The 71,914-nt window shown below is 43.8% G+C and overlaps 1 protein-coding gene, 1 long non-coding RNA gene and 1 pseudogene across 6 annotated transcripts in view; 1 reads left to right on the top strand and 2 right to left on the bottom strand.

Annotated features, from left to right (window-relative positions):
• The window catches only part of LOC309791836, an 18,201-nt gene extending 11,404 nt beyond the window's left edge, over positions 1 to 6,797 (bottom strand). The window contains exons 1-2 of the long non-coding RNA XR_014291569.1: positions 6,363 to 6,797; positions 3,872 to 3,967 (exon numbers count right to left, since the gene is read on the bottom strand). This is a non-coding gene — a long non-coding RNA (uncharacterized lncRNA). The remainder of the gene's footprint in view (positions 1 to 3,871; positions 3,968 to 6,362) is intronic.
• Positions 6,798 to 23,601: 16,804 nt separating this feature from the next.
• AZIN1 (antizyme inhibitor 1) lies at positions 23,602 to 55,163 on the bottom strand. Of its 4 annotated transcripts, none has more exons than XM_082600971.1 (13): positions 54,828 to 55,163; positions 50,178 to 50,315; positions 42,732 to 42,889; positions 36,900 to 37,097; positions 34,718 to 34,891; positions 33,368 to 33,540; positions 31,341 to 31,475; positions 29,549 to 29,630; positions 29,117 to 29,191; positions 28,356 to 28,515; positions 27,069 to 27,184; positions 26,531 to 26,745; positions 23,602 to 25,920 (listed from the first exon to the last, which is right to left on the bottom strand). In XM_082600971.1, the coding sequence occupies exons 4-13, from the start codon at positions 36,999 to 37,001 to the stop codon at positions 25,809 to 25,811; spliced, it is 1,344 nt and encodes a 447-aa protein (XP_082457097.1). In that variant the 5' UTR covers positions 37,002 to 37,097; positions 42,732 to 42,889; positions 50,178 to 50,315; positions 54,828 to 55,163; the 3' UTR covers positions 23,602 to 25,808. The 4 variants fall into 4 exon arrangements, with proteins under 4 accessions (XP_082457097.1, XP_082457096.1, XP_082457095.1 ...); XM_082600970.1 differs by having other exon boundaries at positions 42,744 to 42,889; XM_082600969.1 differs by lacking the exon at positions 42,732 to 42,889.
• Positions 55,164 to 68,747: 13,584 nt separating this feature from the next.
• On the top strand, positions 68,748 to 69,544 carry LOC309791982 (large ribosomal subunit protein eL8-like; annotated as a pseudogene). Its single transcript has one exon. The product of its transcript is annotated as a large ribosomal subunit protein eL8-like (transcript).
• The last annotated feature ends 2,370 nt before the right edge of the window (positions 69,545 to 71,914 follow it).

Raw genomic sequence — 71,914 nt, 5'->3', positions numbered from 1 at the left:
TCCCAGAGGAAGAAAAGGCAGTTGCCCAATGTCCTGTGGAGTTAAGCGGCCCCTCTCCATCCTCATGTGCAGACCAGAGCATAATGAGGACTGAAGTCACCCATCCAGATGGGTCACAGGGGCTCTGCCCAGCAGGGTTCAGCCTACAGGCCACACCCAGGACTGTCTGGGAATGGGCCTCCTTTGTGTTAGGAAACGTGAGCCTCCCAGATTGTACACGGGGCTGGGTGTGTCCCGCACAGAGAGCCCTTTGTGTCTGGGAGAACGTTGGCCCCGTTTGTTCTGGCGGACGTCCAGGCACTGCCCACCTGCAGCCATCCCACCCCGGGGCTCCCTGCCTTTCCTCTCCAGCTGCACTTCCTTTCCTCATGGGGTGCAGCCACCCTACTGAGGTCAGGGCACTAGGAGGAGGCCTGGGCTTTGCCAGAAGGGCGACCCTGGGAGCCCCTGGCTGGAGACCAGGGTGACTCCAAGGACAGCTGTCACGGAGAAGAGAGGGCTCTGGGACAGACCCACGGGCTGGGCAGGCTGACAGAGCAGGGGCTGCTGACAGACCCACCCTGGGGCACCAGGTGCCTGGAGAGAGCGCCAGGCAGAAAAGCCCTTCCTGCTCATCCTGCCTGGGTAGGGTGGCAGACAGCATAAGCTGGCTTGCTGCTGGGGAGACACTATCACTGAAGGTCCACGATTATAATTGCAACTGTTCGTGTTCCTTTAAAAATTAAATTGAAAAAAAAAAACAAAACCCCCAAGAAATCTCATGCTTGTCAGAACCTTCCTCCCCCGCTGTCGGCTCCCATTATGAATCCGTGGCATCTTCTGCTGAGAGTTAATTACATGTTGTATGAAAGTTACAGGGCTTCCTTTTACAGTTTTTCCTCCTTGATGGGTCCTAACCCTTTTGGCTGCCTTCCTCTGCTCTCTCCCTCCCGATGCCGCAGGGAAGAAGGCACAACTGGCCTGACCTCCTGCCCTGTGCTCCCCAGAGCCCGACTCTCAGCCCCACTACTCGGGCCTCCCTGAGTTGGTGAGCTGACGACAGCCCTGCCCATCCAGGTCTCATTTCCCACCGCGGGGCGATCCGGTACTGCCAGAGCCCTGGGGATTATGACACAGCACAAATGGAAGGTGTTATTAAAAGGGGCCACGCACTTCACCCACCTCCTGTGGCCCTCTTCCCGCCCAAACAGCGCGGATCAGGTGCGGGGTCCTACAGCCTGAAGCCATCTATTCTACGAGAGGGCGAGAGGGCGCAGAGCGGGGATATGGTCCCTGCCAGGAGGCTAGATGCCCTTTTTTCTTACAGCTCCCACCTGGAGCTGTCTTCATTCTCAGGATGGCTCATCTTTTCTCCTAGGAGGCTGTGACCACCTCCGGAAGCAACAAGTGTGGACTAATACCCTGAATTATTGCCTCTTTGCGGTGTTGAGTTTCACCTACTGACGAGATGGCTGAAATTGCACAGCTGCTGCCCCTCCCCCAACCCAGCAGTTACAGCTCCCCTGAGTCTGGACAAGTCACAGCCCCAGAGGGCTGGGAGGGCTTTCTCAGCCAGCTCCTGCTCTGAGCCAGCACACACCTCAAAGTGGAGAACTTTCTACTGTCCTCTGATAGCGCTCCCCTAAACCAGTCAATAAAGGACACCTCAGGTTGTGAGTTAAAAGTAATCATGTCTATAATTACGATTCTCAACTAACGGCACGTGGAATATCCACTTGTCAATAGGGTAAAGCTTTCCCTGTGGGTTGATGTCCTCCTGCAGCTACTCAATTCCAACCTAGGGTAGAGTCTGGGAATGTTAACTCGTTTTAATTATTAGCCTAATGTAAATTAGGAAACACAGCCTGCTGTTACTGAGTTCCAAAATATAATACAATTATGAATTTTCTATTCTTTTGAATATGTTTTGCAGCTTCCCGTCTTAGGCACAACCAAGAATGAACTTTATAAAGAGAATAATTTCTCTTCAAAGCAAAAGTGACTGATGTGAGAAACCATGCTGGATTACTGATGAGTGGGTTGTCCACAGCCTCTAAGGCAAGGAGAATTCAAACTCAAGTGTGCAGAGCCTGTAAGAATGCAAATTCCTGGGCCCTGAGCCCAGAGATCCTGATTTAGTAGGCCTAGGGTTGGGCCTAGAATTCTGCATTTTTAAATAAGCATCATGGGTAATTCTGAGGCAAGGAGCCATCCAACTACATGCTGAGAAGCTCTAGAGGGTTACGGCTATGGCTTATAAACACAGAAATCAGCTGGACACCCAGCAGCTGCTACTCTCCTCCCAGCCAGAACGTCCCTGGAATGTATATTCCAGGAAACTATTTATATATCTATTTTAAAAATAACATTAGGGTCTTTTCTCCTTGGTTATAAAGCTAATGCAGAGAATATATATAATGCCATAATAATAATTTTTTAAAATCACTCATAATCTCTCACAAGAAGGGGGGAGACTTCTAACATTATGTTGATGTTTTTCTTCCTTGTATATTTTTTATAAAGTTGACAAAATATAGAATATATCATTTTATTTCATTTTTTTTCCCATGTTACAAATTTTTTTCTGGAAATATCATTTCTAAAGGCTATATAACACCCCCCCTCATGAGGATGTGGCTTATTTTAATAACCATCCCTAACTGCTGGACATTGAAGTTGTTTCTAATAATTATTATAAACAACATTGAGATGAATACCTCTGTGCATAAGGTTTTATCAACATTTTTGATGACTTCCTACAGCTGGATTCCTAGTTGTGAATCACTGGATTAAAGGATATGAATGTTTCTGAGGTTCCTGATAGATGGACTGCCAACTTGCTGTCCCAATTTGCCCCCTTGCTGGCACAGGGCAGAATGCCCATGTTGACAACCTTCTCAGCCTGTGCAGCAGCCTGTTTATCAAAGGTATCGCTCTCACCATATGTTATGGGTTGAATTGTTTTCCCTAAAAAAGATACTGTAAAATCCTAATCCCCCAGCACCTGTGGATGTGACCTTATTTGGAAACAGGGTCTTTGCAGGTGTAACAAGTTAAGAAGAGGCTATTAGGGTGGGCCCTTATCCAGAATGACTGGGGTTCTAATAAAGAGGAGATTGCCGTATGAAGACGCACATAGAACACCACAGGCTAACAGAGGTAGAGATTGGAGTGATGTAGCTGCAGGCCAAGGAATGCCAAGGATTGCCAGCTATCTGAAGCTAGGAAGCTAGGAAGAGCCAAGGAAGGAGTCCACCCAGAGTCTCAAGAGGGAGCAGGGCCCTGCTGATACCTTGATTTCAAACCTCCAGCCTCCAGGACTCTGAGCAAATGCATTTCTGTTGTTTCGAGATACTCAGTTTGTGCTGCTTGGTTATGCAGTCCTAGGAGACTAATATACCATATGTTCCCTGGATTGGTGTCAGATGCGCCAGAAAGAGCTGAGGTGAGGTGCAAAGGACAGTTCTTACTCCCTCTCCAAAGGATGTCCAATGCAGCCCATTAATCTGTCCTTCCTGGGAACATTACCTGCTCCCATTCACAGGAGCAAGAGTCCAGGGCCCGGCATGTGGCTCTGGGACCCATCAAACACTAGAGCAGGGTCTGGTTTATGTTTTCCCTCAGGGTAACATCTAACACGGTCAAGGGGCACACAAAATATAAACTTTGCATTTGTCTTCAAACTCTTGGATTTGACTCAGTGAGGAAGTATTTATTAGGCTCTTTCAACACCTCCTGCACTAAAGCCTCGTTCAGCAGCTCAGACATGCCAGTGTCTGGGCAAAGGTCATCTGTGTCACTGATTAGGCCTCAGAATGATTCATTATCAGGTTTCTCTCAGGCCTGAAACCCACGATTGGTTAGCAGAGTGTGCTGCTCTTAAATTCCTTACCTCTCCTAGAGATGTTGGTCTTTGCTCCAGTGGCTTCTGAAAAAGAGCTCAACGCTCTCTCAGTTTGACCTTCTTGACCCTGGACAGAACCTAAACCTAAAGAAGCCCAATGGAGAAGATTACACACTTAAGGAAGTTGTTATCCCAACAGTTAGAAAGTCTAAAACATTTTAAGCTACCCTTTACTGAGCACCCACCAAGTGTCAATTACCTCCTCTGGTCCTCACAAGAGCCCTAAGAGGTAGGTATAAGGATCTCTATTTTACAGGAGAAGAAACCAAGGCACAGACAGATCAGCAGGTGACCCAAGGTAGCAGAGCTCAGACACGGCAGAGCCAGAGACGGAACCATATTTTCTGACACACAGTCCCCCGCTCTCTGCTCCATTACGTGGTCAAGGATGGCTGGAGAAGGTCAGCTTTTCAGTGGAGTGATAAACGCTACCAAGGGATGCCAGATGTTTTGAGGCGTTACGCCAAATCTTTTGAGGCAGATATTCCTCGTTCGGCTCAATTTCATCTCCAACTTTTCTGGCATCTGCAGTAATTCAGAACTTTGTTACACGACCCCTGAAAATAGTCTGATCTCTGCTAATTCATCTAATTTTGTATCTCACTTTCAATATATCTATTCCTCAGAAGTTGCAAGGAAAATGAGCCCTCTAAATACATACCAGGAATCTCATATTTAATGGTATGCTTTGAAAAAAGTTTTGTGAAGGGTTGCAGCCCTTATTTTTTGTATGACTGTGGCTTTACCCATGACATGTTAGCTTCAGTTGGGTCCACCTGCATTCCTGGATGTGCAGGCACACGCGACGGGCTGGCTGGCTTTAGTGAAGTACACTTAGGTGCCATCGACCCTTTGCCCTAGTTCCAGCTGCTAAGGGAAGGTGCAGCTCTCCCTGCTGAACAGCTGCCAGGTGTCAATCAGGGTAACAAGCCAGGGTCCCAGAGGCTGGGCAGAACCGTCAGGCAAAGAGCAGGTTGGGTCAAAACCCAGGAAGAAGCTCTCGTGGAAGCAGCAGACACAGCAAACAGGAAGTGCCCTCAGACACAAAGGAGGCTATCAGGCCAAGCGTGGGGCAGAGGAGGGCAGAGTTGACAGCTAATTCACTTCCCCAGGAGTTCCACCAAGTGCGAGTTGCAAAGATGAAACTCTGGGCCTCCCAGTAGGCCTCTGGGTAGAGAGGGAAGTTGAAGAGAGCAAAACCTCTCAGGCCAAGCAAAGCATGGTAAGGGTTACAGTGCTGGTGTGGAGGGCTACAAGTCCGCAGATTGTGGAATGGCAGAAAAGAGCTTCACCCAGATCGTGATAACTGTCTCTCTGACAGATACATGAGAAATCAGAATTTGAAACAGTGGAGGAAGCAGCCTCTACCAAGAGAGTTCTCAGCATGAAAAAAAAAGTGGAAGTTGGGGGTTGCAGTGTTTGTGGCTTAAGTATCCGGCCACAGACCCCATTCTGCACCTGGCCTTAGCCTCCTAGGATAACCCCCACTGGTCCAGCCCACCAACTTCCCCGAAGGGCAACCACACAGGGCCCAGGACCTCCTGCTACTAACACTTTCCATACCAATCCCCAGCCAGTATTTCTGCCCTTTGACGTCACAGGGCTCTGCATCTTGTCCCACCTCAGCAAATTAGACCCCCTGGCTTCCCAAGAGCTGTTATTTTTAGCTCTTCTACAGAGGCCTGGAATACAGAGCTTCCCAGAAGTCTGGCTCAATGCTATTTTGACCTGGCAGGAATGAGCCACCCATCCACACACTTGGGAGAAGGCTGCCCAAGGGGAAGGGGGCCGGGAGCCCTTGCTCTGCCTGAGTTTGAATGGGGGTCACATGGGGCAAAAGGCAGCTCACGTGGTCCTGTGAGGCCATACTGACAAACAGCTCTGGACAGATCCGGATGGGTTTGGTTCACCCAGCTGTTGTGCTACTTCTGCCTGCAAGATGAGACACAACACCCCCTCCATGGGCTGGCATCACTTGTCGAGCCGTGGCTTTGGAAAGAACAGCAAGTCAAATCCCAGAAACAGACTGAGAATAAATTGCAGCTGGAGGCCCACTAATGGCAGTTGTGTCTTGCTCATCTTGGGGGTCAAGGGAGGGTGGGGTGAGGTGGGATGGAGTGGGAGAGGAGGAAACCCAGGTGCCTGTGGAGCTTTGCTGCCTTTCTGTCTTCCTGGCTCCTCTCCCTTCTGACAAGGGCAGAGAAAACTGTCAGGGTTAAGGAAGCTTCTAGGTGCCGCTTAGGCCACTGCAGGTGGGTGCTTTTTAAAGGGTCTTTTGCCCTTCTTGAGCATCCTAGAGCCACAGGAGGCAGCCTCTCAAAGTGGGTGCTCCACACGGACAGTGGCAGACCAGAGCACCCAGAGGCTCCAGCCTCTTACTCAGAGGAAGAAGCCCAGGCTCCACATTCCTTCCTGCAGCGAATCCATTTTCTTTCCTCTGAGGATTCTGGCCTGATTCCTCAGGTAGTAGGAAACTCACCTTTCCAAGGACTGCAGTTATGTCCTTGGCATGTTCTTAAAATTCTTCTTCCTTCTTTTTACGCCTCCTTCCTTCTTCCTACTACTCCCTCCGCCTTCACTGGGCAGCCACCCACCCTCAACTTACTCAGCCTCTCCAATTCTTTGACCCTTGGACAGACATCCTCTTTGAGGGGTGGGAGGTGGACGTGCCTCCAGCCCTAACCCCATCCCACCGCGGTCAGCGGAGGCCACTGGGTTAGGCCAGTGCATTTATTCAGGTCCAACCCTAAGCAGGCAGGGCCAGCCCTCCAGGCTTGGCCAGAGCTGCTCCCATCAAACGGATCTGGGCCGCGTTCTCCAGACACGAACGTTCCCTGGTGGCCTGGGGCCGAGCGTGTCCACCCGCGGTTCTTCTCCTCCCCCAGAAACGTGGCCTGGGGCCTTTCCCAGCAAGGGCCTCTCCCACCCCCATGCCTCCCCAAGCCACCCACCCAGCGCCGGCTCCAGCACGTGGCTCCGGGCGCAGGTTCCCTCCCCGCCCCGGCAGCTCCGCAGGGCGGTTTTCACCCTCTCGGTTCCCCTACCCCCCGTGACTTCTTGTAAAAAGCTCCTCTGGTCCCCACCCACCTCCACCCTCCCGCGGATGCCAGCCCCGGCCAGCCCCGCACCGCCTCCCCCGGAGGCAGCGCTCTCTCCCAGCCCCTGGCAGCGGGCTCAGCTTCGGAAACTGTTGACTCAGAGGGTGGCCGGGCGGCCAGCGTCTGATGTCAGCTTGGATTGGGGCCGGGGGAGGAGGGTGCCGGAGGCGGGCGGGAGCGGGAGGCGCGGGAGGCGCGGGAGGCGGGAGGCGGGAAAGGCGGGAGGCAGGAGGCGCTGGGCGCGCGGGAGGAGCCAGACGCGGGGCGCGGGGCGCGGAGCCGGGTCCTCCCGGGGGCCGCTCGGCCGCGGCGGGGGCTTGCGCTCGGCGTCCCGGCTCCGCGCTGCGCGCTCGGCGGCGGCGGCTGCGGCTGCCCAGGCGCCCGTGAGTCACGGTGCGTCACCGGAGCAGATGCCCGGGGAGGCTGGAGGCTCCCCGGCTCCCGCTGACTCATCAGAAAGCCCTGCCCCGCGACCAGGGAGGCGGGGGGCGGGGCGGGGGAGCGGCCCGGGCCGGCGGCTGCCGAGGTCGTTTGAGGCGCTCCGAGCCGGAAAACCCCAAGAAGGCGGCTGCGGCGGGGGCGCTGGGGGTGCTCGGCGGGGAGCGGGGACGACTGGCAGCGACCGGGGTCACCTGCGGCGCGGGCCGGCGGACGCCCCGCTGTCGGGAGGAGGCGGTTCCGTGGCACCAGCACTGGCCTCGGCGGCGCCCGAGGTCGCGGGGTCCTACCCCTCCCTTTAAGACTTCGGGTCTGTCAGTGGGAAGAGACTGCGCCAGCATCCAGGGCCTCGACGCTCTCATCCCCCGACTCAGTCTTTCTACCCGTCCCTCCCCAGGGGAAGCTACTCTGGTGCTGCGGACACCACGTGCTGGGTCAAGGCCTGGCCTCAGCTCTTTCCTGTCGCTGCCGGCTAACCACAAGGCCCCCTGACACTCCGGAAATGGAGCGGACGGGCCAGAGAACTATCAGGAAGGGGCATGAGCAGAGAGGATTTATCTTTGTGGCTGTCCACCCTGTCCTGGAACAGGGACAAATTATGTAGCATTCAGGAAAAGCGTGGGGCTCCTCCACGCAAGGCGCCTCCACCCCACCCCCAGAGACAGGCGGGGGAGGAAGAGGCACAGAGGGGTGTGATCGTCCCTGCCCTTCCTGCATCCACAGCCTGGCCAGGGAGACAACCCTGCGCACAACCGGGCAGTGACAGTCTGGGAAGGGGGTACAGGCGCTTCCAGAAGGTGGAGGCTTCCTGGTGGAGCTGGCATTAGGGCAGGGACCTTGAAGAGGAAGGATTTGAACAGATGGGGAAGGGACATTCCAGATGGAATCAAATGCCGGGAACCAAAACCTAGAAGGGGAAAGATCAGGGGGAGTTCTGGGAACGGCAAGCAATCCAGTTGGACTGGAAGACCTGAGGCGCACAGGAGCATCAGGGGCCTCTCCCGGCAGCACGAACGTGGATCTCAGAAGCAGGCACAGTGGCCCAGAGGGACCTGGAGTCACTCTGGGTTCCTCCCTCTGTCCCTGGGCACCGAGTCATGCCAGTTCCCGGACGGGTGGACTCTTTCCAAGTATTCCACAGCCCTGCTCAGCCACAGCTGAAGGAGCCTTCCTGCCTCGGACAGCTTTTATTAGTTGGCCTCTAACGCAAATCCTCCTTTGTTCAGATATCAAATGCTTTCCTGTTCTGTCCTTTGACCACTGTCTGTTTGTATTGATCTCCCTCAGTGTTTCTCAACCGCGACAGCACACTGGAATTACCTGGGGGTGCTTTAGAAATCACAAATGTTGACACATGGGCCCCCTCCCAGAAAGGTGATTTCACTGGTCTGGGGTGGAGCCCAGGCATCAGCATTCTTTCACTGGGCAGCCAGGGATGAGAACCACTGATGCAGATGGTCACCGTCAAGACTGTCCAGATGAGGCCCACACTCCCAGAGCGGGGGGGGGGCCCTGGCCTTCAGACTTCTCCACTCCCAACAACCCCCCACCTCCCCCGAGAGCTGCCTTGGCAGAGCTCCAGGAGCAGTTGGGCTCCCCAAGGCTGGAGTTGAAACGTGTTTCCCAGGCATCCACTCTGCAGCTGAGGCCAAAGTTTCCAACAGGAAGGGAGGGTGAGGCTTCTGTTTGTTTCCCAAGAGCCAACTGGCCTTTCAAGCCAGTGATAACGACCATGAACCTCACTGGCAGGAGAAGCAGGCATCAGTAGGAACTGCAGCCATTTCCTGTCGACAAGGCATACCTGGAAGGGGCCCTAGGTAGAGGTGGCACCACCTGTAACACTCTGTCCTCAGAGGTTGAGGAGGACCCAGCTAAGGACAGACTGGGGACCTGGGCAACAGGTCCTCTACTTTCTTACGGGCAAAAAGGAGGTGATGCTTCCTGCCTCAAAGCTTCTTGTGAGGGCCCTGAGATAAACCACCCAGCATGGAGGTAATTTTCAGTAAGCATTCTTTTCTTCCTGTTTTGCTAGTAACTCACAAATTTAGGGAAAATGTCTATGTCTGGGCCTCTCAGCTCTCTCAGCATTGGTCCACCCGCACCTCCCCAATCTACAGGATTTGGGGAGGACCCCGAAACCATATCTGAAGCCAGGGGTAAAGGAAGGTCAGGCTGAGGAACTTGGCAGTGGCCTGTCTGCTGCAAGGGAAATGACCTTAACAAGGGGGGGGGGGGCAACGGTCCTCTCCCAGGACTGAGAAGCAGAAATATGGCCTTGAGCCTGGGGAGGATCTACAACTAGGAAGAATTTCCTGACAAATGGCAATGCTGCCCAAAGGACTCATGAGAGTTTGTGAAAGTCAGAGATCCATCCTGGATACCTGAGCCTGTCACCACCAAGCAGTGTTGTGTTCCCATTTGACAGCTGAGAAAACTGAGACTGACCGACATTCAGTACCTTGGTGAAGCAGCCACAGCCAGCACGTGGCAGAGCAGTAACTGAACTGTGAAAGACCAGCAGTCAAGCATAGTGGGGCAAGACCTCCCCCCACCTCGCCTTTTGACTCTAAGATCTTGGGATTTTGAGCTTTTCATCTCAAGCCTTGTTTGCAATCAGAGCCAAACTTAAGCCAAGCCTAGAAAAGCCAAACTTAATCCTAGGGCTGACGCATGTAACCCAAAGAGAAAGTGTGTCATGGAAACGCTTGTGCACTCTCCCTTTGAATCCCCATCATGGAGGAGGAAACTCTATGAAGGGTAACTAGTGTGTATTGGAAGGTCTTTCCTGGGCAAAATGAGGGCGAACAAGAGATTGTCGAAGGCCTTGGGAAATGCAGTAGAGACGCCACGAGATGGCCCTTTCTTGGATTTAGTAACGGATAATTCTTCCCTCCCTCAGAATTCTCCCCGGCACATCTCATGGCGTCACAAGGTTCCTGGTGTGAAAACCTGCGGGCCTACTGGGAGGTTAGGTATTCCTTTTCCCATTTCACAGATTAGGAAACTAAGCTGGACCGAGGCTGGGATTCAATGTTGGTTGGATCTGACTGCATAAATTCCTTCCCTCGTTCCTGAGGGAGGACTGACCACCTACAGCGGACACGACTGGTAACCTGGCCGCCCTCCCAGGCCAGACTCTCCCCGCTGCAGGGCGGCCCGGGGCGCGGCGGAGCAGAGGAGCAGAAGGAACGGAACCGGCGCGACGCGCACACGCCGAGGCGCAGGGCGGGGGCCCCGAGCGCCAGGGAGGAGCGCATTTCCCTTCCCGCTCCCCTGGGAACCCGGAGCGGGGGGAGGGGGCAGCCTCTGCCCTCCCCATCCGCTCCGGCCGCCAGGTGCCCAGAAACTCGGCCTCCCCCCTCTCCCCCCGTGCCTGTTCCCGGCGCAGCCCGTATCTCGGCGGTCACGTCTCCCCATCCGGCTCCAAAGTACGAGTCAGCCACGGCCCGGCCAACCCCGCGGAAGGGCGGAGACAGGGAGGGGGAGGGCGGCGCCGGGGGCGGAGGGGGGTGCCGCGCGCTGCACCCTCTCCTCCCTCCCGCGCGGTGCGGGCGGGTCTGCGAGGAGCCGGGTACCGCCCGCCGCGCCAGGGTCGGCCCGGACCTAGGGGCGAGGCGCTGGCTAGGTCGGAGCAGCGCGGCCGCCGCCCCTGCTGGGTGCTCTGCGGGCGGGGGGCGGGGCGGGTGGGGAGGCCCGGCGGGGAAAGCCGGGAGGCCGCGCCTCCAGAGCGGCGCGCGGGCGGGTGTTGCTGGGGAGAAAAGCGAGGCCGCGGCCCCGCCCCGAGCCCCGAGCCCCGAGCCCCGTGGGCGCGGCGCCCTCTGCTGGTGCAGCCTCAGAAGTGCACGGAGACTCCCCCCGCATCTACAGCGACTACCCGACTGCGGGCGGAGGAGGGCTCCGGTTCTGCTGTAGGTTCGTAGAAATTCCTGGTTAATTAAAGATCTCCATTCTCTTTAAATAATAATAATAATAATAATAATTCCAAAACGAGTGCTGAGCATTGGAGGAAAATTTGGAAATGTGGAGAAGAAAAAAAGAAAACAAATTACTCATAATGCCTGTTTTAGAATTTTACTGTCTGCCCTTCAGTACTTCATATCTGCAAATCTGTGTGTGCATCTTTTATAGAATTTTAAAAGTACAATTTTGTCAGCTTTGTGAACTCATAGCCCTTGTTTTGTTCACTGCACCATCCTCAGTGTCTAGAACACTGTGCAGCAGTGTTCTGGGTGCTCAAAAACCAATTGTTGTTTCTACCAACATGGGATCATGCTTTTCACACGTTCAAGATCATCATTTTTAGCATGCTTAAATTTTCTTGTATGTTCCCCTGAGTAGTAAAAGATTGATGGTAAAATGGTCCACTAGCCCCCTTCTAGAATTTGAAGGAATGTGTTTGGAATTTAGAATTATTCACAGTATATGTATAAGGTGACCACCCCACACACGCCACCACCACCAGCTGCGGGCTCTGGAACAGCACAACACCCTGTAATCAAACACACCACATTCCTGCAGCAAAATGTGTGACTATTCGTACCAACTAGGATAAATAAACACTATAAACAGCTTCATGTCCCTTCAGTAAGGTTTTGAGGCCAAATGAGTTTTTTGAGGCCAAACTCAAAAAGCTTTTGAGTTTCCAGAACATTTTGAATTTGAAGAGACTGCACTAACCTCAGGTACAAGGGTCTGAAGACGTGAGTGAGTCTCTGCTGTGCGCGCTAGTTTTCCCATTTGCCTCAGTCTGTGCTCGGTAATCGCAGGTAATTGAGGTGCCAGCTGATGAGATGTGAGTGAATGTGGGGTGCCATGTGAAAGGGTAGGATATGGTTGGATTAGACTTTTGGATGTGGTCACACCTCCTTCTCTACTCCAGGCTGCCACCTTCAAACCAATGGACGTCACCACTTGTGTGGTTGCCTTTGTTTCTTCCTGGATTCACTTCTAGGGCTACGCTTGTCCCAGTGGACCCCACCTGGGGATTTTGGAAGAGAGCCGAAGTCCCCCAAAACACCCACCTATGACCAAAGGGGCACGACAGTAACTTCTCCAAAAGGGCATGTCATTCGGCTGACATTCTTTGGTTGTGCTGTTACCACATGCACAGAACCATACGCAGCCTCTGGGCTGGGCCTCTCTCTGAACTCCAGACTGAGTACCCAGCCTTCCACTGACATCCCCACCCCAAAGTCACCTCAAATGCAACATGTCCAAGACCACACTCACAAGCCTCCCCTCAAAACCTGGTCCTCTTCTCTTGTGACCAACGTGTCAGTGACCGAGCCCATTATCTAGTTACACAAGCTAGAAACTCAGAGGCATCCTCCCCCTCCGTCTCCTCCATCCTTATCCAACTCATCACGTCTTGCCCATTTACCTCTGAAGCAGCCCTTCACTGCACCACCACCATCTGGTCCCAATGCCAGAGCCTAACCAGGCTGCCACGCCCAATTCTTGCCCTCCTCAGGTCCTTTCTCCACAATGAAGCCAGACAAATCCCTTTGAACACAAGCTCAATTACTTCACATACACTGCAGGACCACCAGGAGAAGCTCCAAGGTTCATGGCTTCACCTAGGATTTCTGCAGAATCGTTTGACAGCTCTGAAACACAGACCACCTCGAGCTATAAAAAGAGTAACGGCCACCCCCGTCTTTCTTAGGATAAAAATAGAAATCCATCAAAAGGCCGGTAGAGCCCTGCCTGGGCTGGCGCATCCTACACGATGCTTGTGCTGTGAGTCTCCATCCTCCAGGTGCACTGACCTTCTTCCTCAGGCCCTTGAATTTCCATCTCCTGGCCTTTGCACTTGCCGTACTCCTTGCCTGGAACATTCTCCCTCCATCTCTTCACCTACTTAACTCCACTCTTCATTCACATCTCAGTGCAACTATCATTTCACCAGGAAATCTTCCTGACCAAGCCAAGTGCCCCATCATCTGCTCTTTAGCACCAGTGCTGTTCCTTCAAAGCTGAGACTCTTTTGTAGTCTTGCATGTATTTGTTGATTCCCTCAGGACATGGTCCTGTCTGGTTTGCCCATCATGGTGTTCCCAGCACCTGGCCCAGTGCCTGGCATAAAGTCAGTACTTCTTGAATATGTATTCCATGAATCCGCTACCTTGTCTGCACACCCACCCATCTTGGGACAACCCCGGAAAGGAGGCTGTGTTTGTGAGTTCATTCACCCACCCAACAAAGAGCATCTGTTATGTGCTGGGCTTTGGGGATATGAAAAAGATACAGCCATGATCTCAAGAGCTACTGGAAGATGGCAGACTGAGAAACCAGTTGACTGACTGCCTTCAAGATCTTAACTTCTAAATCACAAAAACTCATTCATGGATCTAGCAAAGCCATAGTCACACAGAGAACATTCCCCACAGATAAAAAGATCCCTTCTTTGAACCTGAACCAATTAGCAAAAGTCCCTTTTCTCCCAACCCACCAGCCCTAATCATTCCCTGCTTTTCGAGCTGGCCTCAACCACTTGATGCTACAAAAAGCCCAACCTGACCTTCAAAGACTGAGAGGGTCCAAAGGCTTGCCTGGCGTGTGGGTTCCTTGGATGCATCAAGCTATGTAAACTTGGTTTTGTGTGGCCATAGGTATGTCATTGGTGGACCTGACATCCCAACTTGGAGTTCAAAATGCACCTGGAAAAAGCCACAAAGTTTTACCACCACATTCCTTGAGTGTCCAGGTCTTCTAACCTTTGGTTATATTGTCTCACACCCAGGAACAAGGGTCCCCCTTGGACTCAGAATTCTCACGGTAACTTGTCAGTGGGCTCAGCCCCAGCAGTTGTCATGGTCACTGCAAACCTGTACTGTTTGGGATTTGCAGTGGCAAAAGCTGTTGCTAATGGGGGTGGGTGAATGGAGGAGGGGAAGGAAGGTGAGGCAGAATCCCCTCTTCCTCCTGGCTCCGCCCCACCTCGAAACCCACTGTAACAGTGGATTGGGACAGAGAGGCGGAGGCTTGTGTGACGTTCAGAAACATGCTAGAACATAAGAATTTAATACTACGTGAAATCAACTAAGAAAACTTAAAAACAATTGCTTGCTGCAACTTCGAGGCGGCACTATGAGCAAAGGTAATCCACGAGCGCCATCTAGTGGGCAGATCAGCCATTGCCGTCCAACCCCTGAGCCCTTCTTGAGTGGCAGCGATGTCTTCTCTGTTTCCACCAACAGGGAAGGCCACCCATCTGCATCTGGGCCCTTGCTAGAAAGAGCATTTTGAGCTTAATTGCCCCTGGCACTGTGCTCTGCACTGTGGCAAGAAAGCTTCACTCATATCCTATGGATGCTTTGAATTTTGTTAACATTTTTAAAATTTGAATTTAAAGTGTTTCCCTTTTAACTCTGGCTGCTAGGAACCTCAGAGACAAAGCATGGTCAGACTTTAGCAGCACCTTGTGATGATCACTTTTGGACTAACCTTGCCTCAGTTTTATCTAATATTTAAAGTTGTTTTCCACTTTACTGCCATATTCTTATCTAGTGGGCAGATCAGCCATTGCCGCCCAATAGAAAAGCCATCTGCCGCCCAGATAGAAAAGATAGTTTCATCTTTTTTGGGGGTGGGGGGGCTGCACTGGGTCTTAGTTGCAGCACATGGGATCTTTCCTTGTGGTTCACGGGCTTCTCTCTGGTTGTGGTGCACGGGCTCTAGAACACACAGGCTCAGTAGTTGTGGGCTTAGTTGCTCGGTGGCATGTGGGATCTTAGCTCCCCCACCAGGGATCGAATCTGTGTCCCCTGCATTACAAGGCAGATTCTTAACCACTGGACTACCAGGGAAGTCCCCTCTAGTTTCTATCTTATATGAAGGATATTTCAAAGAATTTTTGGAAGAAGGTGGAGTCACCAGGAATTCTACACAGTCTCCATTACCAAAGCATCTTATTCAGGAGTCATCAGGAGCAAGAGGGTTCCAAGCCCCAGGGAGATTCAATGAGCAGGAACCCAGGAAATATAATGGCAAACACATACTGAAATTTTACTACATGCTGAGCAGTTTTCTAAGCACTTTAAATGTAAAAACTCATTGAATTCTTACAATCCTATTTTTTATAGATGAAGAAATGAAGCTCAAAGTTTGGAGGCAATTTGTTATACATCAATACATGGAAGAGGTAACTGAGGATCAGAGAAGTTAAATAACTTGTCTAAGGTCACACAGCTAGTAAGTGGTAGAAATGGAGTTACGATGCCCCAAGTCCACGTTCTTAACCACTAGGCTCTACTGCTGCTTCATGAACTCTGAGTCAGGCAACAGCCAAGGCCAGAATGGGGAAAAGAGGCTTTGTTTCAGGGTCGCAGACTGAAAGAGGAACTCACAAGCTGAGCTGTGTGGCACAGAACCACCTGCAGTTGTTGGTGTGTAATTGAGGTTGTGTGGATATTACACAGTTGCTGACTCTTGTCCAGCCCAGCATCCTGGATGAGGGATGCGGGGGACCCTGAAGGGTCAGACCACTTACTGTGGCAGGCCTAAAGATAAAGTGGGGGCTGGTCCATCCCTCAGAAGTGAGCTGCAAGCCTCTAGGAGGTCTCCTGAGATGGAAGTGCCACGTGGGCTGGGATTTAGGGGTATTTTGTCTACTGCTGTCCCAGTGCTAGAATAGTCCCTGGCCTGGAAATATCAAAAGATATTTGTTGGAGAATAAATGAACGACCAAAGGAATGAATGAATGAATGAATGATAAGGTTGAACTCACCTCGGGCATTGCTGTGAAGGAGCCACGCTGTCTGAGAGGTGCTGCGGGATCTCACGGGATGAGTAGCAAGATGGCACCTTTGGGGGTTTTAAAAATATGTATTTATTTATTTATTATTTATTTGGGTTGCGCTAGGTCTTAGTTGCGGCATGAGGGCTCCTTAGTTGTGGTATGCGGGCTCTTAATTGCGGCATGCATGCAGGATCTAGTTCCCTGACCAGGGATCGAACCCCAGCCCCCTGCATTGGGAGCACAGAGTCTTAACCACTGCGCCACCAAGGAAGTCCCTGCACCTTCAGCTTGAAGGCTGACCAGGACCTAGAAAGCACAGATCGCAGACAGGACTGCAGAGGGAGACTTTAAAGCAGATTAGTGATTTCATCAGACCCGTTTCAGGAGCTCACTCTGCAGCCATAAGGATGGTGGCTCGAGGGGAGACCCTAGTAGCAGAGAGACTAGTTAGAAACCATTGAAATAGTCCAGGTCAGAGAGAGGAGGCAAGGCTCTAGAACCAGGTCTCTAGCCTGACTCTGGCCCCGCCGTGGCGTTGGGGTAGTATGGGGCTGCAGATCTTTGGGGTCATGTGGTGTGGGTGGTCTGTCAGCAGGCAGAAGCCGGGAGAAGTAAGTGAGCTACAGCAAAGTGGGTGATGGCCTTCTGAGCCGCTGGTCTGGGGGCTGAATGGTGGGAAGAGAGAGGTTAAAGTGTTGACAATAAAAAGGGGCCACTCAGGTTGAGGAAATTAGTTCTTGGACATGCTGTCACACCTCCAGCTGCCCTCTGAGCTGGGCCGAGGCCTGAACTCAGGCTCACCTTCCCCTAGAGAACCATCTGGAGGGTGGCAGAGTCGCCACATCCCTTTGAATTTACCCTTCCCAGGCACTGCAGGCGTACCTGAGGGCTCGCCTGAGGGGTGAACCGACTTCAGATGGTCTCCCGAGACGTTCCTCTCCTGCAGGTTCCTGCACTATTCAAGATAAAAGGTTGAAAATGATTGGACGTGGCAGAAGTAAAGTGCTGGGTAGTGTCCTTTATGGTCAGACTTTTTCCAGAAGGAGAAAGAGGGTTGGAATATTGGAATAAAAACAGGTATCTAGAAGGTTGTGCCACAACCTATGAAAAGCCGTTGTCTCTGTTGGAGAGTTTCAGGTGATTTTTTTGGTCAGAGTTTTTCTAATTTATAAGAATTTTATAATAATAGGAAAAAACAAAGATCCTTTAACCTTGTAGGAAAAAGGGAAGATAAAGAAAAGATAAAAAGCAGGAAGCTGGGGGCCTCCCTGGTGGCGCAAGTGGTTGAGAGTCCGCCTGCCGATGCAGGGGATACGGGTTCGTGCCCCGGTCTGGGAGGATCCCATATGCCGCGGAGCGGCTGGGCCCGTGAGCCATGGCCGCTGGGCCTGCGCGTCCGGAGCCTGTGCTCCGCAACGGGGGAGGCCACAACAGTGAGAGGCCCGCATACCGCAAAAAAAAAAAAAAAAAAAAAAAAAAAAAAAAAAAAAAAAAAAAAAGCAGGAAGCTTGAAAATGTGCTGAGGAAAGGAAGGCAGCAGAAGAAAGGAGCAGCTACTCAGGGAAGGGAGTGGGCAGGCAGGGGCCACCAGGGCAGCTACAAACATATGTTGTTTATAGGTTGTGTCCCCCTAAATTCACATGTTGAAGTCCTAACCCCCCAGTACCAAGGACTGTGAACTTATTTGGAAATAGGGTCATTGAAGACATGATTAAAGTTAATATGAAGTCATTAGGGAGTGACCTAATCCAGTATGACTGGTGTCCCTGTAAAAAGGGGAAGTTTGGAGACAGACATATATACAGGGAGAATGCCATGTCAACATGAAGACAGCTGTCTACATGCCAAGGAGAGAGCTTAGAAGAGATCTTTTCCACACAGCCGTCTTAGTTAACCCTTAACCACACCTTGATCTGGGACTTCTGGCCTCCAGAACTATGAGACAATAAATTTCTGTTGTTTAAGCCCCCCAGTTTGTGGTACTTTATTACAGCAGCCGTAGCAAACTGATACACATCCTAGCAGAAATTGCGGTTCTGACCTTCTTAAATAGACGTTGAACATGATATAGTCTTTTTCTTTTAATGACTGAGTACAGAGCGCTCTGGCAAGCTGCTCTGTAGGGCTGATGGATGCATCCCCCAGCTACTAGCCAGCAGCCGCTGAACGCTCACAGCTGCATTCTTCACTGGGAATTGGCTCACAACTTTGTTCATCTCTGACAATTGACCTCTGCCACAGGGAACTGCTTGCCCAAGGTTATGTCTCTTCACAAGGTGCAGCTTGTAGCCAACGGCTGGCTACTACTGCGATACAAAGTCCCAGACCCCCCTTCTCAGTTTGGTCCAACTCTGCAGGGCCGGCCCAGCTCCAGAACCCCCCACTGGCTCAGCTAAGGACTCGGCTGGAAATACATTATGGCTCAGCTTCTCCCGCTGCCCCCTCCTGCCTCCCAGCTCCTACGAGCACTCAACCCTCTGCGTGCAGCTGTCTTCACCTGTGTTCAGGAAACCCAGTCTAAAACAGTGACACAGGTTTATCAAGGCTTAGGTTCAAATCCCTGCTCTGATACATCTTAGCTGTAAACGTTGGGGGCAAATTCCTTTACCGATCTGAGTCTCCATTTCTTCAAGTGTAAAACAAAGAAATTAGATAATATCCCTAGGATACTTTGAGCTCCATATTTGTGTGTCACACAGAGGTATCATGAGGCTGTGGAGATGCTTGTCCTTGACGAAATGGCTTAGGCTAGGCTTTTAGTTCCACTGTGTCCTGTTTTTGCTCCTTTTCTCAATTGCCATCAAACTGTTGTCATTTGAGGGTGGGGTTGAAGACTTGAGTGTAATCATTTATTACTGATACACTCTTCAAATCTACTCCCAACAGGGTGAAGAGTAAGTCCGTTTTGAAACCGTTTGTTCCAGGGTCGTTGGTTCACTAGGGGTCAACGTTAAGATAACCTGAACTTCGTGGTTCTTAACATATGAATATGCAAAATACACACTCCTCAAATAGCTACCAGCTACCTCAGTTCATCAAGAGTGTAACAAGCCACACCCACCCATAAACTGATGTTACCTTCCACTTTCAGATAACCCCCTTCCACCACTTCACAACTTACAAGCTGCAACACTTCCACAAACCGTGGGTCTTTTTCAAGGTGAAGTGCTACGGTGGCTGTAGTATCTATGTATTTGTTTAACATGTGTACAACTGTACAGCCAGTTTAAATTGGTTACCATCAATATTGTGATGTCGTACTGACAGCATGAGCGCTCGCAACCTCATAGTCCCCATCAGCACATGGTGTGGTTTCGCATAGTGTAATGATTTTTAGGAAAGCGTAAGCCAAGTTCTAGCAAAGCTGACTGTACACAAAAGGGAGGGGGCAGTAGCACTGTGCCACTTGGGTAGTTACTTTCCTCAACGTGAACTTCTTGTATGTTCACACAGGTTCTCATATGAAGCTTTACACGCCCTCCCGACATCAATCTAAAATACTCTAGGGCTTCCCTGGTGGCGCAGTGGTTAAGAGTCCGCCTGCCGATGCAGGGGACATGGGTTCGTGCCCCTGTCTGGGAAGATCCCACATGCCGCGGAGCGGCTGGCCCGTGAGCCATGGCCGCTGAGCCTGTGCGTCCGGAGCCTGTGCTCCGCAAGGGGAGAGGCCACAACAGTGAGAGGCCCGCGTAACGCAAAAAAAAAAAAAAATAATAATAAAATAAAATAAAATAAAATACTCTAAACCCAGTTCCTGCTGGGGCAACATGAAAGTAACATTAACTAAACCCATTTTAAAAAATATTTTTGGCTGCGTTGGGTCTTCGTTGCTGCGCACGGATTTTACCTAGTTGTGGTGAGCGGGGGCTACCCTTCGGTGCAGTGCACGGGCTTCTCATTGCGGTGGCTTCTCTTGTTACGGAGCACGGGCTCTAGGTGCGTGGGCTTCAGTAGTTGTAGCACGTGGGCTCAGCAGTTGTGGCTCACGAGGTCTAGAGCACAGGCTCAGTAGTTGTGGCGCACGGGCTTAGTTGCTCCGCGGCATGTGGGATCTTCCTGGACCAGGGATCGAACCTGTGTTCCCTGCATTGGCAGGCGGATTCTTAACCACTGCGCCACTGGGGAAGTCCCTAAAACCTTTTTTTTTTTTTTTTTTTTTTGCGGTACCTGGGCCTCTCACTGTTGTGGCCTCTCCCGTTGCGGAGCACAGGCTCCGGACGCGCAGGCTCAGCGGCCATGGCTCACGGGCCCAGCCGCTCCACAGCATGTGGGATCTTCCCGGACTGGGGCACGAACCCGTGTCCCCTGCATCGGCAGGCGGACTCTCAACCACTGCGCCACCGGGGAAGCCCCCTAAACCCATTTTTAAAACATTTTAAGATGATGCCTTTCTTTTGGGAAACACTAAAGTTCTCCTCCCTCTCCCAGCAAGCTCTTTACGTGTCTCTCGTAGAATCAGAAAAGGAGGAAACCAAACTTCAAAAATGCCCTCGCTTCCTTTATTTCTGTTGCGAATTTAACAGTAAGAGAGACTATTAAGAGGGTAGGTTTAAGTCACAGAAGTAACTAAAGCTGAGGGGCATTACTGAACAGTAAAACAAATAAATTGCCTAAGTGCATTAAGACTGGTTTGAAGCAACAAAAGCTCAGAGTATGTGACTGTGTTGCATAAACTACAACTTAAGAGCACCCCACTAAGCTTAAAAAAGAACAGTTGTAGATAAATGCAGAAATTAAAATTCTATTCCCATATATCCTTATGGTATAGGGATTATTGGTATACCCCAAATTATAAAACTTTAAAAATCCCCCCCCCCAAATTAAGCTCAGCGAGCAGATGGAGATAGTCTGAGTGGTCTCCCCAAATTTAAAAGTTCTCTTAATTTGACTGTTCATGCACGTAGTATATATTAAGAGGCACGCTTACAATGGTGGACTGGAAACACGTTTCTTCCTGAACTAAGGCGAAAACTCACAAGGATGGAGACATCAGATGAAAAAATGAAGCTGGAAAGTGGACAGACTAGTAAATTATTTAGAAACTGCAGGAAACAGAATCCCAAGTTGGCAGGGGGTACCAAAAACCCCTCAAATTCTAAAACGTTGCAGAGAAATTGGCAGCAGTCCCATCTGGAGGTGGGGCAAAATAAGGATTGTCTGGAAGTCTAAGCATTCAGTTCCCAAATCCTTTCTCCTACCCTGCATAGCTGGTCAAGAGCCCACTCTCATTCGTCATGACTGGAGATTCCTTCTCTCAAGTGGGTAAACGGGCCTCTGGAATAATGGACATGGAGCACTGCTGTGGGCAGGGGTACCCTACTTACTGCACACTGAATACAGAAGCTCAACCCCTCTGACCCCACTTGTCTTCTAGAATGCTAGCAGATGGCCCATTACCCTTCAGGAAGGAGACACGAAGTGTTCACTGAGAATGAGCAAAGACTTCAAAATTATGACACGAGTTTCCCCAACCGACCCACTAGGACAGAGCACATTCAGTTGACAAACTGCACTCACAGCTCCCTATTCGCTCTTTAGCCCCCCACTCAGACAGAAGGGCTGCCGCACATCCGAAGAATGCCTCTAATAAAGATACAGACCAATCCAAAAAACAGAGAGAAAAAAAAAGAGACCATCTAGGTCTGGGCTGGGGGTGAGGAGTGCGGGGGAGAGGGCTGGCTGGGGGGAACTTCCAAAAAGCTTTCTCGGAGATCATTAGCTTGTAAAAATTAGAGATAAAAAAAAGACTTGGGGGACTTCTTCACGGTCCAGTGGGTAAGACTCCGTGCTCCCAATGCAGGGTGCCTGGGTTCCATCCCTGGTCAGGGAACTAGATCCCACATGCATGCCGCAACTAAGAGTCCACACGCAGCAACTAAGACCCAATGCAGCCTAAATAAATAAATAACTCCGCGCTTTCACTGCAGGGGGCGCAGGTTCCAACCCTGGTCAGAGAACTAAGATCCCGCATACTCCGCAGTGCGGCCAAAAATTGAAAAAAAAAAACAGATGGTAGGAAATCAATGAGATCCAGAGAATTAAAAATTTCTGAAATTTAACCGTGTCCCCCTTGCTCTGTATACCGTTGCTAAAAATTGAGTGGTGACAGAATTGTAAGCCCAGGCAAACAGGATGAAGTCTGGCACCATCATTTAGGAACAACTCTAACTGGAATCTGGGGCTGAATCTAATCAGAATAAGATCCTGCTGGTTTACCAAAGGATCTTTATTCTCTTGCACTCTCATGCAACAACCCCCCCTTTTTTTTTGCGGTACGTGGGCCTCTCACTGTTGTGGCCTCTCCCGTTGCGGAGCACAGGCTCTGGACGCGCAGGCTCAGCGGCCATGGCTCACGGGCCCAGCCGCTCTGTGGCATGTGGGATCCTCCCGGACCGGGGCACAAACCCGCGTCCCGCGCATCGGCAGGCGGACTCTCAACCACTGCGCCACCAGGAAAGCCCCAACCCCTTTTTTCTATTGCCAATACATGATCACTTCATCTGTTAGCCAGCTGTGTATTAACTTTCCACTTTCCCATAATTGATCCAGTGCTAAATTTCTTCCTAAGCCATCAACTACAAAGGGGTTTGACAGGCATAAGCGGTATTATAGTAGAATCAGGATTTCAAAGATTAAAATGGAACTGCTTTTGAAACTGAAGCCAATATAAATATAGATCATGGAATTCAGGAGTAAGAAAGATGGTGCTTACCTGCTCCAAGACAACACACAAAAGCTGGTAGCTTATCCCTTTAAGTAGGTAGAGATCAGCCTCCAGCAAAAGCTAGACTAGAACTAGTTTTTGTTTCTTACCCCTAGGCCAGGTTTATTCCCCTGAAAGCCTGCATCTGCAAACACTTTATACCATACTTCTATCCCTACTTCAGGATGGATGAGGCAGGGATTAAAGTATTTGTAAGATTTATTCACAACTTGAATATGCAAGAATATTAAGATTTTTTTTTTCTGATTTCATACTTTCAAGCCAATTAAGCAAGCATCCTTTACTACATTACTGCTCAAGTTGCTAATAACTACTGCGAGGAAATCAAAAGTAACTCCCCAAAAAGAGACCAAAAAAAAAAAAAAAAACCTGGTGTGGCTTTTTCAACCCAAATTTGCATTCAATATCAGTGTCCACATTTACTTGGAAGGAATATCTAGCTTAATTTATACAGAACTATTTAAGTTTAAAACTGTTAGGAAGATGGTGAATATGTGACCCAAAGAAAAATCTTTGGGCTCACATATATATAGGACTTTATCAAAGCCTTCAGTATTCCATATGTAATATCCAGAATCATTTTACCAGATTCAATTTGTTACTATGTGATAAAGCAAGTTAAGAGTCTGAAAGAATGCTTACAAGTTAACACACAAAACTGATATGTAAAATTACAACTCTTTCACAACAGAAGCCAAAGCAAAGCAAAACTAAAATGTAAGGAGGAATAAAAACATTTTATCTGTGTATTCAGAATCACACACAAGTTACCTTTACAGTTCAATTTACTATATAGAAATCATTTGGGTTTTATAGTTTCAGTTAAATTCTGAACTGAGATTACAATATTGTTTTAAAAAATTGTTACATTAATTCATTATTTTAAGCAAACCAAATTGAAATACATAAGTTCAAACTTCTGATTTATGGCAAACAGTCTTCAAATACAACACAGATATTTCTTAAAGTTACCGTATCATTCATGTCTTACTTGCAACTCTGAGCTGTTATACACAGAATAGCTCTCCTATAAATACGGCAAAATCGACACATCACGAAGCTGAAAGTTGTATAGTCAGGCCAATGACTCAAAGTTGTACCACCTCTCAAAAGATTTGGCATTTCTGGACCAAAAAGCACAAGTAAAGAAGGTTAGGAACAATTCCTCCTCCTTATTACAGTTTAAAAAAAGTTGCATGGTAGCTTGGAATTTTGCATAAAACCCCACATTACATCTTGGAAAAGCCCAAGGGTAGTTAGATGACAACAGATTGGGGTCTTTTTTTTTTAAATTAATAGAACCACAAAATTCAAATGGGAATTAACCAAATCAAAAATATTAAGCACCTACTGGTTTAAGAGATTGAAATTTACTGGAGATTCATGATCAATTTCCTTCCACCTTGAAATCAAGGTGTAAAAACCAGCTATTAAGTGCATTCCAAACTTCTCCTATGTAGCACAGGTAGAATTTTCTGTCCATTGGCACCAAAGTGAAGTCGCATTTCCTCTTGGTAGACAGAAATTCCACATCTGAACATAGAGTAAGTTAGGAAAAAATGACCCCTGTTGCTTATTACTGCTGTGATTCTGAGATCTAGGATTACTAATACACTAGCAGTGAACAACGCAAGTTCCTGGCAACAACTGTCATGTTAGTGACTCCAACTTCCCCCAATCACCATAAAACTTTAGTACGAAAGAATTAAAACTACACTAAGCTGAACAAATGGGAAATAACAAGCAGCTAAGTGAATAGCTAAGACAAAACAAACCCTAAGTCTGAAATCACTGCAATTGAGAAACTGAAAATAGGTGTGCTTCTCCCCACCCCACCTCACAAGTTTCAATTTAAATAATATTCCGTGCAAAGGAGCATCAGGTTTCTGGATATAGATGTAGCCCTTCTTTAAGATTTAGTGCGCTGCAGAGTTTTCTGCAATTTTACTTCCCTCCCCCCAAGTTTTTTCAAGGTACTTAAGAGAATCTCCCATTTCAGCCAAAAGATTTGTGATTCAAAGATTTACTAAGGTACTCTATGCATTCTATCTGTACAGAAACACCTATTAATTATTACAATTGGTTTATGCAGGATTAACATTTTTGGTGTTAAAATTGTTAAACATCATGCTTACTGCACATCAACTCTCCATAATGAATCTCAACTTCACAATGATTTACCAAACATTTTACTTAAATTACTAATTAAATAACTGAAAAATATACTGAGCCAAACTAAACTTAAATGGGCTATAAAGGAAAATAACCTTCTAAACAGTCCATATACACATCTATTTCGAAACTACCTTTGCTAGCTAGCCCCTTTCCCAAAGTTTTAGCCTGAAAAAACAGTAAAATCTACACAAAATTTTATTGCAATCATACAAGGGTTACATTAGGTCAAATACAACAAATACTATGATGCAATTGTACATTTATTAAACTACAGTTCAAAGCACAAATTTACACATTCTAAATACACTAAACGTATCTAATGAAATCACACTGGTCTTCCACTGACATTTGATATATCTGGGTGAAAGACATTAACTTTACAAGACTTTTTAAACACGAATCCTTAGTATAAAAACTGTGTACTTGTATGTAAACGGTTTAATGGGGAACCCAATTAATGGGCTTCCATCTCCACTAAGTCATCCATTTTGTTGCATATTTTATTTTAAACGCTTAAGGGGTAGGGCAAACTGGTAAGTTTAAATGTGGATACATTATCTTAATCTCCCGATTACCCCCAGTGAATTATAGATGAGAGCTAATTTTGTCTGGTCCCAAATAGCTATTACTAATAGTTTTTGTTTCCAAGAGAATTAACAGAATAAGGTTGTTCAAATTTTTTCCACACTGGAATGTAGACCAGACAAGCTTAACCTGCAACTTCATATCTAAAAAAGCGTTAATGCCTGCTTAAGCTTCAGTGGAAAAGTTGTCTTCCTGGCTCAACTGAATGCAAGAAGGCACAAAGAAGAAGTTCTTCATCATTGTGTCTGAAGTAATTCCAGCATCTTGCATCTCATACCTACATAAGAAAAAAGTAGAAAATTTGAATTTAAGGATAAAGACCACACAACCACATAACAAATGGACAATGAAATAGGACTGTAAAATAAGTGATCTTCCAATTACTCTTTTTTTTTAAATTTTTTCATTTATTTATTTGGTTGTGTTGGGTCTTCATTGCCGCACGCGGGCTTTCTCTAATTACAGCGAACAGGGGCTACTCTTCGTTGTGGTGCGCGGGCTTCTCATTGCAGTGGTTTCTCTTGTTGCGGAGCTCAGGCTTTAGGCATGCGGGCTTCAGTAGTTGTGGCTCACGGGCTCAGTAGTTGTGGCTCACGGGCTCAGTAGTTGTGGCTCGCGGGCTATAGAGCGCAGGCTCAGTAGTTGTGGCGCACGGGCTTAGTTGCTCCGCAGCATGTGGGATCTTCCTGGACCAGGGCTTGAACCCGTGTCCCCTGCATTGGCAGGCGGATTCTTAACCACTGCGTCACCAGGCAAGTCCCCCAATTACTCTTAAAAGATCATTTTGCTATTACTTTTAAGTTGTGCGTTCATTACAGAATTAAAATTAGCAAACGTTCTGTCACCTCAAATACCCAATCTGCTTTAAAACAAAAACACCATCTTACCAATCACTGTATGACATCATATAATAAATAGCTGGCCTCTGAAAATCATTAAAAGCAGATGGTTCATGGAAAGAATCTGCTCCCATGTTATCAAAGATAAGCCAATCTCCCACATTCAGCTCAGGAAGAAGACAATTTTCCACAATTTGATCAAGCTCATCACAGGATGGACCCCAAAGGCTGCTTGTAAACAGAGGCTCATCTTCCTTGTATTTCTGCAGGAAAAAAAAGGTTGTTGTTTTGTTGGGTTTTTACTCAGGCAGGCACTGAATTTGAAGGTGGGTAAGAGCATTTTTACTATCTCAGATCAAATGTGACCCTGGAAGAAAGGCCTAGAAGCAGCGGCAGTGATGCTCCTTAACTCCATCTAAGGAAGCAACTAAAGGAACTCAGCCAGAGATATGCAAATCCTCATAAAAGGGGCAACCTTCCCGCATCCTAAAATATTTCTCCAAAAATTGGGATGTAACTTAAAAATAACAGCTCGTTCATAAACTGCCATATAAGCAGTTTTTATATTATTTGTAATAAAACTTGCCTTGTGAACCTCTGGAATGGTATTTAAGTCCTCAGACAGTTTACTTGCGAAAGAACCATAAACACCATCGTTCATATAATACATGAAGGTTGGTTCATCACTTCCGGTTTTTCCTACTGAAATGAAACAGGAAAAGGAAAGATGAGTTTATAGTAGAACATCTAAAAGGTGTATTAAAGTCTGAATTAGTATTTACAGAACTGACTCGTAGGTTTCACATTCCTCAAAACATAAACACCGATACATATATACTGACATACCTTAAAACTGTTAGCCTAAACTACTGAACACACTTCACAAAGGAGGATAACCAATGAAGACGTGAAAACAGTGCTCTACATCACTGGTCACCAGGTAAATGCAAATGAAAAACTACAGTGAGATACCACCGCCACAGGCCTACTGAATGGATGAAATTTAAAACACTGACACCCCCACCCCAAAAAGTCAGTAAAGGTTGGGAGCAACCAGAACTTGCATATATACATCGTCATTGGAGGGGCAAAATAGTAACGCCATTCTGAAATCTTTGCAGACACCTACTCTGTGACCCAGCAATTCTATTCTTAATCATTTACCTAAGAGAAATGAAAAATGTCCACAATACCAGTAGTACAAGAATGTAGTAATAGTTTTATTCTTAATAGCCAAAAACTGGGAACAATCAAATAATCATCAGCAAGAGAATGGATATAATGAATATACAATGTATATTCATTCAGAAAATGGAATATTAATTGGCAATAAATGTAAAACAAAATGGTTCAGACATTATACTGAGCTGTCTTAAACAGAAGAATATATGTTATATGACCTCATTTATATGAAGTTCAAGAGCAGCCCAAACTAATCTATGGTGGAAAAATAATCAGAGTGATTATCTGGCAAAGGAACAAAGCTGAGAAAAAACTTTATGAAAATTATTTGTAGCTTGATAGAGATGACAGTGTAAGCCTTCACTAACTTGTCAAATCATACATTTAAGACTGTACTGGTTCTTAAGGGGAATCAATCACCTGGGTAAGTTTATCTAAAATAAGCCTATCTCAACATCAGTATCAAGAAGAGCTGGATTCAGAAAGTCTTATTATGGAATGGGGCCTTGGCTAGGGCATTTTGAAAAGCTCCCTAGCTGCTGCCTACTGATGGATGAAGACCACCCACAACTTTATAATCCATGAAATGTCCTACAGTAAATTTATACCTGATTAGTATCTGATAAACTCATCTTCGAACTAATTGGAATTACCTACTAACAGAAACAAAACTATAAACTTTGTAACTTACCTCCAGAGGAAAACTTGTTTTCAACAACTTTCTTTGCAATGATATTAACTGCAAGTGTAAATGCAGAAGACACATAATAGCTTCCGGGTTCAGAAATTATCTTAATGCCGGATCCTTCAGGAAAGTAGACATCCAACAAAGGGCTGATAACATGATTAACCTATGGATTTAAAACCCCACATTATGGTTTTAATATTGGATTAGATAATTCACAATATTAAGAGACTGATAGCTATTAAATTTTCTAGGAAAATTAAGTAGTTGAATTATAGACCATGAAGCTTTGCAATAAAGCAGGCTTTCAAGTCATCAAAGTTTATTTTCTAACTATCAGAATGGCATAAAAAAAAAGATATATCGTAATTCCAATGGCAAATGGCTACTGGTGATTGTTTAAAGTCATGTCTCTATATTCAATCACTATCAATGAAGGAGGAAAATTTCAAATCAGTTTCTATATATTAGGAAGGTGAGGAGTGGTGTGTATCTGGATAAAACAGCTCAAGTTCTCCAAGTTATGAATTCATCTGTGCCATCAAGTACTGAAAATAGAAACTTTCTGTGATAAAATTATGCTACAGAGTTTAAACTTTTCAAATTTAAGCTATCTTCTCATTGCCTATTCATTTTCTTAGAATAAAATTTTAAACAATGTTACACCTTTAGGTGCTGCTGTAAAAACTCACGTCTACAAATCTACCAGGTAAGTAGTAAAGAATGAGAGATTATTCCAGTATGTCCACCCACTGAACAAGGTTTACCTCTTCCAATTGAAATTCGGTTCCTGTGAAGCCTCCACCAATGTCTAACATGCTCATTGTGAAGCCAAATTCTCCCTAGAGATGTGGAGGGGGGAAAATCTTTAAATGCTTTTCCAAATTGTAATGCATATAGGGACATTTCAAAAAAAAAGGAGGTAAATAGTCTCTGTTCTGACCTTTAGTACAGTAAATTTCTTGCTTTCTACTAACAAAAGCAGATTCATTCAATGTTATATATATTGTCTTCCTGGTGTTTCTGTATTATCTTTAGACATATGCAAGTAAATTACTATTTCATCCCTTCACACCCATTTTTAAAAATGTGCATGTCATAAGAAAGAATGAATGAGAGTACTTCAGAGGTAGAAAACCACTGAATCTTAGATAACATCCTGGCTTAAAATATCGAAATAATTTAAGGGAAAAACTTACAGCCATGTCAAATACACATCGAGCATCAGATAAAGCATGTACATATACTTGAGATTCTTTGCAAGCACTTGAAACATGAAATCTGAAAGAAATAAGAGTAATAAATTTGAAGCTGATGCAAGTTTTAGAGGCGTTTCCTATAAGTCCTTTCTCATTCACCATACTGACACAAAAAATATTCAAATTAACCTTACCAAATATTTAAAGCATTAGAAGCACGAGCCTCTAATCATCCAAGTTACAATACCAGCCTTTTTGAAAAGTATTATCCAGTATTAGGATAATACTATAATTTTATAAACATTTTTTAATAAGTCAGCAGTTATGCTTCATGACTATCAGATAGGGACATGCTTTTTATGCATATATGGTAAAGTAACAAGCATCACCCTACAAAACCTTTAATTTGAATGCACAATTTTATCTAAAAATATAAAAATGTATCTACTGTGAAATAAATACAAGTGAACATTAATTCAGCTGAGTAGTACTGATACTTGTTAGTATTCATTAACAGTGATACTTATCAATGATTCAGACTATTTAAATTTAAATAGGGAATTCCCTAGCAGTCCAGTGGTTAGGACCCCATGCTTCCACTGCAGGCGGCCCGGGTTCAATCCCTGGTTGAGGAACTAAGATCCCACAAACTGCATGGTGCAACCAAATAATAAAATAAAATAAAATGAATTGAAATATGGTTCTTTCTATACCCTGACTGTGGCAGTGGTTACAAAAATATGCTAAAATTCATAGAAGAATATACCCCAAATCAATTTTCCTGTGTGTTAACAATAAAATTTAGCTGAACTATTAAAACTCTCCAATACTGTTAATATTATCAAGTAAGGCAGATTTAAGCTTAACAGTGGTGATTCTTTATCCATCTTTATAAGCAATTTTAAAATTTGGAGCATTAAGCTGCTCCAAATTTGATTCAGATCATCGTTCTGAAACTATGATCAAAATCATTAACTCTCTGGGTCTTAGTTTCCTCACATAAAATTGAGAGGGTAGAGCTTCCTTGGTGGCGCAGTGGTTGAGAATCTGCCTGCCAATGCAGGGGACACGGGTTCGAGCCCTGGTCTGGGAGGATCCCACATGCCGCGGAGCAACTGGGCCCGTGAGCCACAATTACTGAGCCTGCGCATCTGGAGCCCGCGAGCCACAACTACTGAGCACGCCTGCCACGAAGACCGTGCTCCGCAACGAGAGGCCGCGATAGAGAGAGGCCCGGGCACCGTGATGAAGAGTGGCTCCTGCTTGCCACACCTAGAGAAAGACCTCGCACAAACGAAGAGCCAACACCGCCATAAATAAATAAATAAATAAAATTTAAAATTCATGACATATGTCAATATTAAAAAAAAATGAGAGGGTAAAATAAAGTTACCGATTTTTTGAAGTGCTCCTGAGGAATTAAAAAGAAGAGAAAAAGTCTTAGGATAGGAAAAAGAAAAAATGAAATGACATCTCCAACAACTTAGAAGCTGAATGCCATTTTGGTATTCATTAGAATTCTAGTAAATCCCTCCATTCAATTTAAAAAGAGGTGATTTACATTACTAACTGAATTGTTATTTACTATTTTCTCTCTTTACTGGGTATGGGGAAGGTACAGGTACAAAATAGTATGAAGGATAAGCATATTTAGTTGCTTTCCTGAACTAAGGGAAATGTGTATATTAAACCCAAAGTTGAATCTATTAGAGTTCATGCAAATGAAATTCTAAATCAGTAACAGAAAGACAAAGATTATCACCACAAAATGAAGTTTAGAACAAATACTCACTTAACCCCAATAACTTGGACATCAAGTTCCTTAGCACATTCCAAAAGATGCCTACAGTTCTTCAGGGTAGTGCCAAACTTCATGTTACCCTCTTCACCTCCAATATTATCTTCTGTTGCAATATGTAGTAAGACCCTAAGAGAAGGGGAAGATGATTGGGGCAGAGTTGGTTTACATCATCATCAGCACATGTGAAGCCTGAAGATTGTAGGAAGTGTGTTGATTATGTTGTCAGCGCTCCAAAATCCAGCGTCGGATGAATCAAGTGAACCTAATGAAAAACAATCCTGTATAGAGAAAAAACTAGCAATTAGGGCCTAAAGCATGAAGCTTACAAGGATGGGAATTTGGAAAATGCAGGAAGTTAAGACTCTGTTGTAGCATCAAAAGTGGTTGGGCTCTGTAATGAAAGACATTACTTTCAAATCAAGTCCATCAGTCCATAAAACCACCTAGAAAGACTAAATTGAATAGCAATGCCATCATTGTCTTTCAGTAAAAACGATCAGGGCTTTAAATGTTCCAAATTTCCTAAATTGTTCTAGTTAGCTAACCTTCTACCACTTATTCTGAACATTCCTCCCATTAATTTTGTACATCTAACAAAAAAATTAGGAAGTCCTAAGTTATTTTACGTATCTCAACAGCAGCCTTTTAGACTGCTGATTCAAATCTATTTGGTATTTCCTTCCAAACCACGACAACCAAGACAAAATGATCACGACTGTCAGGCAATCTCCAAGTAATTACAAACCACTAAAAAATGCAATTATACAAAAATGCTGTTTGTAAAAGCAAAATTATTCTACCTACAAGCAGAACCAGCTCTATCAAGAATATACCATTCCTTGGGCCTCCCTGGTGGCGCAGTGGTTGAGAGTCCGCCTGCCGATGCAGGGGATACGGGTTCGTGCCCCGGTCTGGGAGGATCCCATATGCCGCGGAGCGGCTGGGCCCGTGAGCCATGGCCGCTGGGCCTGCGCATCCGGAGCCTGTGCTCCGCAACGGGAGAGGCCACAACAGTGAGAGGCCCGCATACCGCAAAAAAAAAAAAAAAAAAAAAAAAAAAAAGAATATACCATTCCATTTATAATCTAATACAGTAAACACCCCAAATCAGGTCATAGAAAAGGAAGACTCCCCCCGCCACCGCCCCCAGAAGACTTTTAAGAAAGACAAGCGGTTCCCTAGAACCACTTTATCAAAAAACTGGCCTTTATCAAAACAAAGGTTTTCAGAGTAATAAATCCTGTCAGGATACCTTTCTAAGAATACCATTAAAGTCAATAAGAAAATTATGAATACAAGGAAAATATGGATATGATACACATTTTCAGCAACATATAACATACACAATAACTTATTAAAAAGGAAACAATTTTGTACTAATATACTTTCAGTATATTGTAAAATCCTCTTGATATACCAATTCATGGCAATATTAATTTTGCCTTAAATTTTTTTGCTTTTAAAAAGTGAAGTTTTTAGTTAAAAAAATAACTCTTGGGATGCATGTAGGTACAAGTAAAAACATTACACTTCCTGTTTGAGGAGAAGGGCCTTAAAGAAATCCCAGGAATCTATGGACTAGGTTCCTAAGACACTGACACAAAGGACAACCATTCAAGAAACCACATCTAAGGGCAGATTAAACCCTCAGCTAACCAGGAAAAAAAGCCGACCAAAACACATCCTGTTCCCAATATGACAAATAACTAGCATGGTTAATGTAATTGTGAAAATATAGCTGTGGCTCTAATTTGATTATCCTACCAACCAGATTCTCTTCCTTGAATTAAAGATTATAAATTCATATCCCAAAATGCCCTTATCTCATCCCAGCTCCACAGGAAGGATCAGAAGTAGCCAATAAAATGCTAGTAGCATTTTCCATAAAGGAACTTGAAAATAAGTCACAGTAATCACAACATATACCACTGCTCTACATAAATGCCCCCTTTTCCCAGGCTAAAGACAACCCCAAACCCTAGGTAATAATATTCCCATGTACCTAGTTTTACACTTACTTGGCATTTGGGTGATTACGTGCAATTTTCTTCAATTCGACTTCATTGTCACATGTCATGATATTCACTCCAACTTTTGCTGCATACTTTATTTGAGACACTTGCTTGCAAGGACTTATGTAAATGATGTTTTCTGGAGATACACCCAATTCTTGCACTAAAGCCATTTCAGTCTACAAACAGATTTTAAACAGTGTCATCTAAAAGGCAAGCTTTCTATTACTTTTCAATCACTAACACATACCTTTATTTTTTGGTTAAATTCAAATTATATAAGGTTATATTAGGATTATGTATGTCATAATTCAGATTCCGGTAATGCTTACTATACTGTACTCTGTTAAAAACCTTTTAAAAAGGTATACAGGGACTTCCCTGGTGGTGCAGCAGTTAAGAATCCACTTGCCAATGCAGGGGACACAGGTTTGAACCCTGGTCCGGGAAGATCCCACAAGCTGCGGAGCAACGAAGCCTGTGCGCCACAACTACTGAGCCTGCACTCTAGAGCCCACGAGCCACAACTACAACTACTGAAGCCTGTGAGCCTAGGCCCATGCTCTGCAATGAAGAGAAGCCACCACAATGAGAAGCCTGCACACCACAACAAAGAGCAGCCCCTGCTTGCACTAGAGAAAGCCCACACGCAGCAACAAAGACCCAAAGCAACCAAAAAATAAAATTAAAATTAAAAATAAATACTGATCCTATTTTTTTAAAAAAAGGTCTACAGGTATATCTCATTTTATTGCACTTTGCAGATACTGCATTTTTACAATTGAAGATCTGTGGCAACCCTGTGTTGAGCAAGTCTACTGGCACCATTTTTTCAACAGCATTATTTTATTCGAAGTATGTACATTATATTTTAGACATAATGCTATTGCACACTTAATAGACCACAATATAGTATAAACGTAACTTTTATATGGACTGAGAAACCAAAAAATTCATATGTGACTCGCTTTATTGCAGTGGTCTAGAACACAATCTGCAGTACCTCTGAGGTACGCCTGTAATTACCATCAGAGAAATCTCATAGTTTAGGATATTATCTTGCTGTCATAAGAAGTAATTTGGTCAAGCTAGCTCTAGGCTAAAAGTGAGGAATAACAGTTTTTGATTAAAGAAAAATAAAGCTTATAAAATCTCATCTCACTAAAACGTTCCTTGCAAGGTACACTTGAAAGTTTGTAAATTTCCAATATTAAACTGCAAATTTAAACCAGAGTTAGGAAACACATTCAAAAGTCAAAACTTCCTTGCAATTGTTCTCCTACTGCTGTGGGTCACCAAAAATTAGTCAATTTTAAAATGTTGCAGTTTAGTAATAAAGTAATGAAAATGACTTACTTTGCTGGAACAAGCAAATCCAGTTCCAAGAGCTGCCAAAATCTCAAGTACAGCTGGAGTGGAGTTGCACTTTACCGTGTAGAATGGCTTTATCTGAGCCACTATGTTCTGCCACTGACTGTGTTTCTTCACAATCTTTCCAAGATCTCCCACAAAAAATGCATTTTTCCCTGTCTATTATGGTTATGAAAAAGAGAAACATAAAAAAGTATAGAAAACAGAGTATCATAAGTAGGAAAGAACTCCCTTTTCCTCCACAAATGAGCCAAGAATAAACATTTACATAGTACCACACTTAAGGCTTGTTTCTTTTTAAATTTGACTCTGTGCTGTGCTATGCTATGCGGGTATAGAAAATATTCTCTTCGATTAAAAAAAATATATCAATTATAGTGACTTTCTACTTCAGAATTGCCTCAATTTTACTTTTGGGGAGTGGAGGGGAAGGAGACCACCTATTTCCTTCCATGCTTTCCTTAACTGTTTAAAATAAACCTACTTTAGCAGTATAGGATCTAATTTCCTAATACGGTGAGTAGAATGAGGAATCCTGAACAAAAAGCTGTATCTCCATTATGAACTTCACTTAAAGACAGTAAAACAAGGAAACAAAAGAAACCCATTTTTAAGGAGATAAAGTTGGTAGTTTGTGTGCATATAGGTGGCAAACTTGAATTTAAAAATACAGAAGGTACACTAAATGTCAGATAAGTCTGAGTAAGGATATTCTTCCCTCAAAAGAAAGAAAACTGGGGGATTTCCCTGGAGGTCCAGTGGTTAGGACTTGTGCTTTCACTGTTGTGGCCTGGGTTCAATCCCTGGTTGGAGAACTAAGATCCCACAAGCCTCATAGCGTGACACAAACAAAGAGAGATGTGTAATGATTTCGAAGTTGGGGCTACTCTAGGAGTAGAGAGATGACTATGCATGTCATCCAGAGCATAAATTACCCAATGTTAGATGGCAGACAAAATAATCTTATTAAAAACATACAACATCCAAATATTGTTTGAAAAGCCATGAAGATATTACTATTTTCTATAACCCACATTATTTGAAGATATACATTACTGGAACATACTAACCAAGAAACAGACACGACTAGAAATTATGGGTTACGGGTGGCACATATAGGACAGTTGTACTGAAGTTACCCCATCCTTAAAAAACATGCTTCCATCCCCAGGAAGTGTGTTGTAAAAGTGACTAAGACTAGTGACATCAGAGAATTAACTGTAGAATGACTTAGCTATAGAACAGACTGAACGGTAAGACAAGTGTCACTCTTCCTCACCCCCCAAAAAGAATTCTGACGGCAGAAGAGAGAAATAACAGGATTTTGCTGGTGTGTGGAAAGACTTAAGCACATTTGTAAAGGTCAAGAGAAGAAGAAAGTTTTTTGGATATCCTATTACTGAACACCAGTAACACAAAAACAATTCTTCGAATTTGGGGAATATGGGAAATTAGCTTCAACAAAAATTCTATCAGTAAGGCAATAAACAAAATTTTTCTATCAGTAAGCATGAAACAAAAATGATCTTAAGTAGCAATAAATATGATTCTATAGAAACTGACACTTGGGCAGTGGAGAGTAAGCATTCAGTATAAATTATCATTCAACATACACAACCAAGATTATCTGAAATATAAATTAAAATCTATGGAAGTACACAGTTCAGAAAAATGGGTAAGAAGCCATGTACTGATTAAGTGGATAGCTGGCAACATATCAAGAAAATAAAAGAACATACAGGGCTTCCTTGGTGGCGCAGTGGTTGAGAGTCCGCCTGCCGATGCAGGGGACACGGGTTCGTGCCCTGGTCCGGGAAGATCCCACATGCCGCGGAGCGGCTGGGCCCGTGAGCCATGGCTGCTGAGCCTGCGCGTCTGGAGCCTGTGCTCCGCAACAGGAGAGGCCACAACAGTGAGAGGCCCGCGTACCGCAAAAAAAAAAAACAAAAAACAAAAAACATAAAAACAGGTGCTATAAAGCACAGAAGAGAAAGGGCTGTCTAGAAAGAGAATCTCATCACTTCTCAAGGGGAACTGGGGTTGTCATGTCAAGACAACCTGGAACGAAGTACTTTTATCAGATTAAGACCTTGGAAACAAAGCACTGATGCTTCAGATTTCAGAAATTTATAACACTGTTTTCAGAAATGTGAGATGACACACTTACCAGGGTATGTTCATAAACATAGTTATCAATAACATTTCCAAGGTTTGTTCCTTCATCCAACAGGCCAACGGAGTAGTTTGCATCGTCAATAAATCCTTTCATCTCAGCCGTATTCCACAAAGCCGAAAGTCATAAACCAGGAAAAACAAGAGACGGGCCACCAAGCCTTACGTCTGGGTCCTTAGAATATGCAACAAACTGTCAAAATAGAAGTTATTTCCAAGTCTGTATTATTTCTTTAGTCAAACCTAATGTATAAGTTGTCAATGAGAGTGTGTTAATAATAAGAAGTACCCAATTTAGTGAAGAATCTGTGATCACTTAACACTTTCAGAAACACTAGATCACTAATATCCTTTTCTTTAGTGCCCATTTTAAAGCAAATAAATGTGAATTTATACATTAAAAAAATAAGCTTAATATGACAATTTCTTGAGAAGGTAATTGACACATATGCACAAAAGATTACAAGTAAACATGGTCACCTTACATACTGAGTTGCAGAGCCAGTCTGTTTTATTCATCTTGTTTCATGATTCCTCCATCACACACACAATTTTACTCATTTTAAGTAAAGAAAGCTAGCAGAATAAATGTCTGCAGCTAAGAAATCAAAATAGTCTAAACTTCAATACACTGCCAGCCACATAACAGCGTGCTACCAGGTAACTGCAGATAAACGTCTTCTACGTAAAATTCTAGAGTAGGTGATGTGTAAATATCAACAATAGGAATGAGTGAAAGTGGAGGCCAACTTTAGGGGACAATCCGTAGCTTTGATACACACTATCTAGATCCCACCACAAGCTAAAATGGACTAGTTAAATCAAGTTAACAATGTTAAGTCTCTTATGAGGTGAGCTGATTGGTGAAAATGTTACTGGACTAGGAAGTCAGAAGACCTAGTCCTGGCTGTGTCATTTAATAGCTGCGCAATCTGAGGTCAACTTCAGTTAACCACCTTAACTACTTCCTCAAAAGACTGTTGTAAAAAACAAAATTAAAATCACTTGTTTAAGTGTTGACTCGGAAGAGCTAAAATTAAGTCGCCAACTGCCAGAAATACAAAAATGCCATCATAATTTGAAACTAGGAATAAGCTAGGGACCTATACATCCTAAACCATTTATTTACTAAGAACTCTGATTTTTAAAAGGGCATCAGACTAAATCCAACCCCTCCCCAATCAAATAAAGTTTTCCCTCTTTCTCCAAATCACCCACTGTCCTCTGGAGCGGCACACACAATAAGTTTTTGTTCTTTGCTGAATTCATTACTTTAGGCAAAGATTTATTTTAATATAAAGTCCATAAACAAAACGAGTCCTCTAGACAGGATGCTACTCATTGCCTGGGACTGATTTCTGGTTGCCACATTAATTATAACGGACATAGACCAGCTCTTGGCAACCTATTTTAAAACCTGCACAGCTTTTCCTACATCCTTGATTGCCCCCTTTCCTTTCCCCTCTCCCTGCTCTATGTAAGAGTTCACCATGGGTGACGGCCCTTGTCCTAAAAATATACTCCATTTCAATGGTTCTCAAAAGTGTCGGCTTTCACGGAGCAACTAAGCCCGTGCGCCATAACTACTGAGCCTGCGCTCACGAACTACAGCTACCGAAGCCCATGCGCCTAGAGCCTGTGCTCCACAAGAGAAGCCACCGCAATGAGAAGCCCGCGCACCACAACAGAGTAGCTCCCGCTCGCCGCAACTAGAGAAAAGCCCACATGCAGCAACAAAGACCCAATGCAGCCCAAATTAAATAAATAAAATAAATTTTTTAAAAAAGTGGTTGTACCAAAACAAACTCATCAATAAGCCAGAGCATTAGTCAAATTTCATAAAATACAAGCAGTATTTTTAAAATGACAATTTTATTTCCAATAACTCAACTACATTCAGTTTAGCTGAGCAAATCTCTTAGATTATGATACCAGAAATGATTTAAATCTGTGCCCAGAAAGTACACATTTTAGGCTTGAGGATACATGTTTACTTTAAGCAATATAAGACCAGCTGGAACATCAATTTTAGAGGGGTATTCAACTATGCACTAAAGCAACAGAACAGATAAAACCTACTCATTCAAAAAGATCAATTATTCTATTAATGATGAAAAATACTTAATCAAGGTCTTTAGCCTAGTATTTCCACTCATGAGACTCCTAAGGAGACTCTACTCTCTATGCAGTATTTACCTGGGAACCTTGAGTTATCAATTACTGACCATCACAGGCAACTGCTACCAAATGTAAAGTCTAGCTTTTAAAGCCAGGACAAGATGAACCTCAATTTCCTACAGCTAGTGTTTACAAGAAGGCTAATTTTCCTCTAACATCAGGGTCCTAAACAGCTGCAAAAACATCAGGCCCATTCAATTCAGTCTTACCTGCTGAATGCCCACATTCTTCAGAAATTTTTCTAGATTAAGTAAGGTTATGGTCATAGGGATAGGGAATTTTTTCCAACTATTTTCAAACTATATAATCTACACGTTCAACTCTCACTGCCTGCTAAACTAGCTTAAATCTAAAAGCAAACATTTTTTATAGCAGTGTGCCAAGTACTTTATACAATATTCTCTTAACCTTTAAAACCACTATGACAGGGACTTCCCTGGTGGCGCAGTGGTTAAGAATCCGCCTGCCCATGCAGGGGACACGGATTCGATGCGTGGTCCGGGAAGATCCCACATACCGCGGAGCAACTAAGCCCGCGCACCTAGAGCTTGTGCCCAGCAGCGAGAGAAGCCACCCCCCACTGAGAAGCCCGCGCAACACAATGCAGAGTAGCCCCCGCTCGCTGCAACTCGAGAAAGCCTGCAACTCGAAAAAGCCTGCGCACAACGAAGACCCAATGCAGCCAAAAATAAATAAATGAATAAATAAATATTAAAAAAACCCCACTATGACAGTATTATTCTGTTTTACAGATGAAGACACTGAAGCACAGAACTAATTAGGCTAGCTCTAGAAATGCTGATGATCAAATTAACAGGCATACCTTGGAGGTTCAGTTCCAAACCACTGTAATAAAGTGAGTATTGCAGTAAAGCGAGCCACACAAACTTTTCGGTTTCCCAGTTCCTATAAAAGTTATGCTTACACTATCCTCTAGTCTATTAAGTGTGGGGGAAAAAAAACCCAAAATCCCACACACACCAAAAAATCACGAACAATGTATATACCTTAACTAAAAAATAATGCTGTTGGAAAAATGGCACCAATAGACTTGCTCAAAGCAAGGTCACCACAAACCTTTGGTCTGTGAAAAATGCAGTATTTGCCAAGAGCAATAAAACGAGGTATGCCTGTCTGTTAAAAGGAAAACTGTCTCCCCAGCAGTCCCGTTCCTAGAAAACACAGGATTCCTCTTTTGGAAATCAAACACAACTCTCAGTCTCTCTGATAGACTAAATGACACCCCCATAATCAATTAACCATTTCTCAGACATACAAATTCCCATAGTTCTTAAACCTCTGTATAATGAAGTTTATTCACATGTGGTACCAAAACATCCTATCATGCCTTCTCATAGCCTTTCTAACCTTTCTTTATGACTGGTTTCTACATTTCAACCTTGCTCCTTCTATATCTTTTGTCTAAAACTCTCAGGTAACCTCTAAATTTGAATTTTTCTTTTCTTTTCCATCCATCTTATCAACAGTTTGCATGCAATAACGTACACCCCCACTTTGACTAACGTATACACCATTGTAACCAGCACTACCATAAAGATAAATTTCTTCATGTCCCTTTTGTCCACCTCAGACAACCATTTATCTGCTTTCTGTCACTACAGACTTTTGTGAAGTGGAATAATTTTAAACAGTAAAGGCCAAACTAAAACAGCTGACAAATAAATGTACTACGAACATGAATAAAGATATGTTAAAGCATGCCCTGCTCTAAAGGAAAGATTGAGAGTACATTAGAGTGGCTATAGTATCATCACTGAAATGGAACTCTGACTTCTGAAGTAACCATAGGGTTAGTTTACCAATCCTTAGCTTATTCACAAAAGGACTGTGACAGAAAAATAAAATAAGATTTGCTATATCGGCAGGACCTGACAAAAAGGATTTTGGGACCAACACACCTGAAACAACTAAGACAGATGTAAACGTAGTATTTTTTTACTTCCGTAATTATACCAAGCACTGCAATAATAGTTGATTAAAACCAATACTAATAACGTCTATACATAAAAGATGGTAAATGTTGAGATAAGTGAGCTCTATCTCGGTTTATCTTTTCAGATGCTCCCTAGGAAGGTCTTAAGATTTCCGTAATTTCCTAGCCCAGAGTAGGTGCTGAGAAAATATGAAAAAAGGACGATTCTAAGAATGGGGAGTTCTGAAACTTAAGGGTTGTGGTGATGACAGGAAAGAACTCCCTGAAGTGTGTTGAAAAAGAGGTCCATCTTTCACTTCCTTAAAAGGAGCCCAAAACTTTGATATACAAGTGACCCACATGTAAATGCAAAGCTCAACTGTCAGTTAAAAACTAAATGCTATGCCCAGGAAAAACTAGTTCCTCAAAAGAATCCACAAAACACAAAGACCTTCAGGAAAGACGGTTTCTAACACATTTTGAGCCACAATCCCTGTGCTCAAATGAAATGTTCACTTGGAAGCCCAGTATTTCCAACAATTGAAAAGGCTTAAGTTGGTGGCTAAGCATAGACGGTTCTTGAGTCTTTCCTACGCCCGATCTCACTGAAAGAGTCCTGAAAGCAGCTCATAACCATACCCTCAGAAGCCTATGCTTGCAATTTTCTTAACACGTGAGCAAAAATACTTTAAAGTTTCACTGCTGCAAAAAGGTTCATGTGCTACATTTCTGCTTTACAAGGCACTAAAGTAAAGAAATATTTGAGTAAAATGTTTTCAAGAGTCATTTAAAGTTACTTGGTGGTAATGTTAAACCAAAAATCTGACACACAGCATGCCCTAGGGAGTCAGAATGAAAATAAGTGTGCATGTGCTGGGGGTGAGCAGAGTTTGTACTGTATGCCAGATCGACCAAGTTAATCCACATCACAGGGAATTTCCAAGGATCTCTCCATTAAGAATGCACACTCAGGGAATTCCCCTGGTGGTCCAGTGGTTAGGACTCTGCACTTCCACTGTAGGGGGCCCATGTTCAATCCCTGGCTGGGGAACTAAGATCCTGCAAAGCGCTCCAGCCAAAAAAAAGAATGCAGCAGACTCAAACCCAGATGATGCCAAACTTCCCCCATGTTCCAATCTAATCCTGGTTATAATTCCCAACAGACACTGCACCATTTTTTTTAATGGTGTATAAATCAGAAACAGGACTGATTTATTGGTTCCAACATGTTATAGACCACTACATACTACAGTCTACTGTTGCTGGACACTGACTTATTTAAATTAAACTTAAAAGAGCAAATCCATTTTTAGTAAAAGCTCCCAAGTTTATTTTTATCAATAGACACTAAAATGTGCTCTCTACTCACAAGAGCCTTTGAGCTATTTTCACAACCAAACACCTTAATATACGGTGAAAGAAAGCTCAGCTTATTTTACACTAATACAACTGCTGCAATCACAATACTATGTTTATAAATGAAACAATTTCCTCTTGGACGTCATAGCTGGGAAGAAAAGAACATGTTTAACATTCCTTGTTTACACCTTCATATTGGTGTTTTATGATAATACATTTTTCAGGAAGAGCTGCCAAGGAAAGAAAAGGCTCCCAAGAACCACACACTGCTCCTTGGAGTCTTTCATGAGGTCGTGAGTCCTCATGTCATCGAGAGGGTAGCTCCAAGAGGAGTGGTTGCAGCAGCTGGGCACTTGCCTTGTTACACACCTGCTACAAAGGCTTCTACAGTTGATTGTACTTCAGAAGAAACTGATACATCTCTCAAATAATCACAAGATAATTCTGGCAGCAACAGCCCACTTGACACCAAGCTGGATGAATATGAGTCTTGGATTTCTGAAGTGAAGACCTCCCTGGAAGTAGAACAGGGAGAGCTGAAAGTTTGAGAGTACTGTTTCAGACACATCTAAGCAGGAAACCCAACCGTAACACATGACCAGTTTTCTAAAAGGACTTTTTTACTCATTAAAAATGAGAACTTAAGATATTTTGAAATTTATACTACTACTATTATTCTGAAGAAGCCTAAGGGTATTTCTACCTTTATTATTACTTTTACACAGGCATTTGATGACTTAGCACTCAGCTCACAGCTTTAAAAATAGACACAATGGGGAAAAAAAAAGATAGACACAATGCTGTCAAAGTCACCTCTGCATTCTACAATGTCCACAGAAAAATGTTACTTACCACAGAGAATACCTTTAGAAATAATCGGCCACAAGGGATGACACCGGTACTACAAACATGAGGTCTGGAGCAGGCCTCCAGGAAGGTAGTTCCAGGAAGCTACGTATCAGAACTGGTAGGTAGAAGTTCCAATAAATTGTGTGATCATAAGACTGTATGAACTTTTGCCATGTTGGACCAAAAGTGATGGATAATAACAACAGCCTACACTGAGTACTGAGGATCATCAGGACAGGGGTTGCTTTAATTGACAGCAAGAGGAAAGCCAATAATGGCAATAAACACCCTTACGTTTATTTTTCAGCTGATAAGGTTGAAAAAAACTAACTCTAGAGGAAGAACACTAAAGGTGACTGCTGAAGAATTATTTTTTAAAAAACAGACAAGAACAAGAATGAACAGGAAATACATAAAGGTGGGGGGAATCCTAAAGGAAATGAGCCCAACAGGCTAAGTTTGAAATGCTTGGGTAAAGACTGCCCAATGAAATGCCTCACATTAAACTCTAAAAATACATCTAAATGAGGAAATGGAAATACAGGATTTTCATAGCAATATACTTTTGCAAGTGAAATTGACAAGATTAGGCTCTCTTAAAAAATGTGTCTTGACTATCTGATGTGAAGACTAAATTTCTTCTGGAGCAAGTATGTACCTGTACAGAAGTGAAATATGTAAATTCCTATGGTAATTAAAATGTAGTAACATTACAGATAACTATTATAATGCAACATGAACAGCAGCAAATACATAACCATATTATTTCAAGCTCTCTAGTTTTCCTGGTGCAGCACAGGAAATAACCTTTTAAACAAATGTACTAAACTACTATTTTGATTACCCTAGGGCAGATCTCATTGCCACCTCACCAAGAGGAAAATTTATTTTTATTATATAAAGCATGTGTCCATTACAATGACTGCAGTAAACACCAGGTTAAGGAAGACTGAATACCTCAGAAGCCCCTAAACATCTTTACCAGGTAGCAGTGGTTGCATCTCCTCTAGAATAAGCATGTTCGGACTTTTCCAATCATTCCCTTGTTATTTAATCTTTTTATTCCTCTATCTGCCCTCTAAAACATCGGCTTTACTGGTTTTGAAGCATGAACGGAGTCACTGTTGTTTTCCTACTATGACGTCTTTTGCTCAACTTTATAATTTCAATTCCTTCACACAGATAGATGGGACTGGAGTCCCATCTATTAATTTTCATTGCTGTGTACTATTCTTTGTAGATGTACAACATTTATTTATCCAAAGAGGACCTATAGGTTGTTCCATTTTTTGCTATATTGTTTATAAACACCATAATATAATTTCTTGCTGTTATTTATGTACCCAAGGGGAACACTGCTCAAGTTGTGGTCTGCAAACTAGCTGCTGATCCACAAATGAAGAACCAAGCAGTGTGCCACAGTCTAGGGCCACATACCTGGGAGTGAAACTGCTATGTTATTAGTGAAAAATTGTTTTTAAGCCTTTTGCTCATTTTCCTACATGTTTTTTGCTTTTTCTTATTGACCTATAAGAGCTCTTCATGAATTCGGGATAGCAAATCTCTCTCATTTTGAGTTTTATTTATTTTGCTATAGTATACATGTTCAACATACTAGGATATCCCATCCTACTCTTGGTCATGCCAAATATAACATGCCAACCATGCTGAACCTAGATGATGAACTAAGGAGAGACTATACTTATTTAGGAGCACTTTATAAACTGGGCACCACAGTATCTTTGCAGTAAAAAACAAAAAATAGGGAATTCCCTGGCGGTCCAGTGGTCAGGACTCCATGCCTCCACTGCAGGGGGCCAGGGTTCGATTCCTGGTTGGGGAACAAATATCCCACAAGCCACCCCCCGCCAAAAGAAACAGATCAGAAATAATCTGAAGTCATATATTCAACATAAACCTAATATTAAGTTCAGTCTGTATGAGCACATGAAGTATAGCAGGGAGCTGGATCTTAAGAACATGCTGGGCAACTAAAGAATTCAACTAGAATATAAAACTGAAAAGCCCCTACAGTCAAGAACAGTTTATCAGACAAACCTAAGGAGAAAGAAGAGAATGTGTAATTCTTATGATTCTTATTAATAGATATTTTAAGATTAATATGGCTAATACCACTCACATTCACAGTAACAATTATCCTAGAGTGATGCTGTCCAACAGAACTTTCTATGATGATTGAAACGTTCTTTGTCACTGTCCAAAACAATAGCCATTAGCCACATATAATTCCCAAGCACTCAAAATGTGCCCAAGCAATTGAACAGCTGAATTTTTAATTTTATTTGATTGGAATTCTTTAAATTTATATAGCTACCTGGCTAGTGGCTACTGTACTGAACAGAGCAGTTCTAGAGAATGCTGTTTTCATATAAAAATTTTAAACTTCTAAGGATCAAGTCCACACACATCACAGATAAAAAAAAAACAACAAAAACCATGGTACCCCCAAATAATTTTGCTCAAGGTAACAAAGATCAATTCACAAGTTTACAAAACTAGACAGTAAAGGAAAGAAAGGTCAAAACTCCACACCAAGTAAATCCTAGAGAAATGAAATGTGTGCTTACATAAGATAATGAAGAAAGGTGGAAAAGTTTAGAGCAGAGCATTCCAAAAGGGTTTTATCATCTTGGCTCCTGCTGCAACTCACTCAGTTACAGGCATTTAAGACCTCATGGTGACTGGGTATGGTTTGGGCAGGCTGAACTTCATCAGCCTAATCCTTGCAACTCAGTACACTGCACAAATATTTTCTACTTATGCCATAATGTTCTTCACATTATTCCCTGGATTAGAAAAAAGATGGCCAAATCTTTGTTTCGGTTAGGTTGTGACAAACTGCTTCAGTGTGCATGGATGGCCCTGGAATGGAGGTGAAGGACAAAAGCATCTGTGTCTTCGAGGCCTTACCAGCACGACAGCATTGCACTTGCAATGGCCTCCTTAGGCTGGTCTGAACAATGGCCAGCCTAAAACTGCAGCCTACCATTTACCTAGATTTTATAGCTTATGACGTACAATTTGCACAATATCTTATTTACTCCTAATCAGAAGAATTAAGTGTCTCTAAATGCTTTTTTGAGGGCAGAGGAGAAAAACCCCAAACTCAAAAACTCTAAAATTAAGACCAAAGGGAGTGTAATGGAATACACAGATTGGTAGTGACTATTAACTTTCTCAGCTATCTTCTGTAATAAATGCAAGAACAATTTTATTCCCTTTAAAAATGGTCTACACTGCTTTCTAATCTATTTGGCCCCCCCCAGAAACGTCTAAATTTGCCTGAAGAAAGAATACCATGTCCCCCAAACCGTTTTATCCATTAACATCCTATTATTCCCATTGGGATTATATAGAATGCTTTTTTGCTACTTTACACAAGCAATGAGGCACCACTGAATACTACTTTTTGCATGCCAAGGGGATACACATACTTTAAAAACTGGTCCCTAAATCAGTGTGTTTTCAATGATAGTTTTATTCGTCTTCGTGGTCAAAGAGCACCAACAACCATTAATAAAAGTTCTGTGAATTTGCTTACATCACAGAATCTTTAAATTACCAAATATTGGTAATTTAAATATTTAAAATTTTAGGCAAAACTTGTCCGTTTAGACAAATCAATTAATTGAATCCCTTTTCTATTCTTAGAAACAAAACATTAAAAGGTATATGTTAATAATTAACTCAATCTGACTTCATCACTAGATCTGCTAATAAAAGCAGCTGGTTAGAAGAGAATTTAGTTTTCTGAAACAGCCTTTAAAATTTTTCCATTAGGCTGATCTATTAATTATAATTGGAGCTGTAGCTAAAATAACTTGATAATATAGCCCACTACAAAAACTACTGCAGCATAGAGCCTAAGAAATTTAAAACATACACAAAACCTTTTCCACAATTAGAGCCCTTCAGTAATCTGAGATACTATTAAGCTTAAGCATTTGTTACGGTATCTTTACAGTGCTCACACATTACACCACACACATATACAAAAGAAAAAATTTTACTATGCAAGCAGCTTATAAAGTTTCCATATACTTAATGAAATGAACTATCTAAAAATTCAGATGGTTACCTGATTTGAAAACCTAGCTCAGAAGCCACCTGAACAGAAATCCTACTGGAGTGCTGGAAGCATAACATGGGTCATGGAATTATACGTTTGGCAGTGCTATGTGCTAAATGTTTTCCATGAAGGCCAGTGTGTTAAATCCTTTGACTTCTAATTTTCCAAACAGTATTGTTCCTCCACAGGAAATATCAGGATTTCAATGTCTAGTATTGCAAACAGCTATTGATATCTAAGGAAATTTCTGGAATGTACAATTTCTCTTGCCACCTTTACTAATTCTAGTCAAGAAACCTTTGGGGCAAGATATCTTTCTGGATTCAAAATTTCTCAGATTTTAGAATGGCAATTTAGTACATATACGTTTAATATATTATTTAATGCTCTCTAGGAGGCAGCAGAATTAGGAATATTAGCACTAAATGGGATAAGTCAAAATAAAAATAGCCTCAAATTAGCTCAGATTCAGGTCAACTTTTTGTTCCCCAATCAGGTTAGGTCACATCAAGGAAGCTATATAATTTTTTTTAACTTTAGGATTTTAGAATTACATGAATAAGGGATTGTGGCTGTAGCTTTATAGCAAAGCACCAAGAACTAAAGTTTCACTTAACATAATATACACTGTACCTGGGCCTAATAAATAAGTCAGTCACTTTGGCTGCCGGAACCTTCAGAATGAAGTGTTAGCATTTTCTATCTGTGCCTATATACACTACACCTCCACAAACAAAAAAAGAGGGGGAAATTATAGACTTTCTGAGTTCTACAATATTAATCATCTTAAAGACTTTTCTCTGAGTTGGCAGAATCATTTATAAATGTATGAGCTCACTAATATGTTTCTCAAGTCTAAGAGGAAACACCAGTAGAAATATAAAATATAATGCAAAGTTAGGTTTCCATTAAAGGGCCTTGGGGCTTCCCTGGTGGCGCAGTGGTTGAGAGTCCGCCTGCCAATGCAGGGGATGCGGGTTCGTGCCCCAGTGGTCCGGGAAGATCCCACATGCCACGGAGCGGCTGGGCCCGTGAGCCATGGCCGCTGAGCCTGCGCGTCCGGAGCCTGTGCTCCGCAACAGGAGAGGCCACAAGAGTGAGAGGCCCGCGTGCCGGGAAAAAAAAAAAAAAGAGACTTGAAATAAAAATCTTACCCTTTAATATGGTCTTGCTTAAAACATGAAGCTTGTTATGAAACTTCCAACGTTGAATCTATTCCCCTCTCAACTATGGAGTCAACTACACCCCACCCAGAAAAGTTTTCTATCTCTAAGCCAACTTGGGAGAAAACATCAGATATGCTGGAAGAATAGATGACTAACAGAAATTAAAGAGATAACTGGCTTGGCACTGAACTGGTGGCAACTGTACTTCTCTTTAATATGCATACAAGCCACTTGGTTAAAATGCAGATTTCTGATTCAGGTTTGGGTGGAGCTGAGAGTCTGCAGTTCTATTCTAGGTTATGCTGATGCTACTGTTCCAAAGACCACACACATTGCATGAACAAAGGGTGATTAAAACCCTCAAAAAAAGAGAAATCATTGTATCAATTTACAATTAAAGGAACTGTTCTAGTTCAACTTCATTTTACAGCTGTGATTTAAAAAATAAGCAATTTGCTCAAATTCACACAGCTAGGAGAAAGCCAGTACGGGAAACCCTCCAGTCTGGATTCCAAGTCAGTAGAACTTTCAAGAATTTGTATTATTTAAACTGTTTTCCCCCTTTCTCTTTAGACTTAAAAAAAGAAGTCTAAAATTGTAATTTGAGGTTAACGGTAAAATGTGTTGAAAAGGTCTGCTTTAACATCCGCTATCCAATTAGACCTCTTTCCTGAAATTTTCTAATGTTACTCCCTCCAAGTCTCTAGCCCACTTAAAGACATTCAAACCTCAACACCAAAACCCAAATTTCAATTGCAAGAAATCTACAAATAATAAAAAAATTTAAATGAACCACACAAATCTAGCAGCACAAGTTCGAACAACAGTTTACTGTGGAACTGCATATTGCACACAGGTTTAAATTCAAAGTTAAATTCATACACAGAAAATCAAGTAGAGTCAAAAACTATCCCTGAAAATCTCTTGGGAAGGTAGCTGGTTGAGAGATAAACGTGTATCATCTCTCAGTAATACCTCTAAAAACAACCAGTTTTTCTACCAGGTGAGTATTATACAAAGTCATTTTGTGAAAAAGAACATAAACTCTTAGAAATTACATTGTATTTGGCAAGATGCTCATAACTAGAAAAACAAGAACTAAGATTCACCTCTTATATCCCATGCTCTGTGGCAGAGGTTTGAGTGGAATGGAGAGCAGAATTTTTTGCCTGAATACTTGAATTCAAGTATTGAATACTTGAATTTTTTACTTGAATACTCCAAATACCTGAATCTAACAAGTTAAATGGTTGAATGGCGTGCTAAACTACTACCCACACCTCATTAAAACACAAACAAAAAACCACCTCTCCAACTTATATTAAAATCTGGAATAGTAAGATTTCCTAAAACTTACCCTGCAGTATGTACTTCGATATAGTAACAAATAAGGATCCAGCCACTAGTAAACAATGCATACAACTGAATCAACTTTAAGGGTAAGTGGGAGAGTTCCCTGGTGGCCTAATGATTATGATTTCAGGCTCTCTCACTGCCATGGCCTGGGTTCAAGCCCTGGTGGGGGAGCTGAGATCCCTCAAGCCACGCAGTTCGGCCAAAATAAAAGGTGGGGGGCGGGGTGGGGCGTAAGTGGTAAATACAATTTCAAGTTTTGAAAAAGACTGAGCAACGAGAACTCTCCTTTACTTCTATTTTGCAAGACCCTCCCTCACCCTCTGCAGATGTGAAAATACTTACATGGACAAGTTAGGAGATGGAACCCCCCTATCATCAGCTAGGTTCCCAAGGTGGCTCAGCGTTGAAGTCGAACTGCTCTCTATACAGCACTTCTCCTAGGCCCTCTGGGTAGTTGTATACTTGGTCAGAAAGTTCGCCCTAAAGAAGAAAATAAAAGTATATAATTCCAGTGGTAAAAAATGTTAGGTGGCGCTTCAAGAAGGTTAAATTGATGTAAAGATTAAGTGCGTGAAGAAGTTTTAGTTTGAAGTGTTTCATTAAAGCACATTACACAAAACGATGTTTTCAAAGGGTTTATCACAGTACCAAGTACTTTTTTATGTAGTGAGCATTTCCAAGCTGCTAGAGTACAGAACTGACAGAATTTGAGGTCATGGTCATCTTACCAAGTTACTCTACCTACTCAGTTTCCAGCCTTCACCGAATTTCATTTTTGCTTTTATTTGTCCTCCAAAACTCAAACTTCTAAGTGGCCTATAATTTTAAGATGTCCAAGTGCCCTCACTAACCTGGTGTGTGTGCAAGATTTTATATGTATATCTAATAGTCTGAAACTACCCACAAGCCTTCTTCTACTCTCCAAATTCTAAGTTCTTCTTTGCTTAAGTGTAAAATCCTACTACATATCAAAAAGAAAAACATTTTGTGACTTAGCTAATACACTAAGTACACACATGAAATAACTTTTGAGACCTGCCTTACATATCTGACAAGTAACCTCTTACGGTTTACCTCCTCCTCATTCCCAACCTAAGTCACTCTATCACTAGGAACAACATATGAATGTGAATGTGCCTGGCATGCTACAAAATGCTAAATAAGTTTTAGAAATGGTTTTTACCTATTATGATTTGACAGGACAGACTTATCACCCCTAACCTAAACAGCTACATCTATACTTCTATTTGTAATTCAGTGATTGCTACCTTAAAGTAATACAACCTGACAGTATCTGCTAGAAGATGGGTGGTAAGAAGGGAACCAGAAAAATAATGAAATTTAGGAATTAGAAGAATCTGAGATTTCAGAAGCACTCTAGACACATCTTAAGCATATCTCATCTCAACCAGGATAGAGGCACCCTTAGGGGAGGTAAAATGTTCTTTCAATCTACTAGGGGTATCCTGCTCACATGCTCAATGACACTTATGGACAATGAGGCAAAAACCCATACTAATATGCAGCAGTGACTATATCACCATGTTAGATTCCAACTAAGTACTCCAAAACAAGGTTCCAATTCTTCCCAAACCAAGGTAATTTTAAAAGTAAATTAAAAGCCGACTCACACTAGAGACAGAGTTTATTCTTAACTGTTCTAAGGAATAGGATAATTATCCTGGCTGAAACATTTTCATCCACCCCCCCCCACCCCGACCCGCTATAGATCAATAGCTATTTTGCTGCTTAATGCAACCCAGGAGCAGTACTGTGAAATGTTGGGAAGATTACACTTCAGACATTCAAGAATGTTCTTCAGAAGGATCTCTAAAATATTTCCACCTAATGAAAAAGATACTAGTAGGAAATGGAGACTCTAAACTTTGAAAGGCACCCTTTAATATAAATAAACGGGGTACAGCGTCATTTACATACAGGATGAACTGAATGTTCATCTGTACAGTCAAGATAAACCATAAGAGGAGGTTAAATAAAAATATGGAGCATTCCCCTGGTGGCTCAGTGGTTGGGAGTCCGCCTGCCAGCACAGGGGACGTCAGTTCGGTCCGGGAAGATCCCACCTGCCGCAGAGCAACTAGGCCCGTGCGCCGTAACTACTGAGCCTGTGCTCTAGAGCCCGCGAGCCACAACTACTGAGCCCGCCTGCCACAACTACTGAAGCCTGCACGCCTAGAGCCCGTGCTCCACAAGAAGAGAAGCCACCGCAATGAGAAGCCCGCGCACAGCGACGATGACTCAACACAGCCAAAAATAAATAAATAAATAAATAAATAAATAAATAAATAAATAAATAAATAAATAAGAAAATAAAAATATGGAAAAATAGAAGGTATAGGGAAAGATAAATTTTTCTCATTTAGAATCGTGTTTCTATCAGTTGGATCATGTACAACACTGCAATCAAATTCCTTAACTGTTTGAAGAGAATGTCCCTTGCTACACTATCTTGGCAGACAGCACAGGGAAAATTAGAGTTAACCGAGTCAGCAGCTGGCCAATAAATCACCAAAAACCTCCCATCACTTTCACAGTAACTACCCAGAAACTTAGTATCCCCCAAACTATCAGTATTTCTCTGAACAACTTACCTTGCTTTTACCAATGACTTTTCAAGTTGTTCTGGGTATTCCTTCCAAAAACCCCAAACCCTAGTCCAATCATGAGAAAAATATCAAACAAACCCAAATTGGGGACACTTTACTGGATATCTGGCCAGTACTTCTCTAGACTGTCAAAGACATGAGAAACTGTCACAAATCAGAGATGACTGGGGAAGACATGACAACTAAATGTAGTGTGGTATCTTGGATTGGCCCCTGGACAGAAAGCACATTAAAAACTGGTGAAATCCAAAGAAAGTGTGGAGTTTAGGTGGTAGTAATGTATCAAAGTCAGTTTCTTAATTTTGACAAATGTACTATGGATACCTCTTACTAATAAGGTAAACTAGGTGAGAAGTACAAAGCAACTCCATGTTATCTTTGTTACTTTTCCAGAGATCCAAAATTATTCCAAAATAAAATTGTTTAAAAAAAAATCAAGCAAGGTATTCACATAATGGACTACTACTCGGCAGTTAAAAGTAACAATTTACTGATGAATGGATGAATATCAAAAATATTCTGAGTTAAAGAACCCTTTTACAAAATACAATGCATACAGTATATATGCCTATGAAAGTTCTAGAATAGGCTTCCATAATAACTAATCTATATGGTTAGTAAAAAGTCAGAACAGTGGTTGCCTCTGTGGGTAGTGAGGGATGGAGTTTGAAGGGGCAAAAGAGAATTTTCTGGGTTTGATGGCAATGTTCTCATCTTTGTTAAAGGTTTGGATTACACAGCTGTATTTCTGTCAAAACTCGTCAAACGGTATACTTAAGATTTGTGCATTCTGCTGTTTTGTGAATTTTACCCTATTAACTCTACTTAATGATATGTGCATACTGAAGTTGGAGGGGTGAAGTGTTCTAATGTCTCTAACTTATTTTGAAATACATAGAAAAAGAAAACTGATGAATGCACAGTGGAATGGCAAATAAAGGAAAACGTTAAGTGTTTACTGAACGTAGGTGAGGGTACAATTCTTTCACTCCCTCTGTATGTTTGACAATTTATAAGTTAAACCTGGGTGGCAGGAGGAACGGCACTGATTATTACTTGATTCCGGGACCTACCATATCACCTATAATCATCAAGAGCCTATCTTTCCTTCTAACTCTTCTGGGCTTATTTGCCTTCAAAACCAGCATCTGTACTCTCCTATGGTTGCAAAATAAATCAAAGGATTGTTAGAGCCTTGCCCTATACTCATTAGCTGTATTTCTGCCAGGCTCGTCCACATCAACCTTTCCTTGATCACACATCAATTCTCTCCCTTAAGTGTCCTCCGGTTCCCACCCAAGCAGGGGGTTCAACGGTGGAAACGCGACGGGACACAAAACATCTTAATGTATCCACGAGGCAACCACAAAAGCCAGTTAAATCTGCTGAAACATCATGGGGCCGTAAACTGTGTTCCCGACCGTTTCAGGTCGCCGAACCAGCAGCTTAGCCTAAGAAACACACGTTCAGGATATACACTGGGGAAGGGTTAAAACAGCACCATTAACTGCCAAAACAGTGCTTGATAAGCCACCCAAGCCTACCGCTCTCTCTGCCCTGGAATCGTGGCGCGGCCGGGAAAACGAAGCCATGGTGACTAATCCTCGGGCTCCAGGAGGTGGCTGGGGTGAGTGAAGGCGACTCGGCCCAATCAGGAGCGCCGCAGGGGGCGGAGCAGCAGCCCCGAGGCTTCCAGAAGGGGCCAAAGGCCTCTCGCTCGCTACCTGACACCGGGGCTTCCCCGCCGCCTGGCCCCTTGCGGCGTCAACTTTCCTCCAGCAGAGGGGGGCCGCACTCCCCGCACCCTCGAGCACCCGTCCTCCTCCGGCAGCTGTCACAGGAGGCCGGCGCCGGGCCCGCCCCGCTCCATTCATAACCTAAGGCCGCGGCGGTTGCAACCGGTCGCGCTCCCGCCAGGCTCCCGGAGGCGAAGGCGCGGCGCCGCTCAGGGTCTGGCGGCGGGACCAAGGCCCCTCAGGGTTGCAGCCAGTCCCCCTCCCCGGAAACAGCAATGCACCACGGGAGCGGGGTGGGGGCCGCACGCCGCCCGGAGGCGCCGCCGACCCCCGGCGGCGAGACCCCCGCGCGCGCCCCACACACACACGCCCCCTCGCCCCAACAGCAGCTGCTCGGGCTCGGCCCGGCGGCCAGCGGCCTCCCGCCGCCCCAGCCCGCCGCGCCGCCGCCACCGCGGAAGCACCGGCAGCCGCCACACACGCCGCCATCCGCCATGTTCGAGGCGGCCGGCCGCGGGGCGCTGCGAGGACGCCGGCCGGGCGGCGGGGCCCAGCCCCAGGCACCCGGCAGCACCCCGAGGCCGGCCCCGCGCCCCGGCCCCGGCCGCGCCCCTCGGGTCGGTACTCACGTGAGATAACGGCCCAAAGAGTCGGGTAAAGCGTCTTCTCTTTTTAGGCGGAATTTTTAAAGAGGGATGTGGTTACCTTGAGCAGAAATACCCAAGGCGGCCTGGGCCATAGGCTGCGGGGACGACGTGGGGGGAAAAGCGCGGCACCGACACCAGCTGTGCAGCAGTGGCGGCGGCGGCCGAAGGAGAGAAATAGAACAACAGCGCGGGCAGAAGAAGAAAGGCGAGGGCTGGGTGCAGAGAGGATTCAGCCTCGTCACACCGCAGAGCAGAGAGCGAGAAAGGATGAGAAGAGGCAGAGAAGGCGAAGAAACGAAACACTGCAACCGAGCGAAGAGCCAGAGAGTGTGAGAAGGCGGCGCCAGAGACGCCATTATTTATAGAAAGGGGGCGGGGTCTAGTGATGTCACGGCGGCCGGGTCGCCGCGGGAGCCGGGCGGAGCGGGGCTGCGGCCCGGAGAGAAGGGAGGGGGCGGAAGAGAAACGGGTACGGCGCGGAGGGAGAGAAAGGGGGTGGGGCCGGGCAACCCCGCGATGCAGGTGCCGGTCGTCCGGTAGCTTCCCGCCCTCGGCAGCTTCCGCGCCCGTGGAAGACCGCCGCGCGGACGTGGGCGGGCGGGGGATAAGGGAGGTGGCTCCGGCAGAACGCTGCATCGCCCGCGCCCCCGCCGCCTGGGCGCCTGCGCTCACGCCCGAGGCGGGCCCGGGCGCTTTAGGAACTGCGCCGAGCGCAGTCCGGGGCCATGGGCTGCGCGACGCGAGCACTGCCTGGAGAGGGTGAAAGGGAGGTCCGTGCCAGCCACCCCGGAGACTCCCCCGCCTCGAGAGCCTCCGCTTTGGAGGGCTCTGTAGGCTGCGCCTGGGGACTGCCCTCCCAGGGTGAAGCTCCAGTCCCCGCGGGATGCAGCGCTCCTTTTAGGAAGCGAGGTCCTAATGGCCAGGACGGCTCGGCCCAGTGTTCGGGTGGTTGCAGAGGCTCGTGACCGCGTGGAAATGTCCCCGTGCTCGCACGTTGCAGTGTGGTGCAGTAGGAATTTTTTTTTTAATTAGTGGCATTTATGTCTTCCTTTTTAAAAGAGTTGGTGCAGTCAGACCCAGTCCTTATTAACGAAGGACCAGTGTCGGAGAGGGCATTACCGACGTTACAAGGGCACATTACTTTAACCCCCTACGTCTCGTTGCGCGGTCATTTGAATTTCACTACTCCATAACAAACTTATTTTTACTGGCGAACCTAGGACGACCTGCATGGCTTTTAATTCTCATCTTTTAAAAATGTCTTCGCGCTACTCATCAGAAACCCTGAGTCCTCCCGTGCTATTGCCTTGCAACTCAGACTCAATGAAATATGTACTGACACACCCCTCCAAAATCTTTGAGATAAAGACCCAGACTTTTTTCCTCTGGTACTTCCCGACGGTCTGTTTACTTTGTGAGCTGCACTGTGGTTGATTACTAAATCATGAGATAAGAAAGTAAGAGAGAGAACATTCCTGAGTAGAACGGTAGCAACGCTGAAATGTAGGCTCTGGGATGAAAGTATTAGGTAGAAATCAGGAGCTGTGGACTCTTCCTGATTTCATATCTCCATATTTCACTGTGCTGTCTCTTGATTTTCTCTTTCATTCCATAAAAATTCTTTTCGCTTCAGAACATTTATAAGCACAGCACTTTACTAGACCCCCTCCCGGGTGGAGGGAGGAGGGCTAGAAATGAATATCCCACTTGAAATCTTGCTTACAATCTAGCAGGGGAAATAAAACAACTACACAAAATAACTAAATTGTTGCCAGATAGATAAAATGTTGCGTGGAACCTAGTGGAAGTGGGAAATGATCGCAGCTAAGTGAGAGAAAGGCTGGTGGGGAAAGGTAGAGATAGATTTTGAGAGCAGACATTCCAGACATGGGAAATAAGTGATTTTGAGAGCAGGTATTCCAGGCAAGGGAACTATGTGAGAGAAGGCACAGAAATGGGCCAGTTCAGAGAACTGTGAGTGACCTTTGTGATTCCAACTTAGGCCATCGTGTTGCAAATGAGATGGAAAAGGTGGGTTAGGGTGAGATCAAGAAGGGATCAGAGCTTGGACTTCATTCTGGAACCATTTAATCACGGACATGATATACTCAAAGATTTTTAAAAGATTACTCTGGCATCAGTGGAATTGAAAACAAAATGTGGAAGAGGGAAACAGTGAAGGATACTCTTATAGCAGTTAAGAAGAGTACCAGGAGGTTCAGAATAGATGGGAGGGAAAAGTCAAAGAAAGAGTAGAGGTAATCTTGAACGTCAAGGGAAAGGAGAAGTTGTCAAATGATTTGGAGATATGAAACTAATCAACAGGGAGAATTCTGGAATCATGAACAGAGATAGAAATAGAATGACCTAGTTCGGAGGGAAGACTATGAGCCTTCCTTGAGCATAGTTTGAGCTGTTGATGAGATATCCATGTAAAAATGGTCCAGGGTTTCCCTGGTGGCGCAGTGGTTGAGAGTCCACCTGCCGATGCAGGGGACAAGGGTTCGTGCCCCGGTCCGGGAAGATCCCACATGCCGCGGAGCGGCTGGGCCCGTGAGCCATGGCGGCTGAGCCTGCACGTCCGGAGCCGTGTTCCGCAACGGGAGAGGCCACAACGGTGAGAGGCCTGCGTACCGCAAAAAAAAAAAAAAAAAAAGGTCCAAAAGCCCCTGGAAATAGGGAGATCTGGAGCCCTTTTGGCTGTGAATTGAGAAGCCTCTCCTACAGACATGATAATTAAGGAAATGTTAAGGTCTACAGGAAAAGGGATATAAGCACACGACCTAGAGAAATGCCAGAGAGAAGACAGGCCAGTAAGGAGGACCAGCCAGAGGAGTTGGAGGAGAATCACAGTAGTACGATGTCAAGCCATTCAAGGAAGGTGTTTCAAGATGGAATGAATGATCAGGATGTCATATCCCTGAAACGGCTGAAAGGGGGTTCTGATTTAGGAAAATGGCAAGTCATCGGTAAACTCCAAACTCAGGTTAAGAAGTCTGGATTTTTAACACAAAAACGTTTCAACCATGGGAGTGATTTGAATTTTAGAAAAGGGGAGAGTGTAGGGGTGGGAAGAAAAAGGACTATACATGTGTGGCAGGGAGAACACTTGGAAAGCTATTATAAGGATCCAGTAAGGAGAATGATAAGGGCCTGAAAACAAGTTATGTGTGACCTTTAACTGTACTTCAGTGGAGTGGGAGGCACAGACACATGGCAGAGGTTCCAGTGGGGAGCAGCTGAAGTGAAGTCAGTGAATGTCCACTCTTTCAACTGGATTGGACCCTAATCCAACATCATTTATACAATGAAGCAACCCAACAATTTATCATTCAAACTATGTGCCCTCACAATTAGTATTTGTGTATTCAAATCTAAATAATGCTAGCTTTTAATGAATACAATAGAGCCTTAAAAACTATTTCAATGAACTAGACAACATAGTATGTAACTTTAACAGAATGATAGCTGCCTAATGAGAACAGCATATTTAATTGTGTTTCGGGTTTGAGGTTTGGGGTTTTTTTGCCAAGTCAGGTTACACATACACAAAAACACAGGTAGCGACAGAGAAATTATTATCATTAAATAGAGAGCCTTAAGATAAAATGATATAACACCATTCACACTTAGATCATACTGGTCTGTTGATGCAAAGTTGTGTGCCTTTGTGCCAGTAGATGTAAAAGACTGAATGAATTAGATTGTTGATAAAGACAAGTCACTCAAAAAACAATAGGTAACCCTAAAATTACTAGCCTGTAATAGAAATATCTTGTAGTCACATATATAAATGTGACAGAATAAAGAGTCCAGTGGTAACTGAGAGTGAAAATCCTAATTTAATGGGAATGTTTAAAGAGAGCTTAATAAGAGTTTCTATTGCTAAGGTACACTCTTAGAGTACGCCTTATTATGTAGAAAAGCAAAATATATAGATTTCGAATAGTTAAAACATTCACACTTTAATATGTTATGATATTTCAGTTGTCTACATCTTTTTGTGCACTAATAATATTCGAAAAAGCTAACTTGCTTATCAAGAATCTGGTGCTATGTCTTTTACGGACAGGTAAAAATGAGTAATTACTCACTTGCTCTGTAAATTACTTTGCTGAGCACAGAGTTCAGATTATACACCATTCTCTCTTTGAACAGAATTGATATAAGGTGCTATCCTTTATTTGCTAAGAATCTGTTGTTATAATCTTTTAGAGTCGTAATTCCTTTACCTAGGTTGATTTTCACCTCAGATGAGGAATCACTTAATTTGGAAGGAGACTTTTTATTGTCATATTTAATTTTTATTTTCTCACGAAATGTAGGGATCAGGTCAGCAGGGGTTATGTGGCATTCCAGTCCAGGTGCCCTGCATCGCAGCACTGATTTGAAATCACTCATGTCCATCACCCATATCTTTGTCCACAGGACAATTTGGACTGTAGAATGGTATGCCTGGCAAGCAAAGGGTGAGAGAGCCCAGATACAAACCCAGTTTGAGGGAAAATAATTTTTTTCTATTTTCATTGCAGTGGTTGTGTATGTCATTAGATATGGGTCAGCATATCTCTCAAGTGATTTGGATGGTTTCTAAGATAAGCACGTCATAAGCAATACACTGACGTCTTTTATTGCTTCAAGAAATAACAAATTACTCACTGTTAATTTAAGAGGACTGTTTTTGAAACCTATGTAAAAGGGCAAAGCAATAATCCAGTTTTACAAATTAAATGTAACATGCAAGTATTCCCTGGTGCTCCAGTGATTAGGACTTCAAGCTTCCACTGCAGGGGTCACGAGTTCGATCCCTGGTCAGGGAACTAAGATCCCACATGCCACACAGCTTGGCCAATAAATAAATAAATAAATAAATAAATAAAAATTTAAAAAAGAAATGTAACATACATGACTAGAATAATCAATGGACGTGACCCATGAGTTTACTCCCTCATATCTTTCTCTAATCCTTGGAAGTTAGGAAATCCTTGGAAAATTAATCTCATTTTCACTTTGCTGTCAGGCATTATCTGATAAGTGTTTTGTTTGTTGGGTAATACATAGCAAGATAAGCTTGTATCTCTCTGTCTCAAAACAACTTCCTGGCAGACATCCTAAACTTTTTGGTTAAGGGCATATAGAAGACAGGAGCTCTTGGGCTTCCCTGGTGGCGCGGTGGTTGAGTGTCCCCCTGCCGATGCAGGGGACAAGAGTTCGTGCCCCGGTCCGGGAAGATCCCACATGCCGCGGAGTGGCTGGGCCTGTGAGCCATGGCCGCTGAGCCTGAGCCTGCGTGTCCGGAGCCTGTGCTCCGCAACGGGAGAGGCCACAGCAGTGAGAGGCCCGAGTACCGCAAAAAAAAAAAAAAAAAAAAAAAGGAGCTCTGAAATCTATTCTTGTCCAGTTTGAATTATGATTTACTCTATTTTTAAAAATAAATAACGTAGCCTAGGTGCTGTCACCTGAGCACCTAAATGATTATTAATAAGTAACTGCGGGCTACATTTTATTTAATGAGAATTTTTTGTTACTTTGTCATTTAACTTGAAGTTTTGCAAGTTCTCGGATAAACATTTATATCAATCTAAATTTGCTTTACCTAATACTAACTAAAAGGAGAAAAGGCCATGCAGTAAAGACAATAAAAGATTAGTTCCTTCTTTTTTTTTAAAATAAATAAATTTATTTATTTATTTATTTATGGCTGTGTTGGGTCTTCATTGCTGGGTGTGGGCCTTCTCTAGTTGTGGCGAGTGGAGGCTTCTCATTGTCGTGGCTTCTCCTGTTGCAGAGCATGGGCTCTAGGCACGCAGGCTTCAGCAGTTGTGGCACGTGGGCTCAGTAGTTGTGGCTTGCGGGCTCTAGAGCTCAGGCTCAGTGGTCGTGGCACATGGGCCCACCTGCTCCGCGGCATGTGGGATCCTCCCGGGCCAGGGATCGAACCCGTGTCCCCTGCATTGGCAGGCAGATTCCCAACCACTGCGCCACCAGGGAAGCCCTAGTTCCTTCTTTACTTAAATAGGGAGAAGAAACATAAATGACTTGATTTCACAAAAGTAGTATTTTTGTGTCATTCAACCATCTGTAACAACAGTAGTTTGAGAATCTTCATTTCATCTAGGTCCTACTTGTCTAAATCACTTAATTCTAAGCCACCTCCATTGCTTTTATTTGTTTGTTTGTTTGTTTGTTTAATTTTTTTGGCCGTGCAGTATGCAGGATACTAGTTCCCTGACCAGGGATCGAACCCGTGACCCCCGCAGTGGAAGCTCAGAGTCCTAACCAGTAGATAGCCAGGGAATTCCCCTCCATTGCTTTTAGAAAATGTATTCCTCATTCCTTTGGGAGAACATCTCCCCTCCCATACCCTGAGTTCTGCTGGGAACTGCTACTTTCTCAACCTTCTGCCTCGCTGGGACAAAGTAACCAGTTTAAAGGTTGACAACTTCTCACCCTCTCTTGGGGGCAGAGGCAGCTCAATAAGGATTGGCACGTATTTGATTCAGACCTTGGTTGGAGGGAGGAGGAATGGACGAGGGAATCATTTTTTCTATGGCTCAAGTCATGACAATATGAGCCAGGAGCTGCTGCCATAAGAGTCCCAGTAGAAAGCTGTGTGAGAAAATGAAGCCACTGCTCATCATGAAGAAGGGATAGTCAGCATTCTAGTTGTCCCATTTTTCTTGCTCTTCAGTTATGCCAACAGAAAAATTCATTTTTCTTACTTAAGTTTTTAGTTCCAACTAGCTTTCTGTTACTTGCTACTAAGAATCAAAGCCTACACAAGAGAGTGAAATGAAAAGACCTTCATTTAGGTTAAAAAAATCAATTGCACGGGAATTCCCGGGCGGTCTAGTGGTTACTGCTTTCACTGCCATGGCCCTGGTTCAATCCCTGGTAGGGGAACTAAGATCCCACAAACCGTCTGACCAGCCAAAAAAAAAAAAAAAAAAAATCAATAGCACAAGTACAAGACAGGAGAGACCTATTGTTCATTAATTGTCTAAATAGTACCTAGAGAAGGTAGTTGGCCACAGGCTTGCCATGAACTGATAAGGCATGTGTGGAATTGCTAAAAACCAAAACCAAAACAAAAAAAAACTTGAATGCAATGATTTTGAACATTCAATAAATTAATGCATTAACAGAAGTACAGGTTAGAAGGGAAGTAGTGGTTTGGTTTACTGTTTTGGTCAGAAACCAACCAACAGAAAAAGTAACTTTTTTTGGGGAAATTTTTATTGTTGTAAAGTTCTAGGTAGTACATTGTACAGGAGAATGAAAACGAGATAGTTTGGAGGATGATAGCCATAAAGGTGAGGAGGTCTAGAAACAACATATTATTAGGAGTGATAAAAATATTAGAGATAAATTGGGGAGAAAAAAACACAGGGAAAATGAAAAAAAGGTAAAAGCAAAAGCTACGATTTTTTATATACCAAGTGCCAGGCACTAATGCTAAAGCCCCTTATATTATTATTTAATTCTTCAGTAAGCTTGTCAGGTAGGTCTTACTATGTCCATTTTACAAATGAAAAAACAGAAGTACAGTGAGGTTATGTAACTTGCTCAAGGTCACCCAGCTAAAAAAGAAAAGGTCCAGATTCATGTCCAAAGATGTCTAATGCCCAAGACCCAGCTTCAAGCCCCTCAACTATATTGCCTCTTTGGACTCACCTATAGACTATGTCAAGCTCTACAATTGGACAAGAGAAACTACAGTGTCAGTCCAGACAGCAGAGCTAGGACCAGTGGGTTTCCTTGGCTAGATGTGCTATCTCATTCCTCCCCTTGAGTTTCCACAAGGTTTGGTTTGTGCCTTTCTATAGCCCCTTTAATTTCTTGTCTTATGTTATTGTAATTATTGTCTGAACTTTGTGAAAAGTTCACAAAGCTTCTTTATGGCGAGGATTTTATTCTTATTTTTTTAATCTGATGGAACACTCAGCACAGTGCCTTGCACATAGACCTCTGATTACTTCCTAACAGCATAGTAACTGACAGTGCCCTAGGATGTCTTGTGGAGCAGAAAGCTATCAATATCTTGTCACTGGACTCACTCAGAGATACAGAGGGTATTTCTGCCCTGGGAGGATGTTGGAGAAGAGGGACCTCTTAGACACTTTCCTTACTTAATCACAAAGTGAAGGTGAAACATATTCATTACTATTCATTAAATATTATTTTTTAAAACCAGGAAAATTTAGCATTATTTTAACTTTAAATGTGATGATTACATATTAACATGTGAAGTTCTATTTCTTTATAATGCATTATTTACTCATACTAAAATTAGATGCATTTTATCTGTGATTAGCCATTATTGATTCCTCCTCCTCCCCAAGGAAATCAATAGCCTACAGTAGGAAAAAAAAAAAAGAAAAAGAAAGAAAAGAAAATGCCTCTAATTTGAGAGAACTGAATAGTGCTTGTTTGTTTGTTTGTTTTAATTTTAAATGGTAGTCATAAAAATGGAGATAAGCTATCCAAGAAAAACTGGGGTGTTTTATGTTTACTTGTGTGCCTATTTACCAAGAAAAGAGTGTGTGCTTTTCAAAGAAAGTGAAGAAATAGAAAATGAGGGACGCTATAATAGGATAACATTAAGAATGCTGTAAAAGAAAGAAGTCTCAGTCTTTGTTCTTTGTACACAAAAACAATGGTGCTTAACAACATATTTGATTCCTAAGTCAAAGTTCCAGCTGCCAGCAGCAGCCCTTGAGTGGGAGATGATTTAACACAGAGGGTCTGTGTTGTGGCATGCCTCTTACTTCCCAGGCACCGTACCCACTGGCAGCAGTTACATGACTATCAAGCCCTGGGATCCAACTTTTGGTTGCTAATACCACAGTAAAATGAAGAACCAAACCTTATAGTTGTTAGAGAACAATGGTCAGAAAATCAAAATCAATATTCTTCCAAATATGATGAGCTGGCATTACTCAGGGCCTCCTGTCACTTCTTGTTCTGCCTTGTGGTTGCTTAGACCTGGGGGAGTTAGGTTAGACTGGGCCAAAGCCTGAGTGATCAGACAGCTCCAAAGAGTAACTCAGACTTACAGGGAAGAAATGGGACGGCCCATTCTACAGTGAGAGCCCTAGTCATGAGGAGAGAAGCCCTTAGAGAAGCTCCTCAATATTCTGTCATTTTTGACACTTTGGGAAACTGCCAAACCAGCTTACTTGAAGTTCAGCCATACTCATAATCCTACGCATCCAGAATACTGAATGTATGGGTGAGGAAAGCAAGAAGGTACTAGAATGTGTGTCAGCTATGGGGGCCTACAAAACTCACAGAATTAGTAAAATCAACAATGAAAAATAAAACTAGAATTTCAGCTTTATCGTACTAGAGTAATAGCACTGAAAATGGGAGAATAGCCTTTGTGTTTTTCCTAAGTACATTCTAAATTGTAATCTTAAATTTCTGAATTACTTCATGCAAGTTTTTAGTTGATCAGTGTGCTCATAAAATATTTTTAGAAAACAGATGAAACTTAGGAGTGCTAATTTAGTAAAATGGGTTTCAAGATCTTGTAGACTATGTTAAACTATTAGGATTTCTAAAGATATATTTGAAATCAAATGATAAAATCCCGTGAATCGCTCAATGTTTCACATTTTGATAAGATTGGAGACTTTTCAAATTAGGAAATATTTTCTTCATGCCTTCCATATTTCCACTCAACTTTAAAATCAGTACCTAAGAACTCCACAGTCCAAATTATAATCGTTGGATAAACTTTTAACTTGGCCATCTTGTCTCCTGATAAGCTCCTGTTTATCCGTTAAGAATCAATGCAAGCGGGACTTCCCTGGTGGTCCAGTGGTTAAGAATCTGCCTTCCAGTCTGCCTTCCAGGGGACTCGGGTTCCATCCCTGGTCAGGGAACTAAGATCCCATGTGCCACAGGGCTACTGAGCCCACGTACCGCAACTACAGAGCCCACCCGCTCTGGAGCCCATGCCCCGAAAGGAAAGATCCCATGTGAGGCAACTAAGACCAACACAGTGCAAGCATAATTTCCTCTCTTGAAATTTCTACGACTTTTCCCTCTAGGTAAAATTGCCTTCTTTGTGCCCCACCTGTGCCTGCGCCCACCTCAGTGGATTCAATATTTATTAAGTTGCCAATTTAAGTGAACTAGCTACAAAAGTAATGAGTATGAGTGTCTAAGAATATAACTGTTAGATATTATGTCAGGCAGTTGCTAAAATGGCCTCCAATAATCCTGCCCCCTAGTATTCACACCCTTATGTAACCCTTTCCCCTTGACTTGCTTCTAATGAATAGAATTTGGCAAAAGTGATATGTTACCTCTGAGATTCAGTTGTATGAGACCGGGGCCCTCTCTCATTCACTCACTTTCAGAGAGAAGACAGCTGCCATGTTCTAAGTGCCCTTATGGAGAAGCTTACATGGTAAGGTACCAATGTCTCCAGCCAACAGCCAGGGAGCAGAGGCTGCTTCCAAGCTCACTCAAAGCTTGGAAGCAGATTCCCCAACCACACCCCACCCCGACCCTGGCACGCCTTGATATGACTGCAGTCTGAGACCCAGAGAAGGTCAATAAGTTGTCAAGTTCCTATAGCTAACAAACAGCAAAGCCAAAATTCCTGTCTCTTTTCTGCCTCTTGATTCAATTCTCTGCTGTCTCCTCCTATGGCTTTTTCCTCTTCTCACTGTTTCCTCTCCCTTGGATAATTCATCCATTCCTACAGTTATTTGACAAGACGATTCCTATGACTCCAAAATGGATATCACTAGTTTTGATCTGTCGTTAAAGTAGAGCTCTGAATGGCCAACTGCCTCTAGGACATCTCTTCTAGGATGTCATGTGTTATCTCAAATTCAAGATTTCTTTATCTATATAACATGATACTTAGTTGTTCCACGGTTAGATGCAAAGTCTCACTTAGCTGTCAGATTCAAATGAATCTAGGTCCCAAACTAAATTCATCACTGTCCACTCCTTCCCCCTAAACTGATCCTCCTCTTTCAGGTCTCCCCTGCCCATGCTTGATATAACTCTCAGCCAGGTTCAAATTTTTGAAAAATTTTAATCCCTTCTTTTCTTTATATCTCCCACATATAAACCAAGTTCCATTTGTTTTTATTTTGAAATTATCATTTTTTCTCCTCCCTAGTCCAATCCTATACCACATCATGTTTGGATAGTTGCAAAATCTGTGGCAAGCCCAATTTTTCCTGCCCCGATCCACTTAGCATGGATATTTCTGATACTAATCTTCCTTAAATGCTGTTTTCATATCCTTCCACTGGTAAAAACCTATAATGAAGCTTTGTTTCTTACAAATCATATCTTTTTTTAACATCTTTATTGGAGTATAATTGCTTTACAATGGTGTGTTAGTTTCTGCTTTATAACAAAGTGAATCAGCTATATGTGTATATATATATCCCCATATCCCCTCCCTCTTGTGTCTCCCTCCCACCCTCCCTACCCCACCCCTCTAGGTGGTCAAAAGTAGACTGCCTATTTTCTCTTCATTTGTTTGGTCTGGTGGGTTTTTACCTTCCTCCTTCATCTGCTGTGTGTTTCTCTGTCTTCTCATTTTCCTTAACTTACTGTGTTTGGGGTCTCCTTTTCGCAGGCTGCAGGTTCGTAGTTCCCGTTGTTTTTGGTGTCTGCCTCCAGTAGCTAAAGCTGATTCAGTGGGTTGTGTAGGCTTCCTGGTGGAGGGGACTGGTGCCTGTGTTCTGGTGGATGAGGCTGGATCTTGTCTTTCTGGTGGGCAGTACTGCGTCCAGTGGTGTGTTTTGGGGTGTCTGAGGCCTTATTATGATTTTAGGCAGCCTCTCTGCTAATGGGTGGGGTTGTGTTCCTGTCTTGCTAGTTGTTTGACATAGTGTGTCCAGCACTGTAGCTTGCTGGTCGTTGAGTGGAGCTGGGTCTTAGCGCTGAGATGGAGATCTATGGGAGAGTTTTCGCCATTTGATATTCTGTGGAGCTGGGAGCTCTCTGGTGGACAATGTCCTGCACTCGGCTCTCCCACCTCAGAGGCTCAGGCGTGACACCCGGTCAGAGCACCAAGACCCTGTCAGCCACACGGCTGCTAGTGTTGGAGGGTCTCCTGCAGAGGTGGGAGGTGGCTCTGGCTCACTGTGGGGACAAGGACACTGGCAGCAGAAGTTCTGGGAAGTACTCCTTGGCGTGAAGCCTCCCAGAGTCCGTCCACAAATCATGTCTTGACTCCTCTGCTGGCTTATAAGGCTCTTCAGACTCCAGCCCCACCCTTGGGAGCCAGCCTTCTAAACCCCCATACAAACCTTCAGCTTCGGTTTGTCTGGTTTGCTCGTGGGCCCTCGAGTTATCTGGTGATCGTGTCTGCCTCAGGGACTTTGTACTATTGTTTTATTGTCTACCCAAATTCTACTGTCCGAAGTCCCAGCTGAAGTCCAATATCCTGTTTGAATCCCAGGAGGCCTGTCCCACTGTTACTAAACTTGACATCACAGGTCTTTCTGGGCCTTTAAGGCCACTATGACTCACTGAACTACTCTATTCCCATTCCATATAAGTGCCAAAATGTGAGTGCCTCTGGTCATCCATCTTATCCTGTACACTGGTCCCCAAACTGCCTTGTGCCTTCCCACACGCATTCCCCAGCTGCTCCTTTCCTTCTCACACTTTTCTGTTTTCTCTGGAACCCCCATTCCGTGGTGAACAAATCCTTCCACATCCCCAGTCTGTTTCCCATTCCTTGCCGTAACTGAAACCTGGCTATCGTCTTTAATTGAGGGGTGTTTACTCTAACAAGCCTCACATGCTTCAGGGTTGGAAGGCAGGATTGGCCATTTCCCAGCTCCACAATATTACTGCCAGACCATTACTCTGAAAATAAATAGGAGATTAAGTCAGCTGGCCTGCCCACGCCCTATCCATGCCTGTATCATCTGACACCTTGCTGCCACTCCCACGACGATTAAAAAAAAAGGCACTTAGGTCATTCATTGTCCTCCTTTCCTAAGTTAAAGTTCCTGTATTATAGCTTTAAAACAACTTTCATTATTCTTTCTCCTTAAAAAGATACTATAGTAATAAAATTCGCCTATAATCTCAGCTATCCCCACCCCACTCCAGTGATGGCCACCATCCCTAACTGGACATGTATCCTTCTGAAGTTGCAGTCTTGAATCTCCTTGTGAAGTCAGTGTCTTTAGAGATAAGCTTTGGGTCACCTTAGCCATTTTTACTGCTCAACTCCAGGGGCCCTCACCTGCCCTAAACTATTCAGTATTGGGGTCTTTAATCCCAACATTCCTCCCTCTGATCGCAACCTCCTTTACCTTCCAGCAGCCTCATGCCATCCCCATACCTGCTCTTCAGGTATAATTGCCCAATTTTTTTTTTTAAATCAAGCTGAAATTCACAAAATGTATAATTAACCATTTTACAGTATAAATTCTGTGACATTTAGTGCATTCAAAATGCTGTGTAAATACTACCCAATCTGTAGATTCAAACGTGATTGCTATCAAAATCTCCATGGCTTTTTTTGCAGAAATAGAAAAACCCATCCTAAAATTCAAATGGAATCTCAAGAGAATAGCCAAAGCAACCTTGAAAAAGAACAAAATCGGAAGACTCATACTTCTTAATTTCAAAACTTACTACAAAGGTGTAGTAATCAAAACAATATGGTACTGTCATAGGACAGACATATGGACCACTGGAAGCTAATAGAGAGCCTAGAAATAAACCCTGAATATACGGTCAAACGCTTTTTAACAAAGGTGCTAAGACCATTCAATGAGGAAAAGACAGTCTTTTTAACAAACAGTGCTGGGAAAACTGTATATCCACATGCAAAAGAATGAAGTTGGACCTTACTTTACGTCATATACAAAAATCAGCTCAAGCTCTCTCTGCCAGCCGTTCAAGATGCCAAAGGGAAAGAAGGCCCAGGGGAAGAAGGTGGCCCCGGCCCCTGCTGCCGTGACGAAGCAGCAGGCCAAGAAGGTGGTCAATCCCCTGTTTGAAAAAAGGCCCAAGAATTTTGGCATTGGACAGGACATCCAGCCCAAAAGGGACCTCACCCACTTCATCAAACGGCCCCGCTATATCCGGCTGCAGTGGCAAATCCTCTATAAGCAGCTGAAAGTGCCTCCTGCTTTTAACCAATTCACCCAGGCCTTGGACCGCCAAACAGCTACTCACCTGCTTAAGCTGGCCCACAAGTACAGACCAGAGATGAAGCAAGAGAAGAAGCAGAGGTTGCTGGCCTGAGCTGAGAAGATAGCTGAGGGCAAAGGGGATGTCCCCACCAAGAGACCACCTGTCCTTCAAGCAGGGGTTAATATTGTCCCCACCTTGGTGGAGAAAAAGAAGGCTCAGCTGGTGGTAATTGTACATGACGTGGATCCCATTGAGCTGGTGGTCTTCCTGCTTGCCCTGTACTGTGAGATGGGGGATCCCTACTGCATCATCAAGGGGATGGCCAGGCTGGGACATGTGGTCCACAGGAAGACCTGCACCACCATTGCCTTCACACAAGTCAACTCAGAAGACAAAGGGGCTCTGGCTAAGCTAGTGGAAGCCATCAGGACTGATTACGATGATGATATGACAACATCTGCCGTCACTGGGGAAGCAACACCCTTGGTCCAAAATCAGGGGCTCACATTGCCAAGGTGGAAAAGGCAAAGGCCAAAGAGCTGCCTACCAAACTGGCCAGATGAGTGTACACTATTGAGTTTTCTGTACATAAAAGTAATAAAAATTCTTTGGCCAAAAATAAACCCAAACAAACAAAGAAAAATTAGCTCAAATGGGAATTCCCCAGAGGTCCAGTGGTTAGGACACAGCGCTCTGACTGTGGGGTCCTGGGTTCAACCCCTGGTCAGGGAACTAAGATCCTGCAAGCCACGCGGCACAGCCAAATAAAATAAAATAGTATATATGAGCTATGTATTATATGCACACACACAGAAACTATAAACTTCTTGAGATTTGGAGCTGTATCTCACCCCAGACATTTTTTCCCACAGGTCTAGTACACCATAGTCTTGTCCCACAGGAAGTTTTCAATATATATTTTTAATTAAATGAATGAAGGAGAGAGAAAGAATACTCTGTTTAATTCTTCCGTTACCACCAGCATTATTTTTCTAAAATTCAGAGGCAATCAGGCCATTTTTGGCTCAGAATTCTTGCATGACTTCCCTCCCAGTGCCTCCGGAGTCGAGTGTGGGCTCGTTACCTGGCAGGCAACCTCCCTCCCTCTGCCCTCTGCCATCCTCTCCACCTCATCCTCACCATGGTACAATGGAGGGAATGGCTTTGGCCTTTGTGCACTTGGTAAAATAGGGGCAATAGACACCACCTCAAGGATTGCTGAAATGATTAAATGAGGTGACATCTGAAAATGTGCAGCATATATTTGAGACCAGTCAATTCATGCTGGTTTCTTTTTCTCCCTCCTGCACCCTGCTCTTCAGCAGCATTGTAGTTTTTGCTGTCTCAGAGCACACACATAGTTTCACTCCTCCAAGTTTTTGCTGATCCTTTTCCCACTGCTTCACATATGTCCTCCTGGTCACTCTATAAAAATTTAATGAACACTTCAAGACATATCTCAAAGTGTATTTACTCAGTGAAAGTTTTCTGACTCCCCCCAGGAGATTTAAAATTGTCTGGGGGCTTCCCTGGTGGCACAGTGGTTAAGAGTCTGCCTGCCAACGCAGGGGATATGGTTCGAGCCCTGGTCCGGGAGGATCTCACATGCCGTGGAGCAACTAAGCCTGTGTTCCACAACTACTGAGCCTGTGTGCCACAACTACTGAAGCCCGCGTGCCTAGAGCCCATGCTCTGCAACAAGCGAAGCCACGGCAATGAGAAGCCGGCACACCTCAATGAAGAGTGGCCCCTGCTCGCCGCAAATAGAGAAAGCCCGTGCACATCAACGAAGACCCAACGCAGCCAATAAATAAATAAATAAAATAAATTCATGTGTTAAAAAAAAAGCTGTCTGGGAGGAAGAAAAGCTTACCTCTACCCGTCTAGGTTCTTCTGGCTGGTCTAAGAATGAAATTGATGTAAGACTGATGAACAGGAGAAAATCAAATTTTAATCTGTGCATATGGAAACCCTACATACATGAGAGGTTCAGAGACAGAAAGATAAAATGAGGCATATATGCCGTCCTGAGCTAAGGAATGGGATCGGGGCCTGGAATTTCCAAGGACAGGGAGGCAATTTCAGGATGATAAGAAGAAGAGCAGATGGCTGGGAATTAGATGTTTACTCTGCCATATAGATGGCGCTGCTTAGATAAAATTTATTTCTGGTAATAACATTTTCTGGGAAAAATCCCCAATTTTAATTCTTCCAGGTAGTTAAGGGAGGGGCAGTAGTTTCTCTTGAGCCTACAGGGTCTCCATTGCCTTTAGCACAAAATAATCCACATGCCAAATTACACACCTTAGGGAGGCCTGTTCTTAACCCTTAAAATCCTTTTTAAAGCTTTCATGTAATTTTATAAGTTTCTTAAAAGTTTTCTTTTTTTTAAATTTATTCATTCATTCATTCATTTATTTATTTATTTTTGGCTGCATTGGGTCTGCGTTGCTGAGCGCAGGCTTTCTCTAGTTGCAGCGAGCAAGGGCTACTCTTTGTTGCGGTGCACAGGCTTCTCGTTGCAGTGGCTTTTCTTGTTGCCGAGCACGGGCTCTAGGCATGCAGGCTTCAGTAGTTGTGGAGCGTGGTCTCAGTAGTTGTGGCTCGTGGGCTCTAGAGCTCAGGCTCAGCAGCTGTGGTGCATGGGCTTAGTTGCTTCGCGGCATGTGGGATCTTCCTGGACCAGGGCTCGAAGCCGTGTCCCCTGCATTGGCAGGCAGATTCTTAACCACTGCGCCACCAGGGAAGCCCCAGTTTCTTAAAAGTTTTCTAAGAAACTTTCATAGAATTGTCTTGTATTATAATTATTTGTGGGCATATCTTATGGGCATATATGTCCTATCTTCAGAACCCAACACAATATTTATTAAATTGAATTGTTTTTTTTTCTTTTTTTTTTGGCCATGCTTCAAGGCTTGTGGGATCTTAGTTCC

Source organism: Mesoplodon mirus, assembly GCF_964341445.2.
Source record: "Mesoplodon mirus genome assembly, chromosome: 16".
Taxonomy (NCBI): Eukaryota; Metazoa; Chordata; class Mammalia; order Artiodactyla; family Ziphiidae; genus Mesoplodon; species Mesoplodon mirus.
Note: the sequence above shows the minus strand (reverse complement) of the source record. Positions and strands in the feature narration are given on the sequence as shown.

Bases quoted from the DNA above. Each gene is read 5' to 3' on its own strand.
- AZIN1 (XM_082600971.1), bottom strand. From the start codon at position 37,001: ATGAAAGGATTTATTGACGATGCAAACTACTCCGTTGGCCTGTTGGAT. The intron at 29,192-29,548 runs GTAAGTTTTTCC...CCACATCTCTAG, and splicing joins GATGTGTATTTGACATGGCT to GGAGAATTTGGCTTCACAAT. The intron at 25,921-26,530 runs GTAAGATGGTGT...TTTCTTATGTAG, and splicing joins ATGATGTCATACAGTGATTG to GTATGAGATGCAAGATGCTG.